Source organism: Hydra viridissima, unplaced genomic scaffold (genome assembly GCF_058129835.1).
Source record: "Hydra viridissima isolate aposymbiotic clone 2 unplaced genomic scaffold, HvirCarnegie_v1 scaffold_2, whole genome shotgun sequence".
Lineage (NCBI taxonomy): Eukaryota > Metazoa > Cnidaria > Hydrozoa > Anthoathecata > Hydridae > Hydra > Hydra viridissima.
This window is the reverse complement of record NW_028324301.1, coordinates 21960755-22032217: the sequence shown is the minus strand read 5'-3', so window position 1 is coordinate 22032217 and position 71463 is coordinate 21960755. Positions and strand designations below refer to the sequence as shown.

At 30.1% G+C, this 71463-nt stretch overlaps 6 protein-coding genes and 1 long non-coding RNA gene across 23 annotated transcripts in view; 4 read left to right on the top strand and 3 right to left on the bottom strand.

Annotated features, from left to right (window-relative positions):
- Window positions 1-5551, bottom strand: part of LOC145180222 (glutamate dehydrogenase, mitochondrial-like) — a 5887-nt gene extending 336 nt beyond the window's left edge. The window contains exons 1-8 of the mRNA XM_090080567.1: window positions 4560-5551; window positions 3772-3906; window positions 3098-3234; window positions 2612-2851; window positions 1528-1764; window positions 975-1112; window positions 274-561; window positions 119-181 (exon numbers count right to left, since the gene is read on the bottom strand). Coding sequence (XP_089936693.1) covers window positions 119-181; window positions 274-561; window positions 975-1112; window positions 1528-1764; window positions 2612-2851; window positions 3098-3234; window positions 3772-3906; window positions 4560-4824 — 1503 coding nt within the window. The 5' untranslated portion in view covers window positions 4825-5551. The remainder of the gene's footprint in view (window positions 1-118; window positions 182-273; window positions 562-974; window positions 1113-1527; window positions 1765-2611; window positions 2852-3097; window positions 3235-3771; window positions 3907-4559) is intronic.
- Window positions 5552-7778: 2227 nt separating this feature from the next.
- LOC149892457 (zinc finger MYM-type protein 1-like) lies at window positions 7779-11771 on the top strand. 2 transcript variants are annotated; one of them, XM_090079764.1, is made up of 5 exons: window positions 7779-8574; window positions 8699-9341; window positions 9417-11133; window positions 11206-11309; window positions 11471-11771. In XM_090079764.1, the coding sequence occupies exons 2-5, from the start codon at window positions 8714-8716 to the stop codon at window positions 11509-11511; spliced, it is 2490 nt and encodes an 829-aa protein (XP_089935890.1). In that variant the 5' UTR covers window positions 7779-8574; window positions 8699-8713; the 3' UTR covers window positions 11512-11771. The 2 variants fall into 2 exon arrangements, with proteins under 2 accessions (XP_089935890.1, XP_089935891.1); XM_090079765.1 differs by having other exon boundaries at window positions 11206-11368.
- A 2991-nt stretch (window positions 11772-14762) lies between these two features.
- LOC149892456 (uncharacterized) lies at window positions 14763-15641 on the bottom strand. Its single transcript, XM_090079682.1, has 2 exons — window positions 15201-15641; window positions 14763-15065 (listed from the first exon to the last, which is right to left on the bottom strand). Exons 1-2 carry the CDS (start codon window positions 15276-15278, stop codon window positions 14784-14786), a joined length of 360 nt encoding a protein of 119 aa, XP_089935808.1. The 5' UTR covers window positions 15279-15641; the 3' UTR covers window positions 14763-14783.
- Window positions 15642-20842: 5201 nt separating this feature from the next.
- LOC145185513 (uncharacterized) lies at window positions 20843-50625 on the top strand. Of its 11 annotated transcripts, XM_080061442.2 has the most exons (40): window positions 20847-21059; window positions 21334-21419; window positions 23242-23598; window positions 24147-24272; window positions 24546-24659; window positions 24804-25220; window positions 25319-25432; window positions 25966-26133; window positions 26635-27375; window positions 27472-28248; window positions 28385-28765; window positions 28851-28946; window positions 30522-30905; window positions 31645-32613; window positions 33101-33139; window positions 33508-34158; window positions 34513-34854; window positions 35040-35222; window positions 35364-35527; window positions 35760-36102; window positions 36335-36543; window positions 36642-36982; window positions 37098-37267; window positions 37381-38263; window positions 38353-38525; window positions 40884-41088; window positions 41224-41340; window positions 41535-41746; window positions 41836-41952; window positions 42032-42294; window positions 42380-42635; window positions 42845-42913; window positions 43191-43244; window positions 44690-44710; window positions 45018-45134; window positions 48661-48747; window positions 48957-49274; window positions 49452-49596; window positions 49764-49866; window positions 50105-50625. In XM_080061442.2, exons 2-40 carry the CDS (start codon window positions 21356-21358, stop codon window positions 50231-50233), a joined length of 10419 nt encoding a protein of 3472 aa, XP_079917568.2. In that variant the 5' UTR covers window positions 20847-21059; window positions 21334-21355; the 3' UTR covers window positions 50234-50625. The 11 variants fall into 11 exon arrangements, with proteins under 11 accessions (XP_079917603.2, XP_079917568.2, XP_079917631.2 ...); XM_080061505.2 differs by lacking the exon at window positions 31645-32613; XM_080061486.2 differs by lacking the exon at window positions 33508-34158.
- Window positions 50626-53514: 2889 nt separating this feature from the next.
- LOC145183669 (uncharacterized) lies at window positions 53515-62404 on the top strand. 6 transcript variants are annotated; one of them, XR_016449632.1, is made up of 5 exons: window positions 53541-53721; window positions 54282-54340; window positions 57959-58874; window positions 58974-61994; window positions 62130-62404. XR_016449632.1 is itself a non-coding variant. In XM_080059113.2 (4 exons), exons 1-3 carry the CDS (start codon window positions 53580-53582, stop codon window positions 61976-61978), a joined length of 1344 nt encoding a protein of 447 aa, XP_079915239.2. In that variant the 5' UTR covers window positions 53539-53579; the 3' UTR covers window positions 61979-61994; window positions 62130-62404. The 6 variants fall into 6 exon arrangements, 4 of the variants coding, with proteins under 4 accessions (XP_089933975.1, XP_079915239.2, XP_079915232.2 ...); XM_080059113.2 differs by lacking the exon at window positions 57959-58874 and having other exon boundaries at window positions 53539-53721; window positions 60836-61994; XR_016449633.1 differs by lacking the exon at window positions 57959-58874 and having other exon boundaries at window positions 59467-61994.
- LOC149892455 (uncharacterized) lies at window positions 53545-56160 on the bottom strand. The gene is made up of 2 exons (XR_016449634.1): window positions 55397-56160; window positions 53545-53765 (listed from the first exon to the last, which is right to left on the bottom strand). It is a non-coding gene; the product is annotated as an uncharacterized LOC149892455 (long non-coding RNA).
- Window positions 62405-71358: 8954 nt separating the features above from the next.
- LOC145190159 (uncharacterized) overlaps window positions 71359-71463 on the top strand; it is a 3933-nt gene continuing 3828 nt past the window's right edge. The window contains exon 1 of the mRNA XM_090080319.1: window positions 71359-71463. This exon is cut by the window's right edge and continues 125 nt beyond it. The gene's annotated coding sequence lies outside the window, so the exon portion shown is untranslated.

The window sequence follows — 71463 nt, the reverse complement described above, 5'->3', positions numbered from 1 at the left end:
ATGAAGAAAAAAAAACAACAACAATCATATTGTAATAATTGAAAGCAAATAAAAGGTAAAGATTTCACAAAAAAAAACAGGTTTTAACTTTTTTTACGATGCACTAAAATAAACTCACATTGGCTGATCTTTCCATAGTAAACTCAAGACCAGAGTGAACAATATCTTTTTCAGATGCACCCTGCAATTGGTTGCAAAATCGATATTTTAAACGATATTGTACGATAATATAGAAAATAGTAATAACTAACAACTGAGAAATCAAAAACTTACCCTGATCTTTTTCTTAAACGAATCCGTTGGAGTAATTGGAATAACACCATTAAAGTGTCTTTGCAAAGATTCCTGAACAGAGTCAAGCAGATGGTAATTTGATTCCTCTTCATACTTCCACGTCAAACGACCATAAGAAACATGGTTAATGTTTTTAAGCCATTCAAAGTATGAAACAGTTACACCACCTGCATTGATGTAAAGATCAGGGATCACAAGACGTTTACGAGATTGAAGAATCTTATCTGCATCAGGTGTGGTAGGTCCATTAGCACCTTCTGCAATGATCTACAGTAAAACCATCAAAAAAAAAAACTTAAATTTATTCTACATTTTTTTTTTTTTTTTTTTACAAGGAAAAAAAAAATTTTTTCATACTTTTAGAGAGAAAAAGGATGTAATACTTTCAAAAAGACTTTTTCGATATCAAATGATTTTTTTTTGCCATTTACATTTACCATTTATACATACATATACATGGTTTAAAACAAGTGACTGAATCAAACAAATAAAGCCAAGTTTTAAGTTTAACCTAACAAGTTTACTTATTTCCATACAACATCAAGGTGCCTTAAAGTTGTTACAGTTTTAAAAAGCTAAGTAGTTTAAATTGTTTTTTAGATTGATGGAAAAACCTTTAATGTATTTTCATTGGAGATAAAAACAACTATTCCCATATTTTAATGCTTTTTAATAGAAACCTTGGCTTTGATAAAAGGTGCATTCTTTTTAGTGATTTGTCTTTCATTAGCAGCAGGAACAAGTATGTCACACTGAGCTATCATTAAATCTTCATTAGTATCAACTGCATTAGGGAAACCTCGAATTGTGCCATTTGCCTAAGATTAAAAAATAAAAATTAAAAGTTATTGATTCCAAAAAAAACTTATTTTATTATTTGTGACTTCTCTTTTTTCATGAATACACTTTTATTTCAAATTCTCAATTATCATTTAAAGGTTTTCATTTTGAAAAATAGAGCATACAAGTTTCTTTAACCCTATCTGCATCACAGAGAAGAGGAGGACATACATATAAAAAATAAAACTGAGTTTGATCTTGTATATTGTAAATTTACCAATTTCTTTTTAAATCCAAATTACTGTTAAAAGAAGTAAGATGTGGGCAGATTGAGTTAAGTTATGTAAATCCATATTTGTACAAATTTTTTTGTTGGATACATTTAGAGTACTATTCCTCATTGCTGGGTTACAAGAACCAGCATGATTATATTTTAGAAATACTAAAATATACCAATTTGTAATCTTCTAGTTCTTTAGGATCAATTCCATTAGGATTTTTGATACTTCCATCATATTCAATTACCCCAACACATTTAGCACCATAACGATGTAGATAACGGCATGCATGTAAGCCAACATTACCAAAGCCTTGTACAATGAAGGTTTTTCCTTTTAAACCGGGTGTCAAACCAATCATATTCATGTAATATTCATTGTTTATAAAATTATCAATGCCATGATAAAGACCCTAAAATAAAATAAAAAATCACTAATACTCCAAAAGCTTTTCTGGTAGAGAAACCTTAGCTAGATTGCAGAACATGCTTTCTTTACTTAAGATTTGTTTTAAGTATTTAAGACTTTAATCATTAATGTAAAATTTACTATATGGCAAGTTTACTGTAAAATTAAACTTGAATTAAACATTTAAGTAATTTAAAAGAGGTATAAACTATAAAAACAAGAAATATTAAGTTGAAACAACAACTTTGTGTTATAAATACTGGCCTGACATTGAATATTTGTATTTTAAGAAAAATTATTCCCCATACTTTTAAGAAAAATAAATCCCGTAAAACTCAGTGATATTTGAAATATATGTTTGTAGTAGCTTTTTAATAGAAGGGATTTCTCTATACAAATTTTAATAATACAATTGCTTTGACATTAAAAATAGTACAGAAATAGCTATAAAAATGCAAATGAGAAAAAGTTTTTAAAAAGGAATTTATATAAAAAAAAAGGTGATTAAAAGCTAAAATCTTTTAAAGAGATTGAATGGAATACTTAATTTTGTTATAACAAAAAAAAAAACTTTGAGATTACCTTATAAATAACTAATATCTTTTTTTTTTTTTTAAAAAAAAAAAACAAAAAAAAAACACTTTCATATTTAGAAAATTGATATTTTATCCACAAAACTCTAGTTAAGTCTAGAATATTTGTATTTTAAGTCAGAATATTTGTTTTAAATTTTAAAAAATTTAGAACATCACATACAGTCTTGGTTTAGTAGATTAACATTAATCGACTAGTGAAAAGAACAAACCAAAGAAGTGGTAATAGATATAAGATTATAAACAATCTAAACTCACTCGGCCAGTTGCAGATGTTCTTCCATGAATTCCACCCTGGCTGATAGGTTTCCCTGTCACACAACCTGATGCATTCATGTTTCCATAACCAAGTGTCATTGCAAAAGTATCAGCCATCCAGCTCATTTCTCTTTCACCAGTCCCCATATCAGGGGCAGGCACATCAATGCCAGGCCCAATAAATCCTTTTCTAGCAAGCTCAAGTGTAAACCGCCTTGTTATTTTTTCAATTTCATTATCCTAAAAATATGTTTTTTACCCATTCTCTACAAAATGAAAAAAAAGACAGGGAAATCAAATGAACTGCTAAATTGTATTCTGGTTTTTACGAATGATATTTTCAATTCAAAATAATTTCATTTAGACTTTAATTCTTCTATAGCTTTAATGTTTATAGTCAGGGAGAGCTTTCTTGAACTGAAACTTTTTTCTCCTTAAATATTATTAACATTATCAGAAATACTAAAGTTGAATAAAAAATCCTACCGAATAATCTGGTTTATGAATAGCTACTCCTCCCTTAGCACCTCCAAATGGTACATCAACAACAGCACACTTAAATGTCATCAACATAGCCAAAGCCTTTACTTCATCCATATTAACATCAGCAGCATAACGTATACCTTATAATTATAATTAACACATACCAGTCAAATTATCTTCATATGGTTAGTGGATCTTAGGAACCCATTATTATCTTAATTTTTATTCAATACTTTTAAAACACAGCAAAACTTTTATTCAGTAAAATACACAAAAATTATTAAACGAAAAAAACCAAATTTAACTCTAATAATTGATGATCAACAGATTAATGGCCATGTTTAACCGATAAGTTCTTCTAAAAATTGTTATGAACTTTTTATAATTTGTTTTTATGATCTTTAAGATAAATCACTTTTATTGAGCATACTTTGCTTTAAAAATTGGGATAAATGTTTTCAGAAAATTCATTTATTACACTAAAATAAACTGAATAAAAAAAAAAATATTTTGGTTATCAATTTTTTTCTTCTGTAAAATAGAAAATTTCTTTAAAAAGTTTCTTATAGACCTAATTTATGATGATTTTTAAATCTAAAACTAATTTATTTTTGCTCTCAGAAGATTTGAAATATTCCTCACTTATATATAGATGAGAATTTTTTTTATACAATTACCTCCTTTACAAGGCAAACGATGGTGACTATGTTGAGCTCGATATCCTTGAATAATAACTATTTCACCATTATCTCTCCTTAAGGGAAAGGAGACTGCCAAAGCTGTGTTTGTTGGTTTAATGATATCCAGAATACCTTTTAAAAAAATATAAATATAAATATATATATACATATAGTTTTAACTTGTACAATTAATTTTATTGTTTATTATAATGATAACATGTTTCAATGGATATATACACAATTACTATTAGCATGTTTCAATGAATGAATATTTTAAAAAGAAGATTATTTTAACAAAACAATTATCTGAAGATTTTTATGGAGATTGTGATAAATTTTCAATACAATATTGTTTTTCAAGAAGGTAACAACAGGGACAATTGAACAGTAAAAATAACTTAACACATTGAGGGACAGTAGGAACAAGTGAAGTTTAAAAATTAACACTATATGTTTTTGTAATTTTTAGATTATTAGAAGTATAGTTTTACTTTTTCTTTAACTTAATTTTGATTAATTCAGCATTTTTAATTAGGTTGCGGCTATAATCCTCATGCCACATAGTGAACTACACTTTGACAGCTATAGACGCAAGTGTCCATCAACGGGTTAATAAGAAAAAATTCATACTTGAATTTTATGATTACTTAGGAACAGCACATTATTTTGTATAAAAATAACAATAAAAAAAAACATTTACAAACAACCTTTAATCATAGATAGTAGAAATTACACATCTGCCTACGGACCTTAAGTTTGTTCTTCAATATTATTTTAATACCTACCTTTAATGTGTTTTTCCCTAATTGAAGGATCTTCTTGTTTTTTGCCAGGTGCAGGTTTTCTCTCCAAAAGTCGCTTTAATGTTATGGCATGTGCATTTTGAGCGTAGATGCTAACCATCTCCAGGAAATTTGGTTCACCATCGTTGGCATTGCTATTTAACACTGAAGTGCTAGATAACATTGCACATCTTGATGTTTCCACCACATTATTCCTCTTAATATTATGACCAGCACACTTGGAAAGAGATGATGCGAGCCTGAACATGATGAATCTACAAGAGACTTGAACACTGTTTTAGCAGGCAGAGAAAGTTTTTGTTTATAATGGTTTGTAACAAGTAATTAAGCGTTTAGTCTGTGGTCAAACTCACATGAGAATAAAAAGTTGAATGAGTTGAAAGAAAATTCCTCTTCCCTCATACACACCCTCAAATAAAAAACAAGAGCGATTCACTATGATTTCGTCAGAATAGTTTAATTTTGAGTTATTTTAAGTTTGTTTTTCCTAGCACAGTCTTATTCTTAGAAATCCTTTGCTATAAATCGCAAGCAACGCTTGATATTTTATATAAAGTGTTTTTTTTTAACGAAAACAGCACGCTGCTTTTTGAATCAGAAAACTACAAAAAACTGGTTATGTTTGAAAAACCAGTTACTACTTAATTTAGGAAGATTAAGATATTTGCCGATTAAAAGGTTTATGATCATTGTAAAAACATCGGTGATCGTTAAATTAGAAAAATTTATAAAAAACTTGTACATTTAAAAATTCGACTTGAATAAAAAACTTATAGATTTAAAAATTCGACTTAAAATAACTACTTTTGATTTTTAAAAAACTCAACTGTAGATTTTTCAAGCTTACATAAGAATAGCAAATACTGTTTAAAAATAAAATACAAGAAGAGTCAAAAAGTACACAAGCTAACTCAATTTGTAATCGGGATAGTTTTACCTCTTGATTTATATTTGACCAAATAGATATTCCGACCCTAAAAATATACAATGTCGTCAAAATCTAACGGAAAGCCTACACATTTTTTAGACTAGGATTTTTCAAATTAAAAAATGAAATGACTAACCGGATACTTAAAGAAAGCTTTCACGAGTTTTAGGTTGGAACATTCTGCAAATTTCTGGCTCATGTAATATATATAAAGGGAGCCCGTCAAATCTTATTACGGATCCTTACTACTCATAAAATCTCATAACAGCTCTTTGCTGCAGGCTGAAAAATGGCTCAATAACTCACGTAATCATGCGATACACTTACCAACTATACACTTGAAGACTGTACGAGTTCAAATCCTGTTTAATTACTATAAATTGTATCGGTACCTCAACCAAATTTTCGGGAAAGCATTGGAATAGAGAAACAGTTTAACATTTAGAATATGAGGTCACATCTTTGAAAGTTTAAAATACTTCAAGATTAAACCAGAGTAACTAAAATCCATACGCCACTTCGGCTAGTTATTTAAAGAACCATTAGTTGTTGTATTCATATTATGTCTAAACTATTATTGTAGTACTATTATCAGGGGCGTGTACAGGAATTTTTTTGGGTAAGTCGCAGTTTTAACCCCCCCCCCCCCCAAAAAAAAAAAAAAAGTTAAATTTTAGCATCCCCCTCCCCCCCCCTTCCTCATTCACAAACGCATATATGAGGTAAGACGGCTTAGCAATCGCCCGATATTTTATCGCACATGATGCTAACCATTATCAAACATCATCGCTTCGCACGCTATCTATTTTTAGAAGAAAATGATGATAACCATAGTCAGCACCAACGCTTAACAATTACACACGACCTATTCTTATATGAAGCAAAAAAAAATTGTTGAAAAACTGTCTAAACTTTATGTTTAAGAAATGTTTAATAAATACTCACTAAACAGGGTGTATGTACCAAGGGAAGTCCAAATTTTATTTTTAATGTTTAAAACCCTTTCTTTCTTTTTATACTTTTTAAAATGCAAGTAATTAAAAAGATACACAGCTTTGTATAAAATAGTTGGGGATGTCCATTGATATATTTTAATATATGCTTGTTGTTAATTACAGTCTTCTCCTCCTGATGATAAATATCAATAGAATTTGACTAAAACTTTACTCAGGGTGTAATTGAAAAAGGAAGTCCGGAATTTGTTCTCTAAGAAATAATTACTTTTATTTTTTTTAAATTAACAAAAGAAAATATTTAAAAAATGAAGTACCTTATAACTTAATAAAAAAAGGTATGTCCATTCAAGTTTCTTATTAATTTGTTTAAGTCAAAAATTAAAACAACCTCCGTTTAAATATATAAATCGTTTTTTTTTTTTTTTAATAAACTTTAGACCGTTCTCGATTTGACAAGCACTATGCGCGAGGTTAGAATTATTTAATTCTATCTCCTATTTTAAAAGTTGGGAGAAAATGAGTTATTAATTTTAGTAAGTAATGATTACTTCTAAAATGCGCTCTATTTTACAAGTTTTTTTCTAATTTGTTTAAAAATAAATTATTTAAAGCATAAGTTATTATTTCTTTAAAAATTAAGACTAAGTTTTTAAATAATTATTACTTTAAGAAAAAAATCAAAAACTTTCTCCCAACATTTAAACTTGGAGATAGAACAAAATAATTCTAACTTGGCGTATAATAAAATACTAAACCGTAAATCTAACTGTTATCCCGGATTAATAACTTCTTACCATCCGTTCGAACAGTTAACCTTGTATAGTTTGCTTAATTATTGCTTTAGTTTATTATAATTATTCGCTCTGTTTGCTTTTATCTACCGACGCATCATATTTACTTAACGAAATATTGAAGTTGTGAAAAAATATGTATATATACATATTTTGGGTATGTCCAGCGACGTAGCAGACATCCCCTAGACACGCCCCTGATTATTATATAATACTCATCAAAGTTATTTGCAACAATAACTAAGTTTTTTTGTCAAAAATATTATTTTTAAAAATTCATTTTAGTGTTTCTTTTTGGCAAGCATTTGCATTTGGTTTTTTGGTTTGTAACGAATTTTAATTTTGATAACAAACTAAGTACAAACTTCTATATCAATCATTTGAAATAAAATCGAATTTCAAATCGAATTTTAAATAGCATTTAGACATACAAACTTTCTATCATTTTGTTTCATCTCTTCAAGACATTGCGCAGAGTTCAGCTGTACAACGTCCAGTGCCGTGGCAAAGGCCCCCCAAACCCCCCATTTGGGGGGGGCCCACGAGATATAAGGGGCCCGTTTTTTAAAAAATGATAAAATTTTTTATGGCATTTTATTATTTTAACAGATAATTATCAATTATATTCAAACTATAAAATAAAATAAATGCTACTAAGACAATTTTAATGTGAAAAAAAACAACTGATGAGAATGGACATCCTTGTTTAGTTTCTGTATCTATATAGTAGCTTAACTCTAAAATTTTTACTCATACTTTTATGAAAAACACGGAATTTTTTAATCTTGACATGTTTCGTAGTTAACATACTACATTTTCAAAAGATTAAATAACAATTTAAAACTCTGGATATAAATATAAAATCAAAATTTGAAGACATTACAGAGAAATATTAACCGACAAATAGAATTGTTACAAACCAATAAAAATTATAATACAAATTATGATATCATAAATAGCATGCAAAAAATTATGTAAATAAAACAAACTAGATTGACAAATTTATATTATAATGAACAGTTTATTTAAAGATGAGTTTTCCTATTTCACATGGAGTTTTCACACCGGGATATTTCCCGGTGGGCCGTCAGCAATACAACATTTTAAAATTTTATAATATTTTAAAAAGTATTTTCTTTAATTTTTTTAATAACTTTCTAGAATAGTAATAAAAAATTGTGAGTTGAAATACGATTTGAAATATTGATTTCTGCGTGTCAGTTGCTTCATTTGACTGTATGATGTGTGTGTAGTTGGTTAAACCGAAACGCAATCGTCATTATTCAAAATTCGTAGTGAGCGTGGCTGAATCAGCTGAGCCGGTAAGTTTATTATTTTTAGGAGACATTATTATTTTTCATTTAATTTATTTGTATAAATTAAATAGGTATAGTACTATAGTAGGACCTAAAAGTAAATTTTATAAACTATCTGTTCTATTTTTAGGTATTAATTATTGGAATGAAGAAAGTGAAAAGTGGTGCAGCTAAGAGAAGAGAAGCAGCTGCAGCCAGGGAAGTAATAACTAAGTACCCCAAACTTACACAATTTTTGAAACCAGCAGTTCAAGCTGATGGTGAATCAGTAGCAATAACAGAAACCAATAATGATGTTACAGCCAATGCAGAAAATGATTCTGTTTCTTGTTTTGGTTTGTCTGCTGAAGGAGACTCTAATATGGCAATCTGTGAGTGTATACCAACTGCCACAACACTGCCACTTCTTTTTCTCAGTGATGATCCTTCTGATTGGCCAGAAAATGTTTCTGATGCACAGAGGTGTGACATTGTTGAACGTGGTGTAAAGCAAATTGAGATAGATTTTCCACACAATCAAGAAAGACGACGATTTTCAGTGACTTATTATAAACGACAGATGAAGAATGGAGAAACTATTGTACGGTCATGGCTTGTGTATTCTATGAAAAGTAATAAAGTTTTTTGCTTCTGTTGCAAACTTTTTGGTATATCAGATTCACCATTCCGACAAGGGATGAACACATGGGAAGGTTTATCCAAAAAACTGAATGATCATGAAACAGGAAGTACACATCTCAGGTGCTTTGAACAGTGGATGACATTACGAAAAGGTAAACTGTTTTAAAAAAAATTTTGTCATTAAATATAATAAATATTTATATATTTTACCAAATTCAACATTGCAGGCATAATGAATCAAACAACCATTGATGAGCATCAATACAAGTTGCTTCAAAAAGAGCGAAAATTTTGGAGAGCAGTATTGGAACGATTACTAGACATCACTCTATTTCTTTCTGCGAGGAATCTTGGATTCCGTGGTTCACAAGAGGTCATTGGTTCCAAGAACAATGGAAACTTTCTTGGGTTGTTTGAATTGATGGCGAAGTATGATAGTGTGCTCGATGAACTTTTACGTCGGATTCAGAAGAAAGAAACTAATGAACATTATTTGAGCAATGATACCCAGAATGAGTTGATTGAATTGTTAGCCAAGGAGATTGAAGCCGAAAACCTTTCCAAAGTAAAGAAAGCGAAATATTTTTCCATTATTTTGGATTGTACGCCAGACGTTTCACATAAAGAACAAATGAGCATAATCCTACGATCAGTAGTTTGCATTCCTGGGACAGGTATCAACATTTCTGAAAATTTCTTTGGATATCTCAAGGTAGATGATACCACTGGAAAAGGGCTTTTGGATGCCTTTCTAGATCAGACAAAAAAGTGGGAATTAAGTATTCTTGACTGTCGAGGCCAATCCTATGATAACGGTGCTAACATGAAAGGAAAGGCAAAGGGTGTTCAACCTAGGCTTCTTCAAATGAATCCCAAAGCTCTATATGTTCCGTGTGCAAACCATTCACTTAATCTAGTCATTGTTGACGGTGCAAAGTCATCCAACAGTGCAATTACTTTTTTCGGAGTTCTTTCAAGATTGTATACACTCTTTTCATCATCTCCTGCTCGATGGCATATTTTAAAGTCATGTATACCCATTTCTGTCAAGCCTCAATCCGATACCAGATGGGAAAGTAGAATAAACTGTGTGAAACCTCTTCGCTATCACCTGAAAGAGATATTAGAGGCATTAGAAAAATTGGAAGTGTATGCTCTAGAGAAGAGAGATGGCGCAACAGCTACAGAAGTATGTTCGCTGATGGAATATATGATGACATGGCCATTCATATTGTCAATCGTTATTTGGTATGACGTTTTATACCAAATTAACAAATCAAGTAAGCTTCTGCAGTCCTCTACAACTTCCCTTGATGTCTTGGATAGTGAAATAAAGGCCACATATGCATTTCTTCAGCAATATCGTGAAACTGGATTTTCAGACGCACACATGAAAGCATCAGAAATCGCAGAAGTGTTGGACATTGCAAAAATTTTTCCAGAAGTGCGTTCCCGACAAAAAAAGATGATTCATTCATACGAGTGTGCCGATGAAGCTCACACCATCCAATTAGAACAGAAGTTTAAAGTTGATTTCTTTTTACCACTCCTTGATATGTCAATGGGATCAGTAAAGGAGCGTTTTGAACAAGTCAGTAGTATCACAGAGCTCTATGACTTCCTATACCGTTCTGAGAATCTTATTCAAATCTGTAAAGAAAATTCTTTGTCTTTATATTGCAAAAATTTGCAAGCAAAGCTTGGCGATATAGATTCGGATGATCTGGAAATGGAATTAAAACGATTTGTCATAGTGGTACAGGAGAAAGAAAGTACTCACATGAAATCTGCACATGATTTTCTTAATTACATTTATAAAGAAGAGCTGCAAGAAACTTATCCAAATCTTGCCATTGTGTTACGCATAATCCTTACCTCACCAGTAACTGTCGCAAGTGCTGAACGTAGCTTCAGCAAGCTAAAATTGATTAAGACTTTTCATAGGTCAGTATATTTAATCTTGCTACTTTATACATAATAGATGTAGCTCTATGCATTTCTTTTCACTTTTTATAGGTCAACAATGGTTGATGACCGCTTGTCTTCTCTGGCGATGCTGTCAATTGAGAACGATGTGGCAAGAAAATTAAATTATGAGGAGATAATCAACAAATTTGCAAGTATGAAAGTTCGCCACAAGTCATTTCTGTGACAATTGTGAATATGTGATTTATTACAGGTTTTGAAGTATTACCAATATAATATAACAAACATTATTCTGATAATTATCCGTACATATACGTTTGTCTATACTTATATGTCTTATTTTTGATGTTTTTAGCCTTTAGAAAAAATGTGACGCATATATATCCTGTAATGTGATGCCACAAAAATAGGGCCCAAAAAAATGATTTGGGGGGGGCCCAAATGTACCACGCCACGGCACTGACAACGTCAAAACACAGTATCTGTATTTTTCATAATTGGATATGAAAATGATTTTGTAAAGTACGTTGGACCGCCAACTTAACTTCATACTTATCACTTGAAACTTCATACTATGAAGCTACTAATACTATGAGTTGTTATTCGATTAAGTCTGTAAAACTTATTTTTCAAAAATAAAAAAATACGAATTAATATATCCTTGTCATACTAAAATCTTGTGCTGCCTTATTCTAATAAACTTAAAAAATAGAGTTCTATTTTAAAAAATTTGAGTAAATTCAATTTTTCTTAAAAGACTGATATTTTTTTTATTTTACTTTATTTGTTATTCGTTCGATACGAACGAAAACTTCAAATCCGGTGCTTACGTATTAAGCACCTTATACAACAAGTGCATGATCTTCTTCTTTTTTTTTTTTTTTTTTTTTACAGATGCGTAACAATTAATAAACAATGAAAAGACTGATTTACTTTTTTTTAAAAAACAATTACAGTATGGATAAAGTTCAGTGAACCCTAAGGTGCCAAGAACTCATATTTTTTAACTAAAAAAAATTCCTCAATTTTCCTAAGTATAACCTAAAAATAAACGCTAAAATGTTTAAAAACTATTAACAAAAAATGTAAAGATGTTAATTGTGTTCATATCGGAGTTAATAAATGGCAGAAATCTTATTGCCTCTACCTTTCTTTCACAGCCGTTGGCGGTCACCTCCCAAAAAAATTGGTCTTAAGGCAGAACGTTACTTTACCGCCGGGAGGTTTTATGAGTGAACTAAATTAACCTCGATAATTTTTGTTGTTGTTACTGTTTTTTAAATTAGTAAGCATCAGTGCTTAATTTTTTAGTTTTTAAAAAATGACAACCAACTTCTATATTAGTCTTTTAAGGTAAATTGAATTTTCTAAAGCTTGTTACAATAAAACTCTTAATGCGCTTGAAGAAGCAATTTTTTTGGTATGAGAGTGTTCATTTTCACTCAAAAATTGTTTTAAAAATAAAATTGACAGTTTTCTGATAGCAGTTTTTACTTTATTCGTTTAATTCGTTGTAAATGGAAAATCTAAAAGCCGACGCCGACTTGAATTAGTGAGAAAAGGAGGATGTTAAACATAATTTGAGGACATTATGCGACCCTCCCTCCTCTTTCTTAAATAGAAATTTGTTATCCATTAAGTAAAAATTAAATTTGTTATCCCTTAAGAAGCACCCGTTAGGAGAATCGTAAATTAACTTCAAGCGTCGGTGTGTTCATTTCCGATTATTATAACTGTAAAACTCTCCTAAGTTGTGTTAACGCTTTTTACGGAAATCTTTTAAATGAAGTTGATTGGTTTTTCTATTACAATCAATACAATTTGTTTAAATGTTTTTTTACTGGTGATGACGACAATACATACGGTTTCTCACGCTCTACAAATATTAAACAAATATTCCTGAAAAGAAATGGAATATAAAAACAAATACAATTATTAACCCTTTAATGACCGAAAAAACTCTGAAAGAAGTCGTGTAAAATTAAAATTTATAAAAATGAAACGGCCGACAAAAACTAATACGATCTAATTGAAAAAGTCAAATAATACTAAGAAAAACTTTTTCTTAAGTTACGCGAAGTATTTTTGACCAGGGGCCAATGCTATAAACATAAAAAACGAAGTTTTTTCCGTAAAACACGAAGTTTTTACCGTAAAAAGCGAAGAAAAAAAAAGTCCATTGCTATAAACATTCTAAAAACTCCGTTTTTAAGATAAAAACTTCGCTATTAAATCCAATGCTATAAACGAGCAAGGGAATCGCCTTTTCAGATAAAAAATGCGTTTTTTCGAAAAAAAACTTCAGATAGATTTTTGATCTCAATTTTAGATATTTTCTTCGTGATTTTTGGCGGCCATTGTTGGAACAACGTTAGCGCTTCAAAATCATTGAACATTCTTTGTTTGTGTTTTTATGCAGATATTTTATAGATAAAGCTTAAAAGGATTTTGGTAACTTCATAATAAACTAATTACTTAAAAACTGCATTTAATCTATTATTCAGTTCCTTGTTGTGCTTCGTTAACAATGCATGTATGAATTTAAAATTCCATACTTATTTATGAATGTTTTCGATAGTAATTCTGGTTAAACAAATTTTTCATAGTGTTTGACTAAAGAAAAGTATAAATAGTCGATAAATATGCCATATAATACACAAATACACAACAAAATAATACACAAATACACAACAAATAAAATGCTGTCTAAAGAACTTAAAATGTTACTAGCAATATAAATAAGAGAAAACAAAGAGGTTCTTCTTGGGAAGCTTAGTATGTTTTAATTAGCAAACTATTTAAATAAAAATATGTATTGCTACATTATATTTTATATATATGTATATATATGTATGTATATATATATATATATATATATATATATATATATATATATATATATATATATATATATATATATATATATATATATATATATATATATATATTTCATGTTCTCAGAGACTGTCATGGAATCTTTACCAACACAATTTATAGTATTATACAGTGTAGGAGAAGCTATTTTCAATGTTAGTGTATTAAGTTAATAAAACTATTGGAAGTATATATATATTTACATATATATATATATATATATATATATATATATATATATATATATATATATATATATATATATATATATATAAATTGATATATACTATACATTACATCATGTTATCATTGTTAATTTTATATACTGTAATATATCTCTGCAGTTTTTGAATAGAATGATTAAATTGCCATTATTATTACCCTTGTTATATATCATTAGCACTGTTAGTAGTTTACTTTACATTAGTTTATAACTATTTGTATATAAACTTGAATGTAAAATCTTTATTTAGAAATATGATTGATTACATACTTATATTATGTTAATATATACTATATATTACATACTTATACTATAACATTTGTAAATATATATTTAATATATATATATATATATATATATATATATATATATATATATATATATATATATATATATATATATATATATATATATATATTTAAATATATATTTACAAATGTTATAGTATAAGTATGTAATATATAGTATATATTAACATAATATAAGTATGTAATCAATCATATTTCTAAATAAAGATTTTACATTCATGTAAATATATATATACTTCCAATAGTTTTATTAACTTAATACACTAACATTGAAAATAGCTTCTCCTACACTGTATAATACTATAAATTGTGTTGGTAAAGATTCCATGACAGTCTCTGAGAACATGAAAAAAAATATTTGTGCCAATAAAATGAAGAAATACCATTATTTGGAAAAGTACTGAAATGCTTTTATTTCGCTTAGTATAATGTTGCAAATCATCTTTAAGCCTAGTTTCTAAAAAATCTAATACAGCTCTTGGGACTCGATACTGCTCTCGAAAAACGTTGTCAGAAACATCTTCGTTAAAAAAGCGACCATTAAACTAAAATGATATTGAAAAACAAAACAAAAATATAATTTCTGCGCCTATTTGGTATGATTTCTGATTTTGTTCGATAAAAAATCATTAAAAAAATATATATATATAGTAATTTTAAGTAATGTTTTAAACACCAACCTCTCGAGGCAATCGGTGGCGAAGCTCATTTTCTGCAACTTCGAAATCTAAGTCTTCATCCGAAAAAATTAAATTCATGTTTCTACTTTAATTTTACACAGATTTTTTAAACACCAAATACTAGAATTTAAAAATATTCATAAAAATAGAATAGACAGCACAGCATACTTAATGACTAATTAAATTCATTAAGTAGGCCTAATAAATAAAAGTTACAATAAAAATTACTATTATATTACTACTATATATTACGGATAAAAAAAGTTCGTGAATTTTAGTGACGTTTACGTTTTATGCTTTATAGCAATGGGCGAAAAAAATACAAACAGCGATAAATTCTTCGAGATTACGAACTTTTTTTCGTACGTGAAAAATTGCGTTTTTACGAAAGATTTTTTTTCTCGAAAAAAACTTCGAATTGTTTATAGCATTGGCCCCAAAACATAAGATAAGCGTTAAGAAAGCATTGGAGGGAATTATAAAATAAATTATTGTAAAAAAAAAAAGTTTAGATAAAAACTTTTTACATGTTTTCAAAATTATTTCTTTCCTAAAGTTGTTTCAAGTTTTGCATAAAAAATTTCTTTATGTTTTATCTTTTAAGTTATTTTTCATTTGATATTTTTATGAGCAAATCTAATTTAATTAAGAGCGAATCGTACACTCTTCAAAATAATGAGAGGGTAGGAATTTATTGAAATATGCGTAAATGAAAAACTTGTTTTCGAAATCATAACTATTTTTTAATTACACATGTTTATAAAGCGGGCTTGTTGAAAAGACAAACTCGGCTCGCGGTGGACCATTATTACGAAGTTTACTATGGGAAAACCTAAGGATAAGAAAATAAAAAAACGTGGATTTAAAAATAATGATACGAAGGCGCATTTGTAAATAAAAACGATAATAGCGCAGCGAAAGAACATTCAACTTGTAAAATTCTTAGAATAAAGTTAAGCAATAAATGTTTAAAATAAGATACTATTTTAAATAATTTTTAGATAATATTAAAAACATTTTTACTAGTCCGTATAAAAGGGTAAAAGGGGAGAGCGGGGAGTGATAACAAATCTCATAAAAAATCAAACAATAGGGTAAGAGAGATAAAGTTAATAATGCGAGGGGAGGGGGTAGAGTTACTAACGCGAAACATGTTTTATATCGCTGTTGTGTGTTTGGAGCATTGTTGTTGTAGAGTGTTTAGAAAGTTCCATAGAAGGCAAAGATTTCCGATATTTTGACATTAATCTATTACTCCATTTTTAAAGCTTTCTGCTTGAAACTTTTATGAAATGTCCAACGTCATAGCAATTTTATTATCAGTAAAAACTATATTAAAAGAGCTTCTGGATTCCATGGTCCAACTCTTTGAGTCAAAAAATATTGCATTACATCTTTATTCGTTATCTTACTGAAAAATTTTAGTGTGAAAAACTCTCTATAGTTTTTTTTAACAGTTTTATTCCAGCTCTCCTGAGCTTCCTCAGATGAAAGCCCTTTCGGAACTTTTTTTTCCTATGACAACTGGATTGATAGCATCTTTGAATAAAAATACACAAAGAATTACGTAAAACCTTTTAAGAAGAACAGGATCCAGGCCTAGGATCTCTGAATCTTTTGTTGCATCATTGCCACCTGTTTTTAGCCATCTAGAGCCCAAGTTCACTCAGCTACAGCCTTAACTTTTGTGGAGGCAGCATTAAAAGCATATTACTTATGCATAGAAGTTATTCCACCTAAGTCTAAATGCAACTGCATTTGTCGATCTCAAAAATGCAATACCCCGATTAGTGTGTTTTGAATTTAATCTACAAGTACTGCAAACCCTGAATGAGAAAACAGAAGAAATGAAAGACTAACATTAGTAATCGTTCGTTATTTGCAGATGATGTGTTTGCCGTAACCACTATTAGAGTGGTATTTGATAGTGTACTTTTCGATAACTGTTTCGATAACAGCTGGACATAAAAGTTCTTTAGCATTACAAACAGTTTGAGTAAACTGAAATTTCCAAACAAAGTTGATAAAAATCGGACTCGTCGATGCTTTTCGGGTTTAAAACTACGTAAAATTGTTTTATTACACCTACTAAATAAATATTACCCTTTTTTAAGCTTTATATGCTTAAAGAAAAGTAATTTTTTTTTTTTTACGTTGAGTAAATCAATTTATTTATATAGTTTCACTGGCTACATAAACTTTCTTTCTTTTTGTTTGCAAAGATTCTATCATATAATGAGAGCATTGTTTGTGAGAAGGATACACATTTAAGCAAACTTTATCAAAAAAGTTATTATGCCATCTTTTCATCAACTTTGCCATGTAAATAAATAATGAATAAGTAACAACCGAAAACAACCAAAAACTATAAAAAGTTCAAAAAAAAAAAATTTAGAGAGAGAAGGAAAGAGAGATTAAGAGCGACTGATGAGTACGGTCGTCTCTTTACAAGGAGAGAAGAAGAAAAGAAAACGAAGTTTTAAAGAGAAAATAGAAGAAAAGAAGAAGAGTTTAACATTGATTAAAAGAGAATAAATAGAAGATTCAAATAAAAAAGAGATATATCTAATAAAAAGAAGATATAAAAAGAGGAGTAATTGATATAAACACTATTGAATACTGCAAGAAGCGTAAGAGAATATTATTTGTATTATATAAACGTTATGAGTAAAAGAGTGCTAACCATTACACACTAGTAGAACATTTGTTGAGTTTTTTTATATAATAGAGTATATTGAGGACGGAAAATAGAACCTTAGCCCTTTAACTACTAAACCTTGCCCGTTCCTAACCAAACTATTCCCAGACCTCGCCCTTTCCTAACCAAGTAATTCCACGCCATCAACCTTATTCCCAACCTCCATACACCCTTCCACTCAACTCTAAACCTAAACCTCCCTCTAACCTTTCCTTCAAAAAAATACAAAATTTTCAGACATTAAATAATTAACTTTATTCAAAAACGCTGCTCTCACAATGTTAAGAAAACTGTTCGCTTTTCTTTAGTAATTCTTAGGAAAATAAAAGATGAGATAAGTAATTGACAAAAAGCAATATATTATATGCAATATATCAAATGCAATAAAATTCATACAATAAATTATCTTTACAATTCAATAGATTAAGAAAGTTAACTAAGAATTAAAGCGCATAATGCTTTACAAAAAATTTTATTGTAAAAAAAAAAAAACTGGCGAGTTATTTTAGAATAATTATTAAAGTTTTTTGATGAAAACTTTATGATTATTCTGCAAGCTTACTTAAGTTTTCAGATTTCATAAAAAAAAGTAAAATTACGTTAATTAACTTTATTTGCCCAAAATTTAACCATTCCTTCGAGCGTGTTAAAATCTCGACCAAACATATCCCAACATAACGTTTTTAGAGTGATACTTAAAAAAAGATTTTTAAGCAATAATTCAAGGTATTTTATGATCAAATGATAAGTAACCGCTAATAATCGACTGATATTTTTTAATGCTATTTGATTTGTCATTAAGATCATCAAGATTGAGACTTAAAAACAAAGGATGGCTGCTAACTAAGTGCAACTTATTTCAAACAAGTTAAAACATTCAGGTTGGTACAAGATCAGACTGAAATGGCATTAGGAACCATCAACGACTTGATTAAAAAATAAAAAAGTTTTGGATATTTTAAAAATCATCCAAGAGAAAAATGACACTTAGAATAGATCGACAAATTGTCATGATGATGCAGGAAAACCGATTTTTCTCAGCACCAACAGTGGTCAAACTATATGAGCCCATTTACTATTCAAAATTGATTGAAAGGCAGTGGGTTTAACGCAAGATTTTCATGCAAAAAACCATTCCTTTAAAAAACCCGTCGAGAGCGAAGACTCGTTTTTCTTAAGAAATATGTAAGCATGTCGCTATCATTTTGAATGAAAGTTTTGAGAAATCCGATGGAGGTCAAAAAGTATGAGGAATGGAAGTCGAAGTATTTAAACTCAGTTTCATTCAAGGAACAGTGAAATTTGGTGGAGGCTATATTATGGTGAGGGGAGTGATAACTTACAATGAAACTGGAAAGCAGGAGTTTATTGATGGAACTTATGAACATTGAGGTTTATGCCAACATTCTCAATAAAAATCTTCAGGCCTCAACTCAATAATTGGAAATTTGCAGACAACGACCCAAAGCAAGTTTCAAAGATAACAAAAGAGTTTTTTAGGTTTAATTGCCGGGTCAAGGTCCAGATCTCAATTCAATTGAATACCTGTGGGCTTTTCTGGATCAAAAAGCTGGCGCACAAAGAAAGAAAAAAAGAAAGAAAAACTAAAGATCTTTCTTCAAGAAGTTTGGACTCAAATTGATACGACAAAGAAATTTATTGAAACAATGCAAAATTGACTCGTAAAAGTCAATAAAGTTAATGGTGGCCCAAGTCGATACTAAAAAAGTTCAAATTTTAATTAAGTGGAGTAAATTTTGATCTCAACTGCTTTGTCCCGTTACTTAACGTTGAAAATTTGTTAAGTTTGAATGTACTATTAAATTTTAAGCAAAGAATTCATGTAATAAAGTAAAAAAAAAAAAAAAAAAATGATGTTAATTTATTAACATAATTTTTTTTTAATCTGAATTCTTGATTAAATTTGCTTTTAGAATAATTGGAAAAAGTTTTCATCAAAAGCTTATTTTTTTCCTTAAATAAAAAGTTTAATTTTTCACAATAAAATTTTTTGATTCGGATACTTATCACTCTAACTGTATATCTAAGTAAAAATAATGTATTTAAATGTAATTAATTTAGTCTCTCGTTAAATCAGTAAAATTTCTAAATGTTTCTATTGGTGAATTCAGTTTAAAACATCTTGATTTAATAGATTCAATTCAATGGGGACCGCTGGTCAATTTTATCTCTTTGTCCATTTTTTCACCACTCTGTCCTACCTTGGGTTTAATGAAAGGTTTTTCAGCTGTTTCAGTTAGATTCTAAATATATGAATGATAAAATTAATTTTTATTTGAATTTTAAGCTGTTTAAAATCAATGTATTTAAATATGAAATATTTCAATAGTTTAATTTTTAAAAATTTCATTAACGACATAAAGACGTCCATTTAATTCTAAGTTTTAAAAGAAACTAGTTTTAAAAACCAAAACTAGCTTCTACGTAAGGTGTCTTCATAATTGGGAAAAATGGAAGTGGTAACAAATCTTATGTTTTGAATGCTAGTGGCGTCAAAATAGACAATTCAAGTGAACCTTTCAAAGCCTGTTTGGCATGTTTTTGTTTCACTTAAGCGTGCTACTGAAATTGGGTATTGGAAATTTACAGCTGTATTTTAGAATAACGGCTTTAAAATCTGGAAAACGCATAAATAAAACGCTGAGTAACAGGAGGTTTTAAGGACGAATATTTTATCTTACAAGCTCCTTTTAAGGCTTTTTATGTTCATTACTTTTTCTTTTAAATGTGTTTTTATATAATTAAAAATTTTTTTTCTTCCAATCACAAATTTAATTAGTTTTTCCAATTTTAATTACGATGGAGAATTTCAAAATTAATTTTTTTTTTAATTGTTTAAGTAATTGTTTGTCGAACATAGATTAATTGACCCCCCGAATTTTTCGAAAAAAAAAACAAATTAAGAAACGGGTGGATGGTATTCAGAAAGGTTGCACGCTTGATTGCTCTATATTGAAGCCATCGTTTCGTTATGATATCATTTGTGCATAACTTTTTGCAAAGAGCTCAACTAGCAAAAAACGTGCAAAACTTATTCTATAAAAAGCGAAAGTCCAAAAGTTGTTAACTTGATGTAGTTTTTACGTTTAGTTTCTTAGACACAACATTACGCATACATCTATGTTGGATAGAACACAAAGGTAAATTTCCTAATATTTTCAACCAATGATAATCCGTTTCATTAACTTAATAAAAAAGTAGCGTGAGGACGGCAGTGACCTTATGAAATGTTTAAACTAATTATTTAAATGGTTTTTAATGAGAGAGAAGAAGACGTATGACGGATAGTTGGAATCAACAACATTTTAACAATCTACAAATTTTGTTAACTTTTTTTTTATTATTCTCTGCGTTGAAACATTAATGAACTTGTTTTTCTTTCTCTCCATTAGAAATGAACTTTTCTCTTTTTAGTTGCTCTCTGTGACGTACTATTATGATAATATTTAAGTATATTTTAATTGTTACACTTTGTGGATTATCACATGGAACATCCAAAGGTAAGAATTTCATGTAAGAGTTTCTTGGCCAACATTAATTGCTCAAGATTTAATGTCTATACCAAAGTTCAAATAATTTTAAGCTAAATTTTTTATATCGTTTGATCCTATAAACCCTATATATATATATATATATATATATATATATATATATATATATATATATATATATATATATATATATATATATATATATATATATATATATATATGACCATGAATTCATGAGGATTTTATTACTCATGTTAGATTCTCTTTCTCGAATCTCTTGGATTTGGTGCGGATTGAGCGATTTTTACTATAACTTCAGTATTTTTATTATTATTATTAATTTTTTTTTTGTCTCAAACTTTTCAATCTTAACATTCTCACGTGTTCATTTGGTTCAAGATCTGAATATCGAGCCGGTTTTCAAGAACGTTTTTGACGTTTGCTTAGAACCATTTCAATTAACACTGTCATGCTGGAAAACCTGGATTCAATATTCAAACTGATGCATGCAAATTTGGCTTTTTTTGGCTTTGGCTTTGGCTTGCCTTGGACTCGATGCTTTTAAAGAAAAAAATATTCTAATTTGATCTTCTCTAATCAAATTTCTTTATTGCAAAAAACCTAATTTGCATGACTTTTGACAATTTAATCGCTTGATATTATTGTTTTTTTAACAAAAGGTTTTTTTTCGCGAAAAGTGGTCATAATAACCACTTGTTTTCAGAACATTTCCAATTTTTTTAATGACATTTACTGTAATTTTCGTTACAAAAAAATTCGTATTTATTTTGACTTCTCGAATTTATTTTTCGAATGTATTTATGGTATTTCATTGACCTTTGACGACCGGCCTGAGTTTGTTTCGAAAACTAACCCAATTATATTAAAGGGTTTTTTTTATTACTTCGATGTAATTTTTACTGTCCTTTCAACAAATAATTTTTTTTTAAAGGTTCACAAGCAACTTATCAAATTATTTAATTTTGTAAATTGCAACCACATTTATTGATATCAATTTTATGAACTCGGTGTTAAACAAATAGCGGATGAATAACATTGTTTCGAAGATAGGTTCACTGCAGTTGTCATAGTAATTAAAACAACACACATATATACATACATGCACGCACGCACGCACCCACACATACATACATAGATGCATACATGTATATATATGCATATATATATATATATATATATATATATATATATATATATATATATATATATGTATGTATGTATATATATATATATATATATATGTATGTATGTATATATATATATATATATATATATATATATATATATATATATATATATATATATATATATATATATATTCAGTTTAAAAAATATATTTTCAACAGTTAAATATATTTCAAAGTAAATATTCAGAACATAACTAAATGATTGACTATTTATTTAAAAAGTAAGAAAAAAAACTGCAGTTTTCTCATGAGAAAACTTTAATGAGAATACCAAGTGCTTTTTCATTCTTATTTAAAGCCATTTAAGTTTTTGAATAAAAATCAAAAAATTTCTTTATTGGCATAAATAATGATGATAAAGATATGACAAAATATTTGAGAAAATATTCTTTATAGAGTGGCAATCTAATATTTTTTGAAAGAAAAAAAAAAAAAAAAAAATTCAGATACACTTAAATTTATATTTGAGAAAGTTTGAGGCAGTACCACTTTTACTTTCATTTTATGCTAACAAAGTTTTTATCTATATTTATTCATATCTAAGATTATATTTTAAACATTGAATGCATGCAAATTAGTTCAGCCATTTTATTTTTTTTCTTTTGATTTTTACTCTTCCCTAGCAAAACGTGATATATCCGACTTGAAGAATGATCCAGTACTCAGTTCTCTTTTTGCTCCTGATAAGGAAAACAGCAGGACAGATAGGTCAATATATATACCAAATGATCAGCATAAAAGTGACTTAAATAAAAAAATTATAGAGAGCAGTGATAAACGGAAACGAGATACAGATTTATTGCCAGAGTTGATGTCATTAAATAGTAATAGCAATAACAATGAGCCAATTATCAGTAAACCTGTCCCTATACCTGATAATGATCCAGCTCTTCTTGTACTGGATACGTCTCAATCAGCAGTCAACCCATCTGCCTTGTTTTCTAATTTCTTACCACTTGCTAGTCCTGGTGCTCAGCAAGGTTAGTTTTCATCATGGTGTTTGGTTAACACTTTCAGTGTTATATGAGAGCCATTGGTTTGGATGTTTTAATTAAATTGTTTATGTTAATAAATACTTATCAAACACTTTACACAAAACAACGGATACTTGACGTTTCCTTAACTCAGTCACTATAATTTAAAATGTGGATATGAGCTGTAAATGTTCAAAAAATAGAAACTACATTACAGACATACAAATTATCTACATATTTGTCAATGAAATCTGTGTGTATACTAAAATCTTTTCTTGAAAAAGTTTTTTTAAAATATTAATGAATTTTGTGTGGCACACTCATCATAACACCTTACACTTTATGAATACATATCAGTTATCAGTATACCAACAACTTAGATGGTTTATATGGCTAAATACTACACCTTCAATTCACAGTGATTCTAGTACATACTTGTTGCTAATGCTGTAATACTAATTCTATAATATTACTATAAAACACAAGTGACATACTTAAACAGCACACACCATAGAAAAAGAAATGACAATAATATTTCTATTTAATCATTTTAGTTGTTGCATCTTTTCTTCCTTGGTATCCATGGTATGAAAAATCTAACTCAGTTATTAATAAACCACTTGCAATGAGTAAAAAATCTGTTTTGCCCAACATCTTTGAAGATATTATACCATTAACTGGTAACTAATTTATGACGACATGAACAGAATGTTGCTGACATAACTGATAAACTTATTAGTTAACAGTAATTTACATTTTAATGAATAATATTGACTGTAAAGCAGTTACAACTAATATTAAAAAACTTAGGCATTATACATATTCAAAACTTGTACAATATGTTACTATAAAACATCTACTATAGTATATTTATATAATATATATGATAATTTTGTAGAATCTAATAGATGGCAGTATCCTTAAAGGTTTTTATCATGTTATTTATTTTGCAGTGGATAAGAAAGCCGATGTTCCACATGCTCAGGGTAGCTCTTTTCCAGTTCAACTTAGAGTTCATTCTCCAAATGAAAATCTGATGGGAATAGTTCCTCATGTTGCAGAATATGGTAACATTTAAATAATCTTTTTAAGTACTTTTGTTGTTTAAATTATAGATATTTAGAGATTAAAATGTAAAAAAAAATGTAGTAAATTATCTTTTCTTCAACAAACATAATGATGTTAAAAGTCAAATTGTTTTCTATTTTAAGGGGAAACTGTTGCATCAATACAACAAGCTCAAAAACAAATGGAAGTTTCTCGAAGTTCAATTCCACATCCTTCTAATAACATTGAAATGAAAATTCCTGAAGGTAATCAAGTAATTGTAACAAAAAGTATTATTCCTAACACTATATTCACAAATATTCCTGCACCAGCAGTTGTCGAGAAGAAAAGCGTTGCTAAAGAAGAAAAGCGTCAATACATCCCCTCAATGCAATTAAATAGTTTGTTTTACCCTCAATATCAACAGTATCAAGTCCCACAATATGCAAACTTTATGCAATATGCTCCAATTAATGTTCAACAGAGTGCTATTCAGCAAGCATTTCGAAATGATATTGTACAACCAATTTATTCTCCGCCTATCATTCAAAGTCAGACTCAGCAAAGTGTTGCTTCTTCAAGTATGATTTTTTCAAAACTGTAGTTGTAGAAGTAATAAAAGTATTAGTAAAAATGAATATAAATTGTTATAAGTTAACAAATTATCAAATTATTTTAGATGAGCCTTGCACTGATCAATACCCAGTATGTTCAGAGTTTGCAAAGAACAACTACTGTATAAATTATCCTGATCTTATGAAAATTCAGTGCCGCAAGTCATGTGCTCATTGTAGTAAGTATATTAACAGTTTGTAGTTTCTTCCATATATGTGTGTTGATTATTATATGTTGAGTATTATTCCTTATTCTTTCAAAAAAACTCGTCACTCTTCAGTTTTTTTCTTTTGAACCTTTTTTGTTCCTTACATCAGGATTATTTTTTTTAAGATTGGAGACAAAAAATAGAGATTTTAAAATTTTAGCTCACTGCATTCTTACTTCAGTTTCTCAGAAGTTTACACTTTAAATTAAAGTCTGTTAATCCATTTGAATATATTTTAAAAATTTTCAAAACATTTTATATATTTTATTTACTTATATATTTATTTATCTTCTTCATAATTTTTTATCACAGTAGTAATTAGAGTAACTATAACAAAACTTCATTCTTTAAAAAGAAATTCAAATTTTTATGCTACTGTCAGCATTCTTCTTGATCCTAATATGTAATTTTATTTAAATGTGAATGTTCTGATTAAAATATTTAGTAAAATGATTTTTTCTCTTTTTTAAAGTTATAGTTCAAAATTCTTTTATGCAATTTAGTTGTTCTTCCTACATCTATGGAAACAGCAGTTGCTAAAAACACAACTTCTGATGTTACAGCTCGTTCAAAATCTAATCCCAAAATAGTAAGCAAAACTGAAGATTCTGTAGATTCCAAAGAGATGGGCTCAGGAGATGGTTTTACTACACAGAACTCACAAAAAATATGTATGACTGCCATTACCATTATCATTGTTGATCATATAATTTTTAATCTTTAAAGTTTTAGTTTTATGATTATTCTGATCATTATTCTGCCATGCTCCATAAAATGATCATTTTTTGAAGAGGGTTTGTTTCTTTTTTTTCTTTTTTATTTATTTACAAGTGTTGGTAATTAATATTTTAAATATCCTGTAGCAGTTTAATTAATCAAAAAAATACCTTGTAAGATAAAAAAAATATTAAATTAAAATAATCAATAGTGACTATTTAAAATGATGTTACATTTTTGTAACTGACTTTGTAAGCTTTCAATAAATTGATGAAATCTAAAAAGTGAATGCTAAAGTAAATTTATATCTTTAATCAAAGTACTTTTTAAGGATTTAGTGATCAAATAGTTTTTTACATCTGTCAAGGCTAAAGCTGTATTAATAAAAGAGAGTTGCAGATATTCTACTGTAAAATATTATTTTACTTTAAAAATTATTTATTTTCATTTTGTAGCAATCAAAATTACAACAGTTACTGTGAACAGGCATGATAAGTCTGATGAAAAAAGGAATGCTACTGCTATCAAACACAAAGGATCAGATAAAGGAAGGAGTGCTCCAAATACAAAGAGCAAATATAAAGGAATTGATGGAGAAGGAAGTGGTTCAGGGTCTAGTGGATCAGGGTATGATTATGAACATGGAAGTGGTCATAGTGGAGAGTCAGGATCAGGCTTTGTCTCTGTAACTCCAAAAGTTTTGAATGTTACTAAAATTCTGTTAAAAAAAAATAATACAAAACTACTCCATAGTACTGCCAAAAAATTACCTAAGGCAAAGATCCACCTTGTTACTGTTCAAAAGAAAAAAAGAAACAAAATACCTGCTAAGAAACACTTAGTTTCAAATTTTGAATTTGGTGAGTTTAAACTACCGGTAAAAAAGAGCATTATTCCTGTCTCATCATTAGCTTTTGCAGATAAAAATGGAGATGAATTAGAGAGTGGTTCAGGTGACTCACCAATTGAAACTCCCTCTGTAAAAAATAAAGCTATTTTTAACACTACTGCACAATCGCCAAAACCAGCTTCCACAAAGATTAATAATTCCAAGCATATAGCTAATGTTCCTAACAACTCAAAACCGAAGAATAAAAAAAGTTTAGGAAAAAAACAATCAGTGAGTTCAAAAAGCCAAAAACATGATGAAAAAATAACCAAAGAAAAGAAGAAAAAAGTCCAAGTTAAAAGTTCAGGTAAAGTTTATTCACACAGAATTATGTTTAAATTTAGATAACTTTATAATTGAGGTAAATATTTGTTTTTTGATTTTTTTTTCTTTGCTTTTTCAGTAACCAAGAAAAACAAACAATCAAAAAACACAAGCAATCCAAAAAAGGAAGTTAAACCAGTAAAAAGTGCAGTAATAAACAAGCAACCAAAGAAGTCAGCAGTAGTCAAAAAACAGGAGGTAAGTCAACAGGATGGAAATGCTAACTCTGCTGTAATTGCTGGTAGATATCCAAGGATTGATCTTCGTGCCATTGCAAATGCATTAGCTAAATATGAATCAGCTGCTCTAGAACTTGCAGGTGAATATCCAAAACCAGCACAGTTTGATATGACTGAATATCAAAGATCAAGTATACCTCATCCTGAAAATGTTTATGTCAACACTATTAACCAAAATATGGAAATTGCTAACCTTGTAACCAAAACTGAGAGAGATAAAAAAAGCATTATTCCAAAATATTTAAAACTTTCCACAGATGTTTATAAAGAAGCAGACTCTATTCTTGATACAGAAAATGCTGATAGCCTTGATTCTGTTAGGCGAAGGTTTGATATTCCTGGAGTAGAACCTACATTAAATGATTATTACTCTGAAACTGGAAAAATCAATCCATTCTCTTCAAAACAAAGCAGATATAAAAAGAGTCAAATTATGAAGGTTAAAACAATGAATACATCTTCAGATCCTTATGAGTATTTAAGAAATATGCCACCTGGTGCATCTATGGAACCTATAGCTGATCCAAGGAAGCGATCTAGTTTTCCCTCAGATCATTCTTTTCCTATTTTTCTTATGAAAGTATCACCTGCTGAACAGAAATATAAGCCAGAAGATGGTACGTTTTTTAAAAACTGTTGAAAAGATAAAAATAAATTTTAACTGGCTAAGTTTGTTTGTGAATTAAAATTAAAAGTTATAAATTAAAAAAAAGTATAAAACATTTTTTTAAAAAGTACCATTAACTTTAATAGCATCAAAACGTGGAAAAGTCCATCATCTGAATGCAGAAGGTTTGCCTATTGATGATAAAGTAAAAGAAAATGATGTTGCTTCCCTTATTTCATCTCAACCAGAAGCTTCTCATGATGCCCAACAAAAAGACTCAAATACAGCATTTATAGATCCTTTGAATGTACCTTCATATCCTCAAGCAATGCAGTATCCTTCCCCAACTTACTTGCAACCTGGGTTTTTACAGTATCCAGAAGCACCCATTCTTTCTGAAGAACATGCAGCAGTTTCTTCACCATTAGATTTTACAGTAGATCAGCTCACAGCACCAAGAGCAAGTGCTGCTTTTGCTCATGAAGATGCTGTTTCAACTGAAAATCAGCCAGGGAAAAACTCTTTAAGTGAGTGAACATTTTCTTACTTTTATCAAAATTCGACTGCTTTTTTAAAATTGATATTTTCATTAATACATATTTTTGCTTCAAGGGAGCAAAATGTTGAGTGCATTTTTTACTGTAAAAAATGGTGAGAATGGTCCGGATGAAGGATCTGGTTTAGGGTCAGGCGACAAGACAGGAAAAAGTAAGTTATTCTTATGTTTAGAGTTTCAAGTTGTTTGTCTAATAGGTACTTTTGTTTTTATGTATAATGTTTTGTTTTTTGTCATACAGAGTTTAAAATTGTTTCATGTTCATTGAAATAAGTGCTGTTTCATTCTGGTTCCATTTTGAACTCATGGCTTCCATTTTAAAAAATTCAAATTTCATGGTTTGCATTAATCAGTTTTCCCTAAACTTCATAGCCTGTTAGCTTGCCTATAAAGATTTTTTTTTTTTTTCACTGATTACACTACAGCTAATAAACCACGCACAAACATTAACTAAAACAATGACAATGCTATGGAATCTTTGGCATTTTATTCCTGTCCTATTTTTTGTTTGCTATTGTTGAAACCACCAGGCAAGACGGAACAAAAAACTTAACATTACTTGTCTTTACAGTTAGCGTTTGTGCGTTGTTTCACTTTTAGATAACTAAATAATCTAAAAAAAAATTTTCATACAATTCTAGATGATATTGGTAGACGACAAAATGTCTGGCCCAGTGGTTTCAAGAAATAGCCTAATGAAAACTGCACTGAGAAAAAATAGCTAAAAACAGAATAGAACATTTTACCATAAGACTTCAATGAAGTCGCACTTGGCTCTTCAAGAAAGATAATTGATGACTTCTAAAGATGCTTCATGTAGCAGTAAACACTAAAATGCACATAACCCTTTATTTTAAACTATTAATTGTTATACAAATTTGTTAGAATCTTAAATCTGAATGTTTGACTCACATTTTAGTTTTAAATTGTTCGTCCATGGATATTGTAAAACTAGAATTTTTTTATACTGAAATATATTTATATCATTTGTATTATCATTCTTGTTCTTTTTTTAAAAAATAACTTTAAAACTTTAATTTTCTTAGTAAGAAAGGACATTTGTTTACAAATTTTTATATTTTAAAATCCATATTTTATGTTTTTCTTACAGTTTTTTTTTTAATTTCTTATTTTAATCTACTTGCAGCTTTCAATTAAAAACAGTGTAACATGTCACAATTTTTTTACTGATTGTAATTTTCATTTATTGCTGTTATTTTTATTGCAATATATTAAAGTTTCATTTCCTGTATCTTAAATTCATTTCCATTATCAATTCCATTATCAAAATATATGCAGCAACAACCTATGCTAACTTTACAATTTCTTAATACAATTTCCAAAAGCATTTTTTTGAGCAGTTTATAAAGTTAAATGAAGAAGTTAAATCCAAAGTATTTGGTTTTATTTTGAAAGTTTTAATAATTAGTTAATTATTATATTGAATATAATAATTAACCTGAGTGTATTAATTAGCCTGAGCATGAGAATGTACATAATAAATACTTTACATATATTAAAAAAGTGTAATGTTGTTTATTTTTTAAATATTTAAATATCTAGAGATATTTAAATATTTGTATAAACAATAAAGAGTATTTGCAATAGCATTTATAATGGTATTTAAGTATTTATAAATATTCTGTTGTAATATTTCAGAATTTTAATCCTTTTCGGCTAATATTCTACATGTTGCTTTTGAATTTCTTTCTTTCTTATTTTTGTAGACAATTTTTTTGACATTGGTTCAGGTGGTGGGGAAGATTTAGCTGCTCATAAGTCATTCACTACACTTCATAATCTCCTCAAAAATGAAAAATCTAAGTTATCAGAAGATACTTCTAAAGCTTCAACAAGCGTTAATAAATCTAGTGGCATAAAAAACTCAGTGAAGCAACAGCAGGACTCCTCTGAGAATTATTTACAGTCTAACTTAGCAGCACTTACTCCCGAGAGTGGAAAATCAAATAATGATGAACAATCTATTACATCTGGTAGACTTAATAGCATGTTTACAAAAATGAGAAAAACTCAAGAGACTAATTGGATGCGTCCCAATCCTGAGTCAGAGTTAGCATCTGCCTTGCCTGAATCTAATATTGATTCTTCAGGTATTTTATTTTTATAGTTTATAAGGATAACTTCTCTTAAACAACTTGGATTTATTTGATACTGACAGTAGTTTTTTTTCTAATAATAAGTCTTTCTTTTATTATCTGTGGAATATTACAGAATTATAAATTTTATCTGAAATCTGTTTACAGATGGAAGGTTAAGCTCTACTTACAACACCAGCATAACTAGAAACCATATGTTTTAACAAAACTATTAAATTTGACAAAACTGAGAGCTACTAACCATAAAATCGAATACTTATTTTAAATAAAATCATTTCATAAAATCAATATAATACACAATAGATAACCATCCAATAAATTTATTTTGCTTATTTTTAATTTGTAAAATTAGAAAGGAGTTAACTTGAAACATTTACAAATACTTGCTATATATATATGCATGTCTACAACAAGACAAGAAACAACGTACTACATGATTTTCATTGTTTGTGCGTGTTACATCTCCTATATGCTTATTGTGGAACTGCAGAAATGTAACCAGAGTTTTAATTGAAAAAAAAACATTTATCATGTGACAACTTTCCGGACTGCATCTACTTGACGAACATCACCAAGTGAGTTGCCTTAATAATTTACGGTTACAAACAGCTAAAAAATGTTAATCGATGATCTCAAATTTTCATTTTATTGTTTACTTCTTGACTAGTGTTTGGTTGGAAGTTAAAAAACTTTTTAGTTTAAATTTTTAGCATTTTTTTTATTTACTATTTAGATTTCATTAATGTTCCAAGACCCTTGGTAAAAGAGATGAGAGTTGTTGTTACAAGAAAAATTAAAGGAAGTCCTATTTTACGAAAAGTGTCTGGAAATGCCCATATTTTTAAATATTCAATTAAAAAAGATAATAATCCCTGGAAACAAGTGGAGTACTCAACTCAGAAGAAGTTAAAGCTTCCACGAACTGAAAAGGGTTCTTTAATTGAAACCAATGATGATTCTAATCTCAGTTCTAAATTTAAAAGCCATAAATTTCATATCAATTTTAATAGAAACCCAGCTTACCATGATAATAAAGAAGAATATGATTTAGATAAATTTTCTATATTTGATTCACAAAAGTCAAAAGTTAAACACAAAATTAAATCTATTCCAGGGAAAATGTTTTCCAAGCAATATCCCCACAATATCAATAAATTTATTAACATTTCTCATATCAATAAAGCTGAGATTGGTTCAACACAAAAGCATTTTAGCAGTAAAAACTTAATGTCCTATAAAAATAGTTTTTCCTCTTATGAGTATAATCCCTTTAAAAAACCAACTTCTACAGAAAAGTTATTTAATAGAAGAAAGATTCCCTCTGAAAGTAAATACATTCTGCATTCTTCAATGCCCAAACTTCATGCTGAATCAATTGAAAATATAGTTAAGCATGCTTTAAAGAAAAACAAATTTGATACCATTCTTAGTCAAATAATGAAAACAGGATCAATCAGTGGTTACTACAGATATCCTTCTAATACGAGTCACTCCTTACATCCACCACAAAAGTTGTTGAAGCAAAAATATCCTTTACAATCATTAATTGGCCCCACTGACCGAGAAACAGTTCTGCAATCTTTTCTTCAAAGTGAAGGCAACAAAGATTCTCTTGATGATGCCCTTTATGATAACATTCTTCCAATTAATCACAATAAGAAGGCACCAAAAAGAAATAAAAGTCCTGCACACAGCAAGAGTGGTAAATGTCATTAAAAGAGTGCATGCTTGCAAACCCTGACAAAATCGCTATAATAATGACAGAAAACTGATATAAGTACATAGTGTGTTTCACAATATCCTTTTCTGTTTTTTTTTTTTTTAATATGAAATTATTGGCAAAAAAAAAAAAAAAGGCTAATATAGTAAGAACTTTGACATGACTAATTCTAACAGAAAACACTAATTCTTCTTTAACATGACATCTTTAAATAAAGTACACAAACAAAATTTATGACTGGATTTTTGTGAACTCTGCATGTTTTTATATTAAATTTGTTTTAATAAACTATTTTTTTTACGACCTAACTTTACTAAACAAACTGGAAATTTTTTGATTTTTTGTAATGCAGGTTCTTTTCAAAAATTTTTTCTTACTTACTAATGAAATAATAAATGTATTTGAGTTATTACAAACTGATAAAACAAAGATGTAATACTTTTATTTTTTATATTTTTTATTTTTTCAGTTCCATCAAAAGAAAGTGCTTCTTATCATCAAAATCCATGTGAGTTTTTTTCAAACATAAATATTTTTTTGAATGAATTTGATTACTAAAATATGACTTTCTACGAAAACAGATACTACTCACACAACAACAGAATTGCACAAAAAAACTGTTTTACTTATTACCAATACAGGGACTCTACACAGTATATTTAAAATACTTGAAGATCTCTAACACAATTCATTCAACAATTTACTGTTTCTTACGAACTACTAGTTTTTAATTGACATTCATGACATGTAACATGGAGTTTGAAACATTTTACATAACAAGTTAATCCTTGTACTTGTATGCTTACATAACAAACATCTCAACATGAATAGTAATGTTCACTTTTTCTTTAAGTTTGTTAAATATTATTTGCATAGTGAACCATGCATTCTTTGTGGAAAGTGCATCTCCACGTGACAAAATCCCATCTAAATATACCTCCACTAAGAAGACTATCATGCAAGCTGAAATGTTCAGAGAAAGTCCAACATCTGATTTAGATCAAAGAAAATTTACCAGTCAAAAAAATGTATTAAACAAAAATTTGTTTGAGAACTTTCCATCCCAAGATATAGCTATTACTCATCTAAAAGATGACAGAGATAAATCTGTGCTCATGGAATTCCCTAAGTCACCTTTCTCATCTCGAAATGTTATAAAAACTGGATTAAATGAAGTAAACAACCAGCCTTTGTATATGCGAAACTTTGTAAACAAGAACCTGTTAATGTCATTGAATTCAAACTTAGGTAATTCTCAAAATAATCAAAATGCAGCAAATCAAAACTTTAACAGAGATATTATAACCAGCAATTTTCCATATTCATGGAGACAGTATTCTAGTGCTGTTATCCCGAGTAACCCTGCTGCTCTAAATGATCCCCGGTTCATTCAAATGCCAAGTCAATCTTTATTCAGTAATCAAGAGTCTTCATTACTCTCTGCAAAGCTTGGAGCTGCGAGGTATGAACAAAATACAAAGCCAATATCTCGAAGTGCAATTTTATCAAACAAACACTTAGATAGCGGTATGTGGCAGTATGTTTAAGGTCAACTTTTCATTGTTTTTCATATTCATTCATTGAACCATTCAATGATGAACATTTCTCGTCTTTTTTAAACCTTTATTACTATTTTATTGATTTTAATAAAAATAAAAAAATTTAAATACTTACAATAGTGTTAAATATTATTATTATTAATATTTTTATTATTTTTATTATTATTATTATTATTATTATTATTATTATTATTATTATTATTATTATTATTATTATTATTATTATTATTATTATTATTATTATTTACTTTATACTCAGTTTTTATTACTATATGACTGCAAGAAACTCGGCCAATATAATGAATTGCTTAAATATATTTAGGGCCCAGTAATGGATGGAATTATCTTATTCAACCTGGTGATACAGTGACACCCTTATCACTAACTACGTCAGAGGTAAAAAAACAGCCAATAGGACAAGATGTTCGTAAAAATCTTATAAAGCAGCAGCCAGACCTTGACTGTGGGGATGATTGGGAAGGTGCCCGTGGAGATTTTGGAACATTTTGTTATAAAGAAATGAAAGTGAAGGCAACATTTGATGATGCGCTTGCAGAATGTCGAAGATTAAAGGGAGATTTGTTTAGTGTTTTAAATGCCTATGAAAATCGGTATCTTCAGGATAATATACATGAGAAGTTTTGGATTGGTTACCGAGATAAAGGTTGACAAGAAACAAGATCTTGCTTTTTTTTTTTAAGTTAGATAATAATTTCTTCTTCAGGCTTATGCCTCACATTGACATAAGCTGAAGATGTTGTATTACTGATCTTTTCAGATTTTCTTTATTAATGATTTGGAAATCTTTTTGTTTGTTACATTGTTTACTAACAAAAAGAAAAAATTTAGGTATGGATGGCAATTGGAAATGGACAGATGGTAGTAAGAGTATCTATACAAATTGGGGTAGTAATGCAGAGGGTAATGATGGTAAACGCTTTGATTGTGTTTATATGGAGGCTGATCAGGGATTGTGGAAGGATGCTCCTTGTAATAAGAAACAACCTTTCTTATGCAAAAGGAAAAATGAAGGTAAGATTTCAATTATTGATTTTTTAAGAGTATTAGATTTTTGTTTAAGCAGATATGGCATTCAAAATTTTTTTACAATATGTTTTGTAGTTAGTTAGGAAATCACTTGTATTGCTTTTTATAATTTTATGTTTCTTTTAGTTTGTCCAAAAGATTGGAAAAGTTTAAAACTAAATTCTGCAAATGGTTGCTATAAACTTTTTGAAAATACTTTGGGATGGGAAGATGCAGAGCATGAATGTGAGAAAAATCATTCTCATTTAGCAAGTTTAACAAGTGAAGATGAGCAGACAATGGTCTACCAAGTAAGTTTTAATTTAAAAGTTCATCAAGTCAAAAATTAAATAGTAAGCCTTTACTTGTCCAATTAATTTTTTATATTGTTACCAGTTTTTTGTCTTTTTCTTTTCTTGTCTTAGATTTCCTCATGTCTTTTATTTGTTTTGTATGTTTTTTTAACATTTGTTTTGTAATTTTTTTGATATTTGTTTTGTAATTTTTTTGACATTTGTTTTGTAATTTTTCCTGACTTTATAGGTACATTCATCAAAGTCCTTTTGGATTGGTTTTAATGATCGTGAGAGTGAAGGAGATTGGATGTGGAGTGATCGAGTGACCTCTTCATATACAAATTGGGCAGAAAAAGCTCCTACCAATGGTGGACTGAGCTGTACATCAATGGTTGATGGTGGAAAGTGGCATGATGAGCCTTGTGCAGAAAAACTGAAATTTGTTTGCAAAAAGAAAGGTCCTCGACCAGAGAAAATAGATGGAATGGATAGTGATGGAGTTTTACTCCCAGTTGCTCGTTTAATGTCAAGGCCAGAAACATCTCCTAGTCATATTTATGATGATATGGCAAAAGGTGGCTTACGACCTGGTTAGTTTTTTTAAATGTAAAAATATTTCAAACTACTTTTGTTGTTAAAACTGTTTTTTCCTTTGTAATAAAAGTTTCTGCTTGATGAAAAGCTTCTACTTGATAAAGATTTTAACTTATGGTTTTTAGTTTTAATTCAAGGAACTATTTTATGATGGCTTAAACCAAACTTAGACTCTGTGGAAATAAAATGGAAATCAAAAAGTATTAAAAAACACTTATGAATTTTTAGTAACTCCAAAGTTCTTTTGGCCGCTGTTAAAGACTAGTAAGTCTGGTATGGCAGGCAATAGACCCATGGCAGCTCATGGTGGTGTTAGAGTTGTTCCTGGAGGTGTTGCTTTAGATGGTGTTCATGGTTTTTTGGATGGGGGAGATTTTCATGGCAAATGTTTAGCAGATCCCAAAAAGTGCATTAAAGGTTTTACCATTGCCATACATGTGAGACACTTTAACTTCTTGTTATAAAGATAACTTAGTAAAAATTTAGATTAGTAATTTTTTTATTCAGACTGATATTGGCTAAATATCCTTTTCAGGTTTATTTTGATAAAAGTGTCCGCCAGTACAAAAAAGATCATTGTGTCATTGACACTTCTGGTGGAGGAAGAGGCTTTACAATTTATATCTCTAATAATAAACTTAACTATAAAGTTGTCAGTGATGAACAAACATGGCATCTACAAACTGATCTTACAGTGGAAAGCTGGCAAGAAATTGTTATGACATGGCATAAAGACAAAGGTTTATCAATATTTGTGAATGGTGCTTTTAAAGATACTGAAACTATTAGCAAAAAATCTGTTATAGTTTCAAATGGTCCTACACGCTTGATTATTGGTCGAGAAGACAAAGATAAAGGTCCATACACATGCACCAAGTCAGTTTTGTTTTCAAAGTTTAAATTTTAACACACTGTCATTTTCCTTATTTGTTAAACAACCAGCATTAACTAATCACACTTTTGTGTTGAGACTATACTATGTTTTTTTTAGAATGGTTGTAGCTTCAGTTGCTCTTTTCACAAAAATGCTTACAATTGAAGATGTGCCCTATGCATTTACTTATGGAGATACTGTGGTAGCAAGTTATCGATGGCTTATGTCAGGTGTTCAAGACTCAGTAGTTCCTGGTGCACCAGAAATTGAAGTGAAGAATACACCGAGTATACTACAATTTTTTGAAAACTCTATAGATTTCAAAATGTTTTTACTGTTGTTTAACAACTGATACTAGTATAATTAAAATTGTTTGTTAATTTTAATATATTTTTCTCAGCTGATATAGATGGAGGTATATTCATAGACGGAACAAAAAACTGGTTAGAGATTGATGATCTAGACCCATTAACTAGTGATGCTTTTTCTAAAGCTAAACATGGGTTTGCTATCAGCTTTAAAGTGAAATTTGACCAACGTGTACGAGATTACAGAGAACCACATTATGTTATTGACTCAGGTGGGCATGTAGGTGGAATCAGAGGAGTGTCAGTCTATGTTGTCAATGACAATCTTTACTTTCAGGTTATTGATAGTCCTGATGAAGATGTCTTAATTTGGAAAGTTCGTGTTCCTGTCTACACTGTTCGATGGCAACGAGTGATGATGAGCTGGAGACTTGACAAGGGATTATGGGTGTATTTAGATGGAGCTTTTCGTGGTTTCACAAAAATACCAACTACCTTACCAGAGGAGGTTAAAGAGTTACCAAAGAAGTTAGTTGTTGGTAGGAAAATTATAGGACCAGATTATGCTGGTGCACAATTTGCTTTTGGTTGTTTAGCAATTTATGGTAGATACCTTTCTCACAAAGATTCGAATTTAGTTTTTGGTGGAATTGATAACCCATTTCCTGGAATTATTCGGGAAGTGTGGAAAAATTTACCTGGAGAAAATATCACTGCATTAGAAAAAAATCCTGACTACCCTAACAATCCAACAACCATAGAAATAATAGAAAATTTTGATGCTCCATTTAATGTTGATAATGATTATGGGTCAAAGGTTAAAGGCTATTTCATTGCTCCTGAAACTGGAAATACAACTTTTTATTTATCCTGTAGCAAATCCTGTAAGTTATTCTTCAGTGCTGATGAAGAATCAAAGAACAAGACTGTAATAATTTCACTTGATAGACCAACTTGGCACAACCAATGGAACAAGTAATTCAGTTCAGCTATTATAATTGCTTTTGTTTTTTTGCAAATAGAGATAAAAATTGTTTTTAAATTTGAAAATTTATTTCCTTTAGATATGCCAATCAATCATCAAAAGAGATTTATTTAGTAGCAGGAAAGTTTTACTTCCTTGAAGCAATTCAGAAAGGTGTCGATGCAAGTGATTCACTTAGTGTTGGTGTTCGTATGCCTACTGGAAGATATCAAAGACCAATTAGCATTGAAAATCTCCAATGGCGTTTACCAGGTTACATTATATTTAAATGATTAACATTATAAATTAAGAAAACAATTTTTTATGTTATAATCAATATTTTTTTTCACTTGCATATTTACATTGTGGAACTTTAATACATTGTGGTGGCCAAAAAGCAAAAACCAGAATTTTGACCCAAGTTTTTGTCATCTTCAAATTATTGGCCAATTTGCTCAAGGTTGTTAAAGATTTCTTGTTCAATATTTTCAGGCTTGATTTCACATCTACTTGCTGTCTCTGAATTATGAAAGATTAAAAAGTCTTTAACAATGTCAGGAAGTTTGACATTTATTTTGTGTTTGTAATGAATCCAAGTATTTTCCCATCTATTATTGATATAACAAAGGTTAAATATTTGCCATTTGGAAAGTCCTTTACCTTGATTGGCTCTAAATCTTCCAATTCTTTTTCTACATCATATTTGGTTTTTAGAACCACATCCTTGCATTCCTTAATGAACTCTAAGATTAGAGGGTGACAAAATTGCTTACTCTAGCTCATCAAGTTTGTCCATAAAAAACTGTTTGTATCCTTTTTCAACATATACAAATGCAAAGAAGTGGTAGTTGTGGCTAACAGTTCTGATTTACTTACTCAGTAATTAAAAAATTGCTGATGGTTTTGGAAGTGTCCCGAAAAACCATCAAGCCCCCAACTGCTTAGAAGTATGAGCTCTTCAAAGTCTTTGTTTTTGGTTTTTAAATACTGAATATTTTTGGGTTGCATAACTTCCATGATTCTCTCAGTAAGTCTCATCAAGCTTGAAGTTTTTCTTTAACTCTTGATTTGCTTACTTAAATGTATTCATTCTTAAGAACACACCTTTTTTTAGTGTTTGCAACAGTTTTGTAACAGGGAAATTGTTTCTTGTCTTTGTTATGAGTTTTTTTGTATACTAATGCTCTCAATTCAGTGTTGTAAAAAACTCTAAAGCATTTTCTGGTGTCATTTGTTTGTCCTCCTGTGTTAAATTTATGTACATATGGCAAGAATCTTGTTGATAAATTTACTCAAATCATCAAAATCTTTTTTGGTTCTCCACATTTAGATTCTAATGTTGATAATCCTGAAGTATCAGATAATGCCGATTCTTCTTACTTTTTTGCAGTTTAAATACATTATTCAATCATTTTCCACGTTTTGACTTGAGCCTTGTCATCACACTATAACTATCCTTCCAATATCATAAACAACCAGCATAAATACTTTTTATGCTACTATTTAATACAGCTTTCTGGTATCTCAGAAAATTACTTTCAATTTCACATGATCACAAGCTCAAGTATTGTTTTCATTTGTACTCAAATGAGAATCAAAACAGTCAATTATATTTTTGATTTGAATTTTCATTTTACTTTGATTTATCATAGCTGGGAACTTGTAATATCAATTGTTGAATTTGTGCACATTCTGTGCATTTTATATTAGTATAACAGGTACATATCAGGTACTTTTTTGCGCCTACAGTAAGAAACCATGCGACATTCTTAATTACTTTTTTACATCATATTGTATATTTTTCTACCTGGCAATAAACTTTATCTTGTACATTTATACCTTACCATTATAGATAATACAACATTTTCAGATATATGCATCATGTAATGTTTTTTTTACAAGATAAACAATAGAAAAAGGAAACTTTTTATACCTGCGATGTGAGATCATTCAATTTCTTTAGCTATATACATCACATGACATGTTTGAATAGTAATCTTAAAAAACAAATTTCTTGAAACAGTGAATAAATGTGTAACTGAACTTTTGGCTGGAGTTAGAAAACATGTCAGATTCGATTGTGTCGTATATATCTCAATTAAAATATTCAATACAAATTTTTAAATGTACAGCAAAGATAAAATTTAAGATATTTTTCCATAAACTTTGATTTAATGAGAGAATTTGAAAGATATGCCAAAGAGATTTTATTTTTTAAAAGTGATTGTTAAAAACTATTCTTAATTGCGGTTCTAACAATATTTAGATGTTTGGGGAAAGTTCTCTTTTTTACCATACAAATACTTTTTTAAAAAAAGTCTTTAAAAAGTATGATTTAAAATTTTTATTCCAAAATTTTTGACTTCATCACTAAATATCCCCAAAAAGGTATAGCTTATAACATTCATAGTTTAGATTTTTCTTATTCAATGTGTTTTTTTAACAAAACTCCATAGTTAAATATAGAAATTAAAAATGTGACTTTGATTTTTGACCACCTGATTTTACACTGACATTTATTAACATTAGAAGTTTGGTTACTTAAACTTTTTTTGTGAATTTAAGAAATAAATAATAAAATAAATTTTCCATGCTTTGACTTAACTTTCTCTTTTTTTTTATTACTTTTAGGAAACCAACATGCAGGTTTAATTAGAGAAGTATGGTATGATATACCAGGTTATTCTATTGCAGATTTAACTTCAAACATTAACTTTCCATCCAAGCCATCCAGTACAGAGGTGTTAGATAAATTTGATGCCCCTTTTAATGTTGATGACAATTATGGTTCAAGAATATCTGGCTATTTCCATGCTCCTGAAACTGGTGATTACAGGTTGTTGCCTTAAAATATTTTTTCTTACATTCATGTTCTTTAATTCTTACAATTAGATATTTTTCAGCCACTTTAGTTTAAAAAAAGTTAAATAATCAAAAAGCATTAAAATTTTTTTTTTTTTGCCTTTAAAAGGTTTTATTTGGCAACTGATAGCAGTGGAGAACTTTGGCTCAGCTCAGATGATAGTGAAAGTAATCTTGTTAAACTGATCACTTTGAATGGTTGGACTGATCATAATCAGTGGCTTAAGTAGGTTTTTAAAAAGAAAAAGCTTTTGCATAAATATTTTATCCTTTAAGTAAAGTAATAAAAATTTAGATTTGTAAACAAATTGTAAAGTTTCAGAATAAAAGGTTTTTTTTGTGTGTATTTAAGTTCATGAAATTTTTTTTTAGTATTTTATGTGTTTTTTGAATGCTCAATAAATTCTTTTTAAATTTAAGATACCCTGAACAAAAGTCTGAAAAGATATTTCTTGTATCTGGTCAGTATTACTTTATTCGAGTTTACATGAAAGCAGATAAGCTGGGAGACTGTGCATCAGTTGCTGTTGAACTTCCAAGTGGTCATTTTGAAGGACCCATCAAAAAGAAGCATCTTTCATGGAAACTTACTAGCTCTAAAGTAGGACCTGGACCTAAAGAAATAATTGAGCGTATGAGCTTTTTTTCAGTCTTTCTTTTTTCTAAATACTTATAGTCTTCTTTGAACTTAGTAGATTTTTTTATTTATTTTTGTTTATAGCTTTGCCTAAACCAGTGGGGTTATTTGCTTTAAACGATGCATCAGTGAAAGACATTTTACTTCCTGGTGAAAATAAAATAGTACTTGGTGATGTTGATCTAACTTCAGGACCAACTGGTAAACTTATATTTTATACAGAAAATATTTCTTTTTTTAGGGTCCTTGCTAATAAACCTTTCAATTTTTATTTGTTTAGGAATCAAAGATGATGCATTCTTGTTTAAAGGCAATCGTTCTTCGTATATTGAGATACCAAATGATGGAAAATTAGATGTAAAACATTCTATAACAATGCTGGCAAATATATACCCAACGGGTGAAGATGGTCCCATAATTAATTTTAAGAGAGATGGGTGGGGAGTTCATTTATGGCAGTTTGGCAAGACACAGCTTTTTGTTAGATTTGTTACACGGGAAGGAAAAATGAATACCCAGCCACTGGGTACAAGAGTATTACAAGTTAGTAATTTACATGATTTTTTACAGATTAATTACATGATTTTTTAACTATTTTTTAACTAATAATTTTTATTTACTTCACTAGCTTAATAAATGGAATCAAGTTGGTGCTTCTTATGATAAAAACTCTGGAGTCGCACAGTTGTGGCATGATGGTAAAATGGTGAAAAGTAGAAATATAGGTCAAGTAGAACTTTTGACCAATGCCCCAATTAGATTAGGTGCAAGAGAAGGAGATGATCGTTTTTACAAGGGAAAAATTTCATGCATTCAGATATATGATAAAGCATTAAGTGCTGACCAAATTGGTGAAGTAAAACATTGTCCCAAGCAAAGTAAAGGTAACTTTGTTATAATGCTGCTATGCTTTTATGTGATATTAAATATGATACTAACTTAGAAATATATATTTATATTTTATTAATAGCATAATATAACAGTTTAACATTCATAATTTTTGCTAAAGTTATTAGTATATTATTTTAATAAATAACTCTACTTTTACACAAAATCAGAATAAATGAAATAATCAAACTAATATTTTGGTCAGGTTCTTCCATTGATAATGATGATTTAACAGTATTTGCACAAGGATCAGGGCTTGGTCCACGACTTGAAGGTTTTTATTTGCTTCATAACTGAACAACTAATTTTTTTACTAATAACAAATTTAACTTTTTAACAAACTCTGTGTGGCTCAAATTTGATGAAATTTTTTCAACTTTTTTGGTGTATTCTAGAATATTTTTTAGAACATTTTAGATTATTCTAGAAAGCAACTTTGTTATTGAGTAACATGGTCTCTTATGTCAATAGTCAAGATTTGTTAGAATATTATATTTTTAAACTATCCATTTAAAGAAGCTCAGGCTAGCACATTAATTTTTTTACTTTAGAGTCTGAGTCAGTGGAAAATAGAGTTGGTGAAGACACTGAAGAGGAACTTATCGGTATGGTTGCCATGGAAGCTAATCCAGCCAAAGATAAAGTTGGTCCGGAGAAAGAAAAGGAGGATTAAAAATTTAAAAAAATAAATCAACAAAAACATTTCAAACTTTTACGTTACAAAAAAAAAAAAAAAACAAAAAAAAAAAACGATTTACCAAAAGTTAAATTAAACTTTACAAATTAAAAAATACAAAACGAAAATAAAAACAAAAAACGAAAAAACATTTTACTTTGAATTTACTTTAAAACTTTTAGACTGAAAACAATAAAAACAAAAATTTTGACAGAACTCCGAAAACTAAACAAGTTATCAGACTCCTTTATTGACTCTACCAACCCAATCTTACGTTTTAGTTATTACATACTAATACATGTACCAAAAAATATCTTTCAAGAAATTTTGGGTGCAGGTTTAAGACATTGTTCTTCTTTATTGCCTTCAATGCAGTTAATTGATATAAATATTTAATTTAATGTTTATGTTTCTATTATTTTTCTTGGAATAATAAGTAAACTTAATTAAAGACAATTATTCAAACTCATGAAGGTTGTGAAAGAGGAACAATTTTTTAAAACGTAGACTTACTAATTGCTTTGGTATCCTTGAGGTAAAAGGATGCTTTTTTAAATGTTGTTTTTACAATTTTTAGACGTTATTTATTTAAATGGATATTCACAGTGAAAATATTTGATGTTTTAACTAGCAAAGGATTCTTTACTGATTTTCTATATATTCTGTTTTTTACTGAACAATGGGACTGGATGACATTACGTTACACACAGTATCCATCACATGAATAACATCATAAACTTTTTACAAACTGTATCACTTATTTATAAAGATACTGATGTCATATTTCAATCTTGAATCATTGACTGTAAAAAAAACTCAAAAAAAAATACTGCCAAAGATTTTTTAAAAGATTCTAATCCACGCATTAGAAAGTTTTCATTGCCTTTATCAACATTTCAGACAATTAATTGAGTTAATGTTTCAATCTCTGTAGCTCGGTCATATTCTAAAGACCAACATGATAAAGATCTTACACGCAAACAACCAGTTATTTCATTTTAAAATTGGTAGGGTTGAAGTGTCTTTGGTCATTACTTAAATTTTGTATCATTTGCACTATCATCAAATCACAAATAGTCAATGAGTCACAACCGCTGGAAAATGATGATACCTTTATTATTGTTGATCTGGATTCACTTTTATCTTCAGTTGAAAAATATATTCAGCCCAAAAGAGCAATGTATCATAGATGTTGGATGTTGATAAGGTAATGGGTAATAGGACCTTCGCATTCAGAAAGGCACATCACCTCAAACACACTTTCTCAAACACAATATACATAGGACATGACACATACGAGCACATATACGACATGTCACTGCGATATTTAAAATAGTTCTAACGTGCTTTTTTTTTTCTTTTATAATTTTACAGTTCAAGGAGAAAGAAGTAAAGGTGAGATGCAATGTTACTGTTTTGTTGAACTTTTGTTTGTCAAAAAATTCACAGATTTCATTCCTTCCATTCGGTTAATCGATAATAAGGAGTATTTTCTTTCGTTGAAGTTATTATCTCAGTTTTTCATAACGTATTTTTTCAGGATTGTGAGCTAGCCCAGTAAGCACACAACGTTGAAACAACGTTGAAATAACGTTGATCGACGTTGGTCAACGTTTTTTCAACGTTGTTTCAACGTTGTGTGCTTACTGGGAGTATGATTAAAAACCTGCATTGTTTTATTATTATTAGCAATATGTTTTAGTGACTCGATGTGATCCGACCCCATGTCTAAACAATGGCGAATGCATAGATGACGACAAGAAAATTGATGGTTATAAGTGTGTTTGTACGAGTGATTTTACTGGAAGACACTGCCAAGGTAAATTGAGCTGTCTCTTCTCTTATCTTATCTTATCTTATCTTATCTCTCTTATCGAATGTTTTATTTTACTGTTTTAAGTTTTGGTTTTGTTACGAAGAGGAAAGAGAAAAAAATCTCTTCTTCATATTCTATATTGTTTTTAAAAATATTTTAATTTTAGCCAATTTAAATTGTTTTTAAATATTTTTAATTGCAAGAACTCCAATTTTCTTTACCATAAACTTTTTTTTATTATGAAATTTAATTTAAAAGTTAATTCTGTTTTTACATTTAACAAATAAGTCGATAAATGAAAAAAATTCTCAACAGTCCTGGTTCGAAATTTGAGTTGGTTCGAAAATGATTCTAACTATTTTCGAAACCAAAAAAGTTCGAAATTTGTAAGCTCAAATTAGATTTAGTTCGACGCAGGCCCTATCAGAGGGGGGGCTACACGGGCCATTTGGCCTAGGCCTCGACCTAAATAGGGGCCTCCAAATTTTTTCGGAAATTTAATATATTTTTATTAAATTGTGATAACATGAGCAATTACATAAAATTTTAATCAATGTTGAGACAATATTTTAATATACTTAATTAGTTGATTATTAATACACATAATTATTATTTTAATTAAATTATTTGTGTTGTATTAAGTTTGTTCTGATATTTATTTTAATTCAGTCATTAATAATTGTTGTTTGCAGCAAGATCGAAAACTTTTAAAACTAATGTCATTGCTAAATTTAAACATGAAGAGAAAATTTGAAAGTGGTGCATCCAAAAGGCGAAAAAGACAAAAAATTGAAGAAGAAACAAAGAGCCTAAAGTCAATAACATCATTTCTAAGACCACTGGAAAATCAAGCCAACCCAACACACGGTAAATCAGATATTGAAATATCCGGAACTACATCTTCTGAAAAATCAATGTTACAACAAAACAAAAATCCCCAGATAGATACAAATGTGCAAGACATCTCAAATACAACTTGTGTCTCTGAATCTGGAATTACAAATTTAGAAAGCTTGGAATCAAATTGTTAAAATTCATTGATTCACCAAAGTAACAGTCAGCAGAGGGAAACAAATTTGCAAGCCATCTCAAATGATAATTGCAAACAATATTCCACGAGATTCTTATAACCACGCTTTTCCTACTCGTCTGAGATCAAAAATTCTTCCCAATGGTGAGATATGCACAAGAGATTGGCTTTGCTGGAGTGATGTGCAACAGTCATTCTATTGTGCACCCTGCTTTCTTTTGAACAAAAGTGATTCCAAGGTATCCACCTTTTCAGAACAGTTAGGTTGGAATATCACCAGGGGTTGGAGAAAGTTGAAAGACCGAATACCAGCACATGAAATGTCTGTATTACACAAACAAAACTATGTCAAATGGAAATCAGCCAGTAGAGCAGCCATCAGAAAAAGTTCTATTGATAATTTACTAATAACAGAATTGTCAACTGAAACCAGTAATTGGACAAAACTTCTTGAGCGCCTTTTGAACGTCATTCTTTTTCTTTCTGAACGTGGGCTTGCTTTATTTGGTTCCAGTCAACACATTTATGACCCTGACAATGGAAACTTTCTCGGAATAATTGAGCTCCTCAGCAAATATGATCCAATTTTATCAGAGCATGTGAAAAAGGTCCATGAATCTCAACTGAACAAAAAGCGCTTACAAGTTCATTATCTGTCCACCCGGATTCAAAATGAATTTATTGAACTCTGTGGATCTTTTGTTCAAACCAAAATTATTGAAGAGATTCAAAACACCAAATATTTTTCAATTGTTGTTGATGCAACACCAGACTGCTCTCACAAGGAGCAAACAACTTTCATTATCCGTTATATAAAAATTGATGGATCTAAATTTTCCATTGAAGAACGGTTTCTCTATTTTGATGATTACTCAAAAAAAACTGGAAAAGAAATTGCAGCAAGGATTCTTCACGTTCTAACTTTGTTGAACATAGATTTTAAACTGTGTACTGGTCAGGCATATGACAATGGTCCAAACATGGCTGGAAAATACAAAGGTGTGCAAGCAGTTTTGCTAGAAGAAAACCCAAACTGTATGTTTGCCAGCTGTGGAAATCACACTTTAAACCTTGTTGGTGTTGACTGTGCTGAATCATGCAAAGAAGCAATTCTTTACTTTGGAATTGTGCAGCAAATGTACAATTTCTTCAGCAGTAGTCCACAAAGGTGGGAAATTCTCAAGCAACATGTACCTGCTTCACTACATGGTATTTCCAAGACCCGATGGTCAGCAAGGATTGAAGCAGTAAAACCAGTTGCCCGTCACTTGAATTCACTGAGAACAGCTTTAAAAGAGCTGCAATCTCTCAATCTCACAGTATCAGCTCAGTCAGAACTTCAGTCCATTCAAAAGTATTTGTCAAAATTTGAATGCATTGTAATGTCATCTTTATGGATGAAGCTCCTCGCAATGATTCACCAAACCAATCTTATAATTGAGGCAAGAAATGCAACTCTAGATGTTGAAATGGAAAACATTAAAAATCTCATGAACAACATTCAACAGATTCGTGAAAAATGGGATGCTGTTCTGAATGAGTCAAAATTAATTGCAATGAATATTGACATTTCACCAGAATTTTCTACCACTCGAAAGTTGAAAACACAATTTGATTCAGAACAGCACTATAAAATCAATGTATTTTATGTAATAATCGGCTCTATTCTAGCAGGTCTTAAACGTCGATTTGAGTCACAACAACAAATTTGTAGTATTTTTGGATTTCTTTGGCACTTCAACAAGATGAGCAATGAAGAACTACTCAGTGCCACAACAAACTTTCAAAAAAAGTACCACAAGGAAATACTGTCTGATATTTCTGATGAGATAATCTTTCTGAAACAAATTTACTCCACAAACTTTACATCAGATTGCAAACCAAAAGAATTGTTTCAAGAAATATTAGAACTTGGACTGTCTGGTGTTTTTCCTAACATATCAATTGCTTTGCGAATTTTTTATCAGTTTGCCTGTCTCAGTGGCTTCAGGAGAAAGGTCTTTCAATGTGTTGAAACAAGTAAAGAACTATCACCGTTCAACCATGGGACAAGAACGCTTGAATGGACTTGCAATGTTGAATATTAACTGTGATATTGCAAGAAAACTCGATTTTTCAACAGTTGTCAGTGCATTTGCAAAAGCAAAAGCAAGAAAAGCATTTTTAAAATAAAAATTATTACTAATTTGCTGTTTTTTTATTTATTATGCAATGGCAGTTATTTTATGGTAAGGGCCTCAAAATTTGTAAATGGCCCGGGCTTCACTCAGTCTCTGAAAGGGCCTGGTTCGACGAATCGTTAGAAATTTATTGTTTTAGTTCGAAATTTAGGGCTTAGGGTCAGGACAGCTGATTGTGATAAAAATCTATCGAACTTACTTCTTCGAACGATCCTCTACATAAATTTTATTACATAAGTAAAATTAGTATAATTTTTGAACTTACAAACACCGCTCAAAATGTTGAGACGTAAACTCAGTTTCGTATTTTTTGTTTCAGTTTCAAAACCCGCTGCAGAAAATCCTGTAATGAAAAGAACAGTCGTCTCTTCTTTTCAAAAAAAAGATGAACAATCGAAGAACCTTCGTATGTTAAATATTAAAGCATAAAGTTATCATAATTATTAATTGATTTTGTCGTTATTTGGTATTACTATTGCGTATTATTGTTTATTTATAAAGTTTGAGCATTTTAATGTGGTTTTATCGTACAGCTATAGAGAAGGGCTTTTTACAGTCAAAGGTTATTTAGATAATAAATAAAATTTTGTACTCTACTTTTTTTTTATTTGGCAGCAACCAGCAAACTCGGAGAAACATCGTTATTATATCAAAATATTGGCTGCTATAAAGACGACTTGTTGAACAACGATCTAAAAACAAAGGTAGCAACAATAAACGATCTTACTCAGGATCACTGTGTTCATGCTTGTGCCAAGGAAGATAAATCATTTGCTTATTTTGGTTTGCAAAATGGCGATTCGTGTTTTTGCGGCGCAAAGTACGGAAGATACGGAAAGATTGCTGACAGTTTTTGTAACAAGAAATGTACCGGTAACTCTGAAGAAAATTGCGGAGGAGAGCTTGCAAATAACTTGTTCTTCTATGGGCAGAGTAAATTTATTACATAAAAATTTGATATTAATGTTAAACAAAAATTTTCATTTCATCATGATATTTAAGTTGATATTGCTTGGTTTAATGCTTTATCATGTTATTTATTAATTAATTTAATATATATTTGTGCTGTTTGTATTATGTCACGTCACTTAACATTGTGCTTTTTTGTAGGTAAAAACTACACCGTTAAAACATTCACTGGGAAACAACAAGGTGCTGGTACTGATGCCAAAATATATGTCGAATTGCTCGGTGAACGTGGAAATTCAGACTTCAGGCAGTTAGATACTGCGATTGATAAATATGAACCAGGAAGGTATGAATCGTAATAGTCTTAAATGTGTTGATTTTTTAACTCCATATTTTATATATTGAGATATTTGCATTATAGTATTAAAGTTTTTATAAACAAAAATTAACTTATTGTTAGCCTTTGATTCCTTTTGTTTCTTACTTCACATTTCTTCGTTCAATATTTTTCAGCACTGATCAGCAAACGTTCACATTACCTGATCTTGGCAAGCTAAAAAGAGTCAGAATACTGCACGATAACACTGGCTCAGCTCCGAGCTGGTTTCTTTCCAAGGTGAAGTTTTTTTATAATTTGTAGGAGTTTTAGAAATTTTTATCTAACTACTTTAAGGTTTTGTGTGACCTTTGTTTCAATGTTAAAATGAATTATCAGATTAGTTACTTACGATTTTCTAGTCAAATCAAGCTTCGCTAACTATTAATAATTTATTTTTTTTCCCTAGCTTCCATTAGTCCAATCAGGTCGATTATATTCCTATAACTTTACAAAAATCTCTTTAATAATGTTTTAGGTTGAAGTAACGGACGGGGATGGACAAACTGAAGAGTTTCCTTGCAATGATTGGCTAAGCGAAACACAAAGCGGTGGAAAGTTAGAACGTGATTTATTAGCTAAATCAGCAATATCCAGACCATCTTAAGTGAACTTTATCATCCAACATTTACAATGCAAAAATTTTGGGGTCAACGAGCGGAACGTTTTGCCTCAAAGTGTAATAAAACAAATATAACAAATACTAATTGTTTTAATGGCATACAGAATATTAACAAACTGCAGTTAGTTATCAATACAATGTACTGAACGTTTTATGCTCCTGTGGTTGCATATATTTTAAACTTTAAATTAAAGGAATACCATGGAGGAATCTCGAAGAACCTAAAATGCTTGTTTAATTGTCCTTGTAAATCTTGTTTCTTTAGACTTGTAAATAAAAAAATTTTATAACACGTAACTTTTATGCAAATATTTTATGCTAACATTGTACATTGCTTGTAATTTAAGTACATAAATATACTCTTTTACTCTTGTAAATTTTAGTGACTTTAAAACTGGTTGTGCGATACTAATTTGATTTGTGCGAACCCTTAAACGATTTTTGGACATGTTGATGTTAGTCATGATATCAAAACTCTTTCCAGCTATAAGCGTTTATAGTCAGTGTGGCGGGGCACTAGGTGGTCACATAAACTGAGATGAGGATACTTCACAAATATAGTGCTTAAATAGAGACCAAACACTCAGTTCATTAAATTACGGCTAAATAATGTTTAAGGAGGAAAAAACCAGGAAGAAAAATGACAAAAAAAAGATTTTTTTGATTACTTTTTTTTTTTAATTTTATGAAAGATTGACCCTTTAAGTTGACTTTTTAAAAAAAACTTTTGACATACTTGTTTAAATATATAGCTTAACTTTGACATACTTGAGCCCCACTATCATATAAAATTCCCTAGCAACCTCATAGCAACAAGTTTTTAACTTGTTTTGGGAGTGATTATGGACTTGTTTTTTCAATAGCAATTTTGAGATGAAAGCATAAAGTCATCAAGAAAGAATTGCTCTTGTTTTCTCGGTCTAAACTGCATTGATAGAAGTCACAAACCTTATTAAACAGAGCACAAACATTCTTGTTGCTTATTTGATTTTTTTTTGTTAAGATGTCAAGTAAAAAAATTTTATCTAGAAAAGTTAAAAGAAAATGGAATGGATGTCATCCTAATAAAAATTATTCTACTGTTCAGCCTTTAATATCTCTATCTTCATCAGTTGTTCCAACTAGTCTCAGTGCTAAGAAACTAGTTACTGACAATAGTATTGAAAGTTTTGATGATAAAGAAATTGATAACTATTTCGTTTTGATTAATTTTACCATATTAAAAAGTTTGATTTCAAAAACAGTTTGTCAGTGCTGTTATTCTCCTTATTTAATTGAAGATAAATTAAGTCACAGAATGGGTTTTTCTCATTTACTCAATATGAACTGCTCAGCTTGTGGCTGATCTACGTGTACTCTTATGAAAAAATAAACCAGAAAAAAGTAAAAAAAAAACTTTTGAAGTAAATATGCGTGCAGTTATTAGTTTTCGAGAAATTGGTTGTGTTAAATGTACTAAAGTATTATGGTTTAATCGGTTCAGTAATTTGTAAAAAATCAATTTTAGCAAATATTATTGCTAAAATTGATTTTTTACAAGTTACTGAACCGATTAAACCATAACAATATTCTGGATATGCTTTCAAATCAGGGATACCGATCGGCTTTACATTGTTCAAGGAACGATGAAACAAGACCAGTACAAGGCTATCCTGCAGATCAGACTGATTCCACATCTATGAGAGTGATTTCTTAGTAGTGAAAGAATGATTTTTATCCAAGACGGTGTTTCGTGCTACACTTTAAAATTCATAAAGAAATTAATTGCCACTAAGAATATCCCACTGCTTGATTGACCTGATTGATTCAGTTTACTTGATTGATTCTCCAGATATGAAATCTATTAAAAATCTTTGAAAACTTATCGAATGCAAAGTCACTGCTGACATGATAATAAGTAAACAAAAGCTTACAGAACGACTGATCGAAGCTGGGGTCAACAAAGTTGTCGAGATCTAATGGTTAAAGCATTAATCTCAAAGTGCATAAACAGTATACTACGACTTTATTAAAGATGTTTTGAAGCCAGTCGAAAGAAGTCAGTATTAAGCCATGAGTTTCATAACTTGAAATGTCGCTATATAGGTTTTATAATAAAAAAATATATATGATTGTTTGTTATGCACTTTGGATACTCAAAAAATGACAAAATATTGAAAAAATGACAAAATATTGAAAAAATGACAAAATATTGAAAAAATGACAAAATATTGAAAAAATGACAAAATATTGAAAAAATGACAAAATATTGAAAAAATGACAAAATATTGAAAAAATGACAAAATATTGAAAAAAGACAAAAAAATGGAAAAATGAATTTGAGTCTAATAATGAGACTGTATTGTACGTCATACTGTCATCATAGTGTACGTCATACTGTAAATAAAAACAGGAATTAAGATATTTAGATCGTAAAGAAAAAGCTTATAAACTTTTTGTAACTTTTTGGCCAACTATACCTTTAAACTTATTTTAAAATCAAGGAGTCTTGAGGAAGGGGGAGACCTCTTAGATATAACAAAACAATAAAATGAACGGGTTGGTATCATTAGGTGATCTTGTAATTACTGTACTTGGATCTCGATAAATCATATCACCGTATAAATCCTTAAAATTTCCATAAAATAAAAATATCAAAAAAAAAATTTTTTAGTCCATTTCATTCATACAAGAATGAAATTTGAAAGCAGTGCTAACTTCTTGACAAAATATTTTTTATAAATATCACTGCGCATACGGGCTAATTGGCACCTTGGTGAAGAAATTGATAAACTAAACTTTTTATAACTTTTCAAGCTGATGCTTTTTAATATTCCGAAAAAATAAAAAATAAAAAGAAAGCTAGGCCAAATAGTAAAAAAATTTCATCATGTGCTAATCAAGGTAAGCTACAATCAATGATTTTTAAAGAAGTCTTGTTTGTCAAAAGGTTTCCACTCTGCGTTGTAGTGAGTTCTATCGCTAAATATAGTTACTTTTGCAGTCCAATCCTTGAAGTGAAGTAACAGAAATAATTTTAAACTCTTAAATTTTTAAAATTTCAAGGGTTTTTCTCTCAAAGTTCTTTGCCTCCAAAATCTGCAATTATCGGTTGCCAAGGTTTCCATTGTAGACTGCCTTGCACCAGATTTACGATGAATAGTTTCAACTGCAGGTAAAATAACTGCCATCTTTTAGAGCGTTTGTGCACACATTTTGAACATATTTTGCTCTCTGCTTAATTAAGCGTGCTAAAACCACTTGGTCGATTGACCTTCAGCATACGCAGAAAAAACGACACAAAGCTTCAAATTCCATTTGAGCTTTCAATTCAAATTTTTAAAATTTTGCAATGACTTTCGGAAGAGATTTGTTGCTATTTTTGCTGCTGACAGCATTTTTTTTAAAAGCATTTTCTGCCCCTATAAATGATAATCTTGAGAGCGAAGATCTTTTAGATGCTGAGGAGAGTGATAATGAAGATACAAACGAAGGTTCAATTTTTGTTATATCGTTGTTAGCAATAGTTTTTTATTCGCTATTAAAAATGAAAAACTATATTTTTAGTATAAATTTAAATATTATGATTATTATAACTATTTGCAAAAAAAAAAATAAGATTAAAAAAAAAAAAAAAAAAACATCAATCAAAAAACAAGATATTTTTTGTTGTTATCGTTTGCTTTTGATTTCTATGCAACGCTGATGTTTATATATAAGTGATTTTAAAAGTAAGTTTATTATGAATAAACTTATTTTAAAGATAAATAAAAACTTATTTTATTTGTAAAAATGCTTCAATTAAGTACTATTTTGATTGAAAAAATGATCATTGTTGTTAAAAAATCTTTTCTCCAAAAAACCGATAAATTTGTTCATCGCTACAATAACGCAGAGAGATCAGATGTTGATCATCAGATATGATAGCAAGTAAATACCAAAGAGTTTTGGAAAGAAATCATGGTTTTAAGATGATTCTGGGATGGGATGACGTGAATCTATAATTTATTAAAAAGTTAACTTTAAGTTTCCGATTAATCAAATTACATTTTAGAATCTGGCGATGACGATCTAGAAGGTAGTGGAGTCAAATCAGAGCTCGCAGAAGACAAGGTACATTACCAAAACAAATTCATGCAGATATCTGGCTTATTTTAAGTTTAGAAATTAAAATGTCGTGCGCAGAATTTGTGTGCCGTCTTGTGTAAACCTAATCTTGTTTGTGAGTGTTTCTTGTTAACGCATGCGCGTATAAGTATTTACTACAAGATTTGACTTTAAATCTCGATTTAAAGAGCATTTTGGCTCCTTTTATCTTCTCAGTTTTTATTTTTACTTGTATTTAATCTATATTACAAAGTTTTACTGACATAAATTAGTGACTTAATTAGTGACTGGTTTTACTACTAAAATTTCTTAGCATGTAAAAGCATGGGGAGTATAAATACATCCATAGGCTTTCACATAATTTACGGATTTTATTTTCCAAATATTGTGCAAATGATTCTTAATAAGTCGAAAAGTTTATTAGTTCTCGTGTAAGGATTAAAGCATGAAATCTTAGGAGAGGGTTATTAAAATGCAGCTTTGTAACTATCTGAGATTTAAAGACAGAGTTGGTAAAAGTAACGTTGCGAATGAGTTCAAATATAGATAAAGTATAATAGTTGAAAAATAAGGATATGGTAAAAAAGAAATCAGGTTATTGAGGCTTAAAAAACATTTTAATCAGATTTCATCTTACTTTAAACTATTATGTCACATGACTGACATGCATCAACACTTTTCTTTTGTTTAAACAAAAAGAAGAAGAAAAAAAAGGAAACAAAGAAAATAAAGATAAAACGATGTAAAAATTTTTTGTTAGATTTCTTTGCGGCGTGAAAACAAATAAAAATATTATAATAACTCATACTGAATTTCTCCAGAGGAATAAGTAATCATCTGAGGTAACTTGTTTACCTTCAGGGCTCTGTCTATTGTAAAGCTTTCTATTGATTGATTTTAGATTTTTTTTGAATAACAAGACTATTTTTCGTTGTTTTGTTTATTTTTTTTTTTTTTTTCTTATCTAGAATTTAAATTAATTTGATGAAGACGTCAACAAAGATTTTCCTTCATAAAGCTTTTTTAGTATTAATATTTTTTAACTTAAAATTGACAACTTACGTTTTTTTTAGTTGGTAAAACTTCTTGAACAGTTTCATGAATATTCATAAATAAATTTAGTAACAGTAACCAATAGCAACCAATAGGTTTTTTAAAGGTTTCCTTTTTCCTCGGATTTCATTTTCGTGATGTTTGGCATCACTCTAAAAAAGGTTAATTTAAAAAACAACAAAAAAAACAACAAATAAAAACTATATTTATTTTATTTTTGATAGGATGAATGGATATAAATAGTATGAATGGATATACATACAATTCAATGACACCCATCGCATGCATGTATAGGTGAAAAATAAAACCAAATGGAATCCAGTAGTTTTGTTTTGAAGTTCAGTTCAGGTTTATTGCAACATAATTCAACAAGAATATAAGAAAGTGGCTAAACTTGACTTGCTTTTTGTTATTCGTCTTCCTATTGGTTAATACGTTGTTTCATCCTATTGGCTTGTTTATCGTCTCCTCATCTCAATGGCTATTCTAACGGAGAATCTACTACAGATATTAGATTTTCAGAGAAATACACGATAAATGATACCAAATGCTTTACGCGCTATTAGTTGTACTTTAAGGATTTTATTCAAATGCGGCAAGAAGCCTAAAATTAATCGCAACCTTCAGGAGAAGAAGCTATATAAGCTTAAAGAACAATTACGATTGTTACAACCAATGAGTTGTAGTAAATACTTATATGCGCGTTACACCTGAGGTTGCTAAGTATATCATCACAAATAGTTTTATAGTCTGTTAAATTTTTATCAGGACGAAGATAATCGTCAAAGCCACTCGCATAAAAATGAAAACTCATCTCAAAAAACAAAAAACGTTAAAAATGCAGAAACAAGAACATGTCGCGGTCGCGGCTGTGGTGGTGGTGAAGACGAAGATGAATGGAAGCATCATGAAGAGGACGACGATTTGCATCATCACCACCATCATGGTCATCATGAACATGAACACGAACACCATCATCATGGGCATCATCACGGATTTATTCATGAATGGGGACAAGAAGAAGGAGGAGAACATCATGGGCATGAAGGTCATGGTCATCACGAACATTGCCATGAACATGAGCATGAACATCAACACGAACAGCACGAAGGGCACGAGGGTCACGAAGGGCACGGTCATCACCATGAAGATGACTGCGAAGAATGCGGAGGTTATGAAGGTGGTGGTGGTGGACGTGGAGGTGGTGGATGGTTTATTAAAAAAGAACTACCTGATAATATTGCTAATCGTCGTCAAAATGTTTATGAAAGACTTCCACTAGCTTATCATTGTCGAGATATAGTGAGTAAAAGTGGAAAAGATTTGCCGACTAAACGTTTTTGTGTTCCGCTTAATCGAAGAGCTGCTATAGCCTGGGGAGATATTTCTTCTGAAAAAAAATTTTCTAAAAGCAATAGAAATAAAAAAAGAGACACATTAGAAAAGGCTACTAAAAAGCAAACAGTGCATATTGGCTACGGTTATGCCAGTGGAGACAACTACAGATTAGGCTACCAATTAGGAGGCATGGGAGGCCTAGCCTCTTCATTTTCTGGGGTTGTTCTCCCAAATAGAAATTTTGGTGCAAGAGAATCTATTAAAAAATCAAGAATTAATTCCAGAACCAACATTGTTGGAAATGGATTTGGAAAAAGAACAGATTTAGGAGGTTTTGAACCAACTGTTAACAATGCAGGTGGGTCATCAACACCATATGGACACCCGGTAACTCATCCTGGATTTACCACAATGGGCTATCCCGGTCTTGCAATGGCATCAGCAGATGTCAGAAACAAAATACTACAGCCCCAAAATCAGAAAGTATCAGAAAGTATATTCGAACAGCAGCCAGTGTTCATTCAAGGTATTGGTTTGAGTAGTCTTCAGGGAGTTCTAAGTTTAAATGCGTTTCAGGTTTTAGATTTTTTTTTTTTTGGAAGTTTTACATTTTCAGAATTTTATTTTGGTTTTAGATTTCCAGTTGGATAATAGGAACCAACATTTTGAAACGCAAACCAGATATGTTTCCGTACTAGCAGAATAATGTAATCCAATGCGTGAGTGTAATATCGAGCTAATATCGTAACGACTGAGCTTCTCCGTTAGTTGCATCTTCGTTCTTCAGCAGTTTGCTAGATGTATTTGTATCTATTCATGTAACATATCCAAGCAATAAAGAAGTAAAAAAAAAAAAAAAAACAGAAACTACCTTTTTGTTAGTTTTGACGTCATCGTTTTAATGACATCGTTCTTCGCAAATCTTCCTTCGTTATTTTCGTTGATAGTTCGCTGTAATGATTGAAGATTATTAAAATATATTTATAAATATTTAAAAATGCAAAAATTTCTTTCCCGATGTTGGAATAATTCTTTTGCGATTCTATTTAGTTTTTAAAACGAAAATAAATCAGTTCAACAAGAAATTGAATGAATTGTTTTCGTTTCAGAGAAAGGCAGGCAATCGCTGTCTTCGGCGCCAAAATGCTCTTTGACCGAGATTTTTTGAATTTTTTGCGATTGCTGGCGTCGTTTACGTGTTAGTATTTTCTGTTTTTGCTTTTATTAAACCAGAGTTTAAACGAGAGTGGAACGAACAAAAACAAATCATCAATCTTCAGAAAAGTTAGCAAACGAAGCAATTTGCTCGCTGATATTAAAAGAGTTGAAAAAAAAAACTTAGAAGCGATCACAAAAAAAGATGAAAATGCTCAAGCAAGGACTGGATGCGGCTGTTGCTGCAACGGCAAGCACGAACATGACCATTGCCACAAAGAAGAAGAATGTTGTTGTCATTGTCATCACGGACACCACGAAGAATGTTGCAATCATTGTCATCACGGTCATCATCACGGTTTTATACATGAGTGGGGTTATGAAGAAGGAGGCGAGCATCACGGACATATCGGATGCGAAGACTGTCACCATTGCCATGAGCATTGTCATGAGCATTCTCATCATGATCAACATCATCACCAAAATCATTGTCATCATGAGCCAGATTGCTGTTGCGGTTGGGGCAAAAAACATAGTTTACCAGATAGTCCGATCGCTTTTCATTGTCGAGATATTATTGAAATGAAAGACAAAAAAGTTTTGAAACGCTTTTGTCTGCCAGTAGGTTATGCAGGTTTTTCTTTGCCGTATCAGCAAGCTTATCCAAGTGTCGGCCTTAATTTATGGGGGTGGGGCTCAACTTGGACAAAAAATAAAATTCTTGGCAATAATGCAACAAATACAAATAAAACAAAAGAAATTAAAAAAAGTAATAAAAATGAAAAAAGTTTAAAACAAAAAAGAAATATTTATGTAGATTACGATGGTAATCGAGAAGAAAATTTCATAAGAGGTTATCAAGAGGCTTGCAATGGCGATGTTTGCCCCTTTTATAACGAGAATAGTGATCTTTTACAACGGCGATCTGGTATCGTAAATAGAAAAGAAGATGAGATTCCATATGAGAGAGGAATAACAAAACGATACTTTCAAGGTATGAATTCATGAGGTTTTTTAGATTGGACTAAAATGATGCAACCATTTACTTTACACCCTAAAAAAACGAATATAAAATTGTTTACTATTTTTTTAGGTTCTTTTGAAGATGGAATGAAGTCTGGTGTTTACGTCTCAGTCGATCAAAATTAGAGTTGCGCAATAACTTTTTTAAACTTTTAACGTTTGATGGTCAAGCAGATGGAAACCATCAGCAAAAGTGACCGAAATAATTGAAATTTTTTTTAATATAAAATTTTATTTGCTGTTTTATATCACAATCACTTTTTTCATTATTTTTTTTTCCTGTCCATTTTTTCATTCACTGACATCTACCGAGAATGTACCAAGTGAAGTTTCTATTATAGTGATGTGACTCTTGGAATGTCTTGATGTTCAACTTCTTTCTTGATTAAGTATTCTTTAAAATTGTTTAGCATTAAGAAACTCAAGAGGTATCTTTTTTGGTATCTTTTTTCCTTTCACCAAATTCAAAAGCAGCAAATCATCGTGTAAATTTTCACCTTGTAGTAAATACTTAGTGCGCGGAAGTTTTCTTAATCTTTGATCACGTTTTGTGTGCACTTTAGAAAAGAGATTCTGTAAATTATCAAAATGTAGATGACCGAGATGCAGAGGATCTCAATGAAAATAAGAAAACTGCAACTGTAGAGAAGAAAAGCTGTACTAAAGCTTGTTCACGAAGTCCAGAATGTCGTTCTTGTCGTGAAGATGATTGGGATGGTGAGGACAAGGATTATCATGCAGAAAAGCTTGATGAAAATTATCACAGTCGTCATCATGAGAAACATCGCTACGACCATGAACATCATTATCATGGGCATCATCATGGTTTTATTCATGAATGGGGTCAGGAAGAAGGAGGCGAGCACTATGGAGATGAAGGTCATGGACAAAATGAATACGAAGATGAGAATGCTCACGGACATCGTCACCATGATGAGTCAGAAGAGCATAAACACCGACAGGAGGAGGAGGATGATGACAACGAATACCACGGGAGAGGATACAACCAAAGAGGATGGTATCGTGACTTTGTTGAAAAGGATAACATCGATGCGCCAAACTAAAATAGGTTGATAATGCGCGCCATTAAACGTAACTAGTCAAAACATTTTACTTTGATAACTTTCAGAAAATGAAAGTCCGGTGGGTTGAATTAACAATGAAAGACAGATATGAGTTTTTTAATTGCTGCCAAAAACATTTGCTACAAGCTCAAATTTTATCAACATTAAAGTTAAAAACTCAGTAAATTCCACACTTAGTAATTTGTAATAGAAAAAAGAAATTTTTTTTTAAACAAGGTTTCTTTTTCAAAACGAAGTGTGCTAATTTTCTTTGAGAAAATTTCAACTAGTCTTAATTAAAACTAATAGAAAACTATATTGAGCTAGTGGAAACAAAGCTTCATTATACAATAGTGTAAAAAGGACATTAGTTTAAAAAAAGGAAAGAGCGAAATTAATATTTTTCTTTCGAAAACGGATAATAATTCGTTGTTTCCCTCGTCATGTTATTCACAGAACTTATCTAGGGTTATCGCGTGGTTCAAATAAAATGATCGAACAAAGTAATCTGGGTAAGAATGTTTCGCATGTCAGATCTTATATTTTTACATAAAGTAAAAAATTTCGGGAGCTCGGATCTTTTCTTTTAGAATAACCTTTTCTTGCATTTTTCCACGCACATATCGTAATAACTTTGTATTGACGTAAATTGACCCACGCACGAATCAAACAATGGTTAATTATGCAAAACCTGCCTCATGCATGAAATTATGCAAAACCTGCCTCATGCATGAAAGACAAAAATATGTAGACAAAAATAATTTATTTTTACTTTTGAATTTATATGATAAAACTTGTAGTGAATACTTCTGCGCGTGTTTATTTTTTTTTTCTAATTCTCATTATAAGAAATCTTTTCTCAATGTAGGATAATAAAGATGAAGTCGTTGAAGGTTCGGCGTTAGGAAAACCTGTAAGTAAAGAAAAGAAGCAAAAGTTTAAAAAGCAAGTTAAAGGAATAAACATACTCGAAAACACAGATGCTGCTTTAAAATCGAAAGCGACTGAAAAACCGGTATGTCGTACATGTCACGGTGAAGGCTGCAAAGAGCGCTGTCATCATCACGAAGAAGACTGCCACGATGAAAATTGCTGTCATTGTGAACATGATCATGAAGAAGATGAGCACGAGCATCATCATCACGGTCATCATCATGGATTTATTCACGAATGGGGAGATGAAGAAGAAGGTGAACATCATGGCCATGAGGGTCGTGGTCATCATTGTTGCGATCATGAAAATTGTCATAGGCATTGTGATGATGATTGTGACGGACATTGTCACGAAGGAGAGAATCATCATCATCATGATGAAGGCGAAAATGGGGAAGGTTATGGTTGGTGTAGAGATGTTATTCAGACTAGTAAAAATGGTAAAGTTGAAAAAGTTATTCAACGGTTTTGTGTGCCTTTAGGTTACCAAGGCGGTTTTGGTGGATATCCATACTTTTATGGGTATCCAGGAGTCGGTCTCGGTTTGTATGGTTGGGGGTGGCCGTGGATTAAAAATAAAGTGCCGGGAAGCGTAGGGGTCAAAACTCCTGTTAAAAACCCCAAAGAAAAAGAAGCGAATAAAACCAAAAACAAGATTAAAAAAGACACTGCAGCAACTAAAAGACAAACTGTCCATGTCGGTTATGGTTATGCGAGTGGTGATAATTATAGACTCGGTTATCAAGAAGGGGGCATGGGAGGACTTTCTTCAAACACCTTAGATGATGATGAACATAGATACGATTTTAATCATAAGAAATCCACAGTTCAAAAAAGACATAGGTTAACATTTAATACAGAGATGCAACATCAGCATGCAACGCCGTATGGGCATCCGGTTACGCATCCTGGGTTTACTACAATGGGATATCCCGGACATGCCTTAGCATCTGTAGATGTGAGAAATAAAATTGGGAGATTGAAACGTCAAATTTACAGTCAGTCTCCACCGCTAGCCTTTCAAACACACGAATATGTAATGCCGAATATTTTTCAAAATCCGTTTTTGAACTACTGATGCTGAACTGTTTGAGGTATTCATGTTTTTTTTATGGTACACTCTGCGGTTGTATTTGATACTATTGCTATTAAACGTAATTACAACAGGTTGCTTATGAGTTGCTTTTGCTGTGGTTTTCTCTGAATTAGTTGTTGTTTTTTTTTATTAGATAATGAAAGACGATGTTCAGATATAGTCGATGTTCAAAACTTTAATGATAGCTGCGAACAACCTCACCTAGACAAAATCTAGCGCGAAGAGTCATTTACCTTATCCAGTTAAGCCTTTATTTTAAACATTGAATAAATATTAGAGTAAATGAAACAGGAAATTCCCGAGATGTTTGTAAGAATTTATAAAGTATTTGTGAAAGTAGTTTTTGCAATATTTTCAAGAGGCGTTTGAAGTACTTCGATAAAGAGAATAGACTTAATCGTATTTTAATGGTCTTTTTTTTTAGGCCGTAATTTAAGTTTTTTTAATGAAATACTTCCCTCTCCCCTCACAAATAATTAATTTTAGTGCTTTTCAATTTGCTGAAATAAAATCAAATCAAAATAGATCTTTATGTAAAAAATGTAGCAAAATAAAAAAGATTTTCTTACGGAGTAGATTTCAATTGCGTAAATCCTTTCATTATTGAGTTTTGAAAAGAAAGATAACTTACTACAAATTATAAATAATTACAAATTATAAATAATGCAATAGCAGATTCCCTTTGAAATAAAGTAAAATTCCCACTAAAAGAATCAAATACAACAAAACTTTTTATTTTTTATAAACTTTTTATAAGAGTTTTTTAAAAAATTGTTATTTGTGAATAATTAGGCTAATTTATGCAAATTATGAATATTTTTCAAATGTAGTTATCAGAACTTTCCGTTATTCTTCAGGAGAGCTATTCTGAAAAAACATTTCAATTATTTACGCTTTTCTTTTTTTTTTTTAAGAAGTCCATAAGAAAACGAAGATTGAAAAATTCCTTTATACAAGCAAAAATTGATTGAAACTTTTAAAAAACTTGAGCTGACTAAAATATTTTCTAACAACAAGAAACATACACACGCGAAAGATAAAGAAAATAAAAAAACCCTTTTGTAACATACCAATAACTATACATATAACATTGGTGTAGTAGTAATACCAATATTATTATAAAACTCTTGTTGAATATCGAATAGATTTCCACCATCTTCAATGATCATCGTCTTCCAATTAATGCTCATCCCCAAGTAGCAGCGCTCGTATGGGTCTGTGCCGGCTACGCCAGTTCTGGCGATCCATTTACGAGACATTAAAGTTCCATGAAAGGCACGCCGTAGCCGATATGAACCATTATTGGACCGTAAAAGCCTATTTTTTGTAACTATTTTACTTTAAAAACCTAAATCTTCAAGCGCAAGAAGAGCGGTGGTTGAGTTTGGAACCAAGCGCAAGAAGAGCGGTTGTGGATGTTGAAACTAGGGAAAGTTGATTACACCAAAAAAATACATTCCCTTAAAAATGCTGCAATAGTATTCGCACTATACTCAGCGCCCGAAGAATTGTGTCTACCAGTGAAGAATTGTGTCTACCAGTGAAGAATTGTGTCTACCAGTGAAGAATTGTGTCTACTCAGAAGATAAAAAAATTAATGACATGAATATTGAAGAATATATTCTAATGATCTCTACACACAACTCATGCTTAATTAAACAAATTGAATTTGCAACGTTAAAAAGAGCAATTGACGAAAGAGAACCATCATTAGGAGTGAAAGTAAATGAAAGAAATTCATATGACTTAGATGATTCTGGAAGCTCCATAATAGTGGTTCATACCAAATGCATCGAACCCCCAGTATAAAAAAGCCAAATATATATCATCACATTAGATTACATTACACCTAGATAAGATTACCTGACACTAATGAAATTTTATACAAACTACGTTGATTGAAAAATAAAAATGACTGCGCGGAAGAAAAAAATGACATTAATCATGGCAATTAAGGAAGTACTCCACAAGTTAACAACGTTTAACTATTGACCAGAGCAGGGCAAATAAAATAAACAACTTCAAAAACAAATTCTGTGAAACAAGCAGCAACGTTGTCCTAAGCTCTTCTAAATTCCAGGAGACACCAACTGCAATGCTGAAAAAAATTTAGCATATACCATGATTAAAAAATAAAACTGTTAAGCGAAAGTTTCACGCCACAGAGTTAACATAATTGCAAAATCTGGAACATACCAAATCTAAGAAAATAAAGGAGATTAAAAAAATGTTATGTATGCACAATCATGTAATTGACATGCATAATCATGTAATTGACATGCATAATCATGTAGTTAACATGCATAATCATGGCAAAAACAATGAGCAATGTAAAAGTAAACATTTTTTTCTCAGTTGTTTAGAAGACTTTCATAAGCCAAATGAAGGTGACAACTGGATCGAGTTGGCCTCACGTGCTGTGTACTGGAGTATTTCCAAAAATAATTTCTTTTTCATTTTTGTTTTTGATGTTGATTTCTTTCTCTTGACTTTTCATTCTTCTTACTTGAATTTCTTAATTTGTATTTTTTAATTACATTGATATTACTTTATGAGTTCTTTAAAAAAAAAAAAAAATCAAGTTCAACAATTATTTTAATAAATAAAACTTATAAAAAAAAAAAAAAAATTATAAAATTTATAATTTATAAATTTATAATGCTCTGATAGGAAAGAAAAGTTTTGTGATTATTTCACACAAAAAAATTCTAAAAATCAAAAAAAAAACAAACAAACAAAAAAAAGCCGTATAATAAAATAAAGTTTCTTGAAAGTTTGGAGGTGTTCGGATGATTTAAGACATGTCTGGCTCTTATCAGTGTTTGGTTGCACCACTACACATTTCTTTTGAACATAACTTTTTTTGGCAAATAATTCACTAAAATGAAGGTTACCTGGCAAGAGCTGTTAAAAATTAAAATAATATTTTTTTACGACGTAAAGGGTCATGACGGATTTTGTCTTATCTGAAAAAGGAGAATATCTTTAAAAATAAACAAAATGATCTCTATGCACAACTTTTGCAATAACGTTCAGTCTAGTAACGTTCAGTCTAGTACACTTCAATAATTGTTATTATTCACTTGTGATTTGTGGTACGATTAGAAAATCCGAAGCTTTCTATAAACTTCCGGCATCGCCCCTAACACTAAAAGGAGCAAACATTGTAAATAACGATTAGCAACTAAAGGTTTGTTTTTTTTTGTCGGGTGAAACCATGTGATCAAATTAAAATTTTTACATAAAAATATCAGGTTGTGATCAAATAACAAATGTTGAAAAGCTAATAATGGGAATGGGTAATAACTATCATTTTCTGTGTAATGTACTTGGTATATGTTAACTCAGTATATCTTAAAACCTTAAAAATACTAATACTTTCAGGTACATACATACATACATACATACATACATACATACATACATACATACATACATACATACATACATACATACATACATACATACATACATACATACATACATACATACATACATACATACATACATACATACATACATACATACATACATACATACATACATACATACATACATACATACATACATACATACATACATACATACATACATACATACATACATACATACATACATACATACATACATACATACATACATACATGTCATAATTATAAAAAAACCAAGTTTTGAAAGTATAAGGAAAAGTTGCAAAACCAAAATAGTTTTCATTAATTATTTGTCTTCAGTCAACCTTGAAGTTTTAATTGGTGGTGAGTCTAAATAAAAACTATACAAATATAAGAGAGAAATTTTTCAAATTTCTTCCTCAAATTTCCATTTAATCTTTTTTTATATGATATTATATGATAAATACATTAGATTGTGTATGAAACACAAAGTGTTGGATTAATACTGAAAAACCTTGTTTCTTATAGGACAATGAAAAATAAATATCAAGCACTCTTCAAAATCCAATATATGGGAATGAGATCATTATATTAAGCAGATTATTTCATTGTAAACATAAGAAATGATAATATTAAATACTAGTTAATCTTTTTTTCCTCAATAATTGATTAGTTTAAATAATTAATTGTATTAAATCTCACAACAAGCTTTTGCTAAATTTTATTCTTTCATCAAGCTTCTCCATTTTAAATTTTTAGAAAATGCCTTGGAAAACTTTTGGAAGTTGACAAAGGCTGATATATGCAAGGTTATGTAAAGCACGTGGTAGATCAGACTGATGGAAGGGCCAGTAAACCTAGTTTTATCGCAGTTTGGAAGACAATCTTTAACTGTATTTTGTTTTAGAAATAAAATATTTTACTACTTTATGTTAATCTACTTCAATTTTTATTTCCTAAGCACAAGTAAGTTATATCTCCTGCTTTGTTAGAATCAAAGGTTCAGATGTCTGTGCTTGGGAGTAATGAAAAAATAAAAATATTAAGATTAATATACACCAAGGTTGACCTTCAGCTTTTTTGTATTATAGGCAAGTGACAAATGCCCCTTAGAAGTCAGAAGGCTTGTTAAAGCTCCAATTAGGATAATCTCAGCTTTTTCTATTTCTACCGCGCAAAGTTCGAATTTCGCAAAAAAAAAAAAAAAAAAAAAAAAAGTAAACAAAGTTGAAAAGGTTTCGAACATTTAAATTCGAATCAAAAAACATGGCTAAACTGTACTTTTACATGAAAGCTGAAATTTTAGGAGGTCTAATAGAAATTCATCACTCTCAAAAAAGAAAAGGTATGAAAATTTTTATTGCCGATTTCATCACATTCATAATAACCCGATAACCCGAAACAATAATCGAACGGGTTAACGAGCACCAACAGCTGTGGAATCGAAACCGATAAGTTATCGGTGCCTGTTCGGGTATTGAATTTTTTTAATATCTGAAAACCCTTTCGGTTTTTGTCTTTATCACCATTTGGGGTCCCGAAGTTTAGTAAAAAAATTTTTAAAATAGCGAAAATCGCTAAGTCACTAAAATTTCTACGAATTATTGCTTACGGTAATATTAGCTTTGGAAGAGTATGTGAAATGTATAAACTAAAATTTAAAAAAGTACTGAATTAAACCTATTTATGCTAGAGATAAAGAAGTATTTTAATAAACAGATTGAGTCCACAGTTAATTAAACAACATGACTTGATGAAAGAGGTTAAATGATTTGAAAATAAACGCAATTTTGGCACCAAAAATTAACTTTCTTAACACATTAGTTGCCTTAGTTATCATAGTGATAAAACACTGGCAAATATAGCATTTTCACCTAGGAATTTTAACCTAACACTGATTACAAAATAAGCATTTAAAATTTGGAGATGTACTGTTTGTTTTCATGAGATTTTTAGCATGAAATGAATTAAAAGAAAACTGAAACATTGTTTAAAAACTTATTTTCGACAAGTTTTTGTCATGCATGTCCATACAGGGGCGGGTTTGGTCACTTACCAAGGGGGGGGGGGGGGGGGGGGCTAAAGTTTAAAAATTTACCTAGTCGTATTTTACGTCTATTTAGTCGTATTTTAATTCACATAAAGGGTCGTCTTTAAACTACGGATCTTGTTACAAAAGCATTACGATGGGGGTAAAATTGGTCAAAGTTGGTTGACGTAAATTATGGACTATTCTTAATGGTTCTACTCATTCTCTCGCGTGCTTAATATAGGGGAGAACCTATTGCGTGCTTAATAACTTTTCTTACCCACGCCAAGCTTTTTAAGCTTGTTTATTAATTTCTTATTTGTTACCAACAAAAGTTTGATTGATGTCAATTTCATTAAGTGAGATTGATTTAAGTATCGCTTTACTTCTTTGCCTTTTTTAACATGTGTTGAAAAAGGATAAATAAAATCAGATCCAGGCAACCAATTTTTTTGAACTAATCTATATCTTGTATTCTGATTTAAAGACTTTGAGTTTATATAATATCCAATATCCTCAATAAAAGTTAAAGGTTCTAAAATATCTTTTTCGATACTGCAAGCAGTGTTTTTTTCATTTTCAGATAATTGAGAAGTGCACGGTATCGGAATGGTTAAGTTCTCTGTTATATTAACTTGTTCTGATAAAATGTGTTTCTTGTTAAAATATGTAGAAATATTGACTTGTTTTCTTTTTGCATTAACTGGGTTTTTACCATTTCCATTGGCATTGCTCATTTGTTAAAAATTTTGTGTAAAACTTTAAAATAACACTTGACATACAACACATAAAACTTAAAAATATCCCTTAAAATTTAAAAAATTAAATTTAAAATTAAAAAATAAAAATAAAAAACATGGTTATAAACAAATACAGAAGAATAAACTACAATGCAAACTATATGACACCGCTTTATAATAACAATCTAAGTTGCAATGCATTATGGTTTAGAAACTTATTAACTTAAAAATGCAAGAAGCATTCAAGCGTTTTTCCAATAAAACTAAAACTAAGTTATGTTGCATAACTTATGTATATGCATTTATGCATAACTTATGCATATAAAGATCATTGATATATTTTATTACTCGCTTTAAAAAAAATATAACATTGTCCCAAGGGGGGGCTACTACCCCCTTAGCCCCCCCTTAAACCCGCCCCTGTGTCCATAACGTTAATTACATCAACAGAGGCTTCCTAGATGTCACCACCAGGTTCCTCATTTGGAATTGATGAAGACCTTTTAGTTTCTAAGCAGAATTTGAGCAGCATTTTTCTCTCAAACTGAGAGTAGTTGCTTTTGATGAAAAGCAGTTTTTCAGCCTTCAGAGGATCTTTGCGATTTCTTCCCTTTGTGGCTGTCAGGCTGGCAGCGGTGAACAAGCGCTGTAAGGATGCTGAACTTGCAGGAATGCTCAGGATAGCAAAGACAGCCTTGGAAAGAAATGGATAGACGTTCCGTTTTGTCACCCAGAACTGAATTGGCTTTCCCATCCATGTAGAAAGTGCCTCAGCATCATTTTCAAAGGCAAAAAGCTCTTCTTTCAATCCAATCGCTCTCTTTTTCTGCTTCTTTGGCTGGATGAAGTTCAAAGAGAAACTTCCATTTGCTCGCATTTCTTTTAATTATTCGCAACTAATTGCATTACTTCAGATCATTTGTAGCACTTATTTTTACTAGCAACTTTAGATGTAACTTTTACAATTGGCACGTCTAATGGTGGATTGGAAACTTGCACAAAAGTAGACTACAGCCAGTTACATTGCAATTTTTGACTGACAGTATTTTAAAATGACTTTTCACTCATTTTTGTAACAAGGGTCCGAGTAGTTGGCAACCAGGTAGACAACTAATCAGAGTTGAGCATTTCAAATAAAGAGTGAGATGCAATAATTTTGCCAACCGGATTGCGTGAATAGCACGAGGAAGTATATTAAATTTTGTTTAACTGCCAAAAGGCCAAGTGAAAGTGTAAATATTGTGATTATTACGGTTATATTCCCCTTTTTTAGAAATCAATTATTTATGAACATAATGGATCTTTTTCACTGAAAACCCGTCAGAACCGTACGGGAATTGTTATTTTAACGGGTTCGGTTACCGATAGGATACCGATACCTCTCGGGCACCGATAATTTAAATTACCCGAAATATTGAGTCCGGGTCGGGTATTAAAAATTTCAACTACCCGATCTTATCGGCGTTATCGGGTAATGCACGTTCGGGTAATAGGAGCCCGGTAAAATTGTTTTTGGCTTTTATCAGTGTCCGCTCCCCGTTCGGGTCAGGTCTCGTTTGGTTCCTATCGGGACCCGGACATTCCCTAGGTTAGTGAAGCAAGAAAAGGATTTTCTGAGCAGTATTTTCTCAAAAAGCATGGAACATTTTTGGAACCTCAAGTTCAATAAAAACATACACTTTATAATAGGTAAATATAAAGATTTATATTTAATAAAAATAATACTTTGTTTTTATGAAATATAATGTTTATATTTACCTGTATATTTTTATCTATTATCGGCTGTTTCTGTAAAAAAAATGTCGGCTTTTGAAAACTGTATACTTGACGTCAAATTCTTAATGTGATCAATCCCGCGAGGTGAAAAACGTCTCACGCGTTTAAACAAAAATAACATGTAAAAAAAACGAAATTTTCTCAGACTGGCCTTAAATCACCCGAGTGTCACGCTCTCTCCTGAATCTCTTAACTGATATTCAGTAAGAAAAATTATCTTTAAAGAAATTCTTTTTGAAGAAAAAATCACTTTGAAGAAAAGTTGTTTTTGAAGAACTTATTGTAGAAAAATCAATTATTTTTCATATGAATAATGTAATCTCTCCTTTATATCTTAGCAATCTCTCCTTTATATCTTACTAAGATAATCTTAGCAATCTCTCCAAGCAAATTGACAATCTCCCCTCGGGAGTTCAATCAAGTTTAAATTTACCCAAGACTTCTTTTGATTTTAAGAAAATTCCGAAGAAGGTAGTTCACAAAATATTGAAAGTTGATTTGGTCAATATCAGTGGGGTAAAGTTGCCTACCCTAATTTTTTACCCTGTGATACCCTGAATTTGTCAACTGCTTTACGTCACTTCATCAGATGACTCTTAGGAATTAATTCAAAACTTTTGCCTTTTCTTTTTTTTCAAAAATTTTGAACCAGATTCCAAAAATGACAAATACTTAACAGCACTCGAACCGAACCCACACTACAAATAATCCAGACTAAAATTCAACTAGAAAATTTAGGTTTTTTCTTTCTCTAATAAACCCGCTACTGATGATAATATCTTTCATCATGAAAAATATTCATGACTCTTTTTGTAAATACTCCTGGCATTAATCACTAAGGCAAAAAACAATTCAAAAATATGTCATCAAAATACTAAGTAATTCAAAAATATGATTTATGTGAAATTTTTCACACAGATACTTCTATCATCGACCCCACGATTTTTAATGTTTAAAACCGCTTTTTAAATTTTGCTTCAGACTAAGCGATGCATTAATTATATTTGACAGCCAACAGGAATTCGTCCAAAAAGTTATTTTAAAAATAACTAATACAAAATGAACTGAATGCAAACGTTTGCAAAGATCATTTGCAAAAATTTCAACACTATTAACAAAAATATAATATAAGTTATTTCATTTCAATTTTAAGTGGCAATGTAGGAGTGAGGTTTGAAAACTCCTTGTTAGAATTTTTTTTTTCAGACATCGATAATATTTTACGCCAGTTATTTTTAATCAGACTTTTGTATACATATGAATAAGCACACACATTTATTGGTCAAAATCAAGCATATGAATACATATATATTCATTTTTCCTTGTTTTTACAAAATATGGTATAATTTATGCCAGTAAGAATTCGGCTCAGACTTCTAATGAAATATCGCGTAAGGGAAAAGCATCGAACATTTTTAATATTTTGTTTTTAAATACACTAAGCAAGTACCCCCGGCAGCTAAAACTTGCGAGTTGAACGTATCTTTTATAAATTCTGGAGATATATTGAGTTTGAATCATATTGTGAAA

What these genes read in the sequence shown, in the direction of transcription:
- LOC145183669 (XM_080059106.2), top strand. Translation starts at nt 53,580, where the DNA reads ATGACTTTCGGAAGAGATTTGTTGCTATTTTTGCTGCTGACAGCATTT. An exon ending in TAATGAAGATACAAACGAAG is followed by an intron (nt 53,722 to 54,281) that starts GTTCAATTTTTG and finishes ATTACATTTTAG; the next exon opens with AATCTGGCGATGACGATCTA. An exon ending in CAGAGCTCGCAGAAGACAAG is followed by an intron (nt 54,341 to 56,155) that starts GTACATTACCAA and finishes AATTTTTATCAG; the next exon opens with GACGAAGATAATCGTCAAAG.
- LOC149892457 (XM_090079764.1), top strand. Translation starts at nt 8,714, where the DNA reads ATGAAGAAAGTGAAAAGTGGTGCAGCTAAGAGAAGAGAAGCAGCTGCA. An exon ending in GTGGATGACATTACGAAAAG is followed by an intron (nt 9,342 to 9,416) that starts GTAAACTGTTTT and finishes TCAACATTGCAG; the next exon opens with GCATAATGAATCAAACAACC. An exon ending in TTGATTAAGACTTTTCATAG is followed by an intron (nt 11,134 to 11,205) that starts GTCAGTATATTT and finishes CACTTTTTATAG; the next exon opens with GTCAACAATGGTTGATGACC.
- LOC149892456 (XM_090079682.1), bottom strand. Translation starts at nt 15,278, where the DNA reads ATGAATTTAATTTTTTCGGATGAAGACTTAGATTTCGAAGTTGCAGAA. An exon ending in GCCACCGATTGCCTCGAGAG is followed by an intron (nt 15,066 to 15,200) that starts GTTGGTGTTTAA and finishes ATATCATTTTAG; the next exon opens with TTTAATGGTCGCTTTTTTAA.
- LOC145185513 (XM_080061442.2), top strand. Translation starts at nt 21,356, where the DNA reads ATGATAATATTTAAGTATATTTTAATTGTTACACTTTGTGGATTATCA. An exon ending in AGTCCAAGTTAAAAGTTCAG is followed by an intron (nt 27,376 to 27,471) that starts GTAAAGTTTATT and finishes TTGCTTTTTCAG; the next exon opens with TAACCAAGAAAAACAAACAA. An exon ending in GATCATAATCAGTGGCTTAA is followed by an intron (nt 41,341 to 41,534) that starts GTAGGTTTTTAA and finishes TTTAAATTTAAG; the next exon opens with ATACCCTGAACAAAAGTCTG.